The sequence below is a fragment of the Aulostomus chinensis genome, chromosome 13 (genome assembly GCF_037954235.1).
Source record: "Aulostomus chinensis isolate RoL2024-O1b breed Wild chromosome 13, RoL_Achi_v1.0, whole genome shotgun sequence".
NCBI lineage: Eukaryota > Metazoa > Chordata > Actinopteri > Syngnathiformes > Aulostomidae > Aulostomus > Aulostomus chinensis.
In genome coordinates, this window is record NC_141332.1 from 168,742 (window position 1) to 240,830 (window position 72,089).

Sequence of the window (72,089 nt, forward strand, 5' to 3'; positions counted from 1 at the left end):
TGCTAATGTTACTGTAGGACTGGGTTATGGAAAGATCGTACTCATGCATGCGCCGATTCACTGTCCTTTCAGAAATACCTAAAAGTCCGGCAATGCATGGCACTGGTAGGGACATTTCTATCAGGCTTTGTAGTTTTTGGGGACACACAAAATATTTTGGCTGCCCCAGTTCTCCTTGTAGTACTGGATTAGGACACGGGCTCAGATTGCTGTGTCCTGCATACTCAGTAGCATTGACAGTTGATTTAGAGCATTGATCACATCCAGTGGCATCTCAACCAGTCTTAACAATGATCTAAAAATAACCATTTCCTGGTTGACAACAAATTGCAAATAGTCCACATCTAGAGGCGGTGTTTGCAAGACTTGGGAAATTTTTGCAAGCAGCCTCTGAAAAAAGTCTCTTTTCAGTTGCTCCTATAAAAATCAAAACAAAAAACAACAATCAGCATGTGAATTAATAACTAACATTAAGAGTGAGGGGTGGTGTCTGGATGCCTGCCGGTCTACGGACGCAAAGCGCAGAGACCAGCAGACATCCGGACGGTGCCACTTGCCCCAAAAGGGACGACGTAAAGACGGACGAACACCGCCTCATTACTTGAGTTTAGTGACACATGTGGCTAGAGCTGCGGTCAAGAACCACTGCACTACAGTACACATAGGCGTACCAAGCATCGGTTATCGCCGATTGTTTTAAAAAAAAACGTTTTATGAAATTATTTCATTTGTAAGACCAGTGCTTTATGAATACTTTACGGTATGTTACTAAAACTGTTTACCGTAAATTCCGGACGATAGAGCGCACCGTTATATAAGCCGCAGATGCTTATTTTAGGGAAAAAATCAACTTTGTACACGTATAAGCCGCACTGGTAAATAAGCCGCGGTGCACGGCGGAAACACCTCGGCCGCCCGTTCTCGCGTTCTCTGAAAGCTTTTGTCGTCTTTTTGCATTGGGTCAGTTCGTCATGTTGCCGCCTCCAGCGTCTCACCATCGATTCGTTTATACCAAACTTACGTGCTGCAGCTCTATTTCCATCTGCCACCGCCAGATTGATTGCCTTTAACTTGAAAGCTGCATCATAAGCATTCCTTCTTCTGCTCTCCGTTATGAGGGTGAGTACAAATGACTGAAAATATAGTGTGATGCTCTTTTTACACTGCACCGTGGCATGGACTGGACGCTCCAAGTACAGTACTTAGAGAGATTACCATAACATTTGGCTAGGAATTTCCCTAAGTATGGTACTTGGAGCTACCGCCACACCCCAGGGTGAAGGTAAAATCCTCGTATAAGACGCACAAGAGCATAAGCCGCGGGGCATGAAGCGTCGAAAAAAAGTCGCGGCTTATAGTCCAGAATTTACGGTAAATTGAAATGCATGTCAAGGTTACATGTTGCATGGCGAAGCGCGCCCCTTAGCTGTGATATAATAAAAATAGGCTTATACCACGGCCTGTCGTAAGTTATTGCTTAAATATAATATTTCGAATAATTTGACAGTGTCTGTCTTATTAAAAACAGTTCTTACTTGCACGCTAGTGACGTCAACACTTGGTCCGGGTCGAGTACTCGAGTCCATCTTCGAACGCCAACAAGTAGTGTGACCTGGTTGTGGCGGCAACAGGCATCGTCTTCTTCTTCTTCTTCTTCTAGTTTCGGCAGTGTAGGCGCTTCTGGGCGCATTAGTGCCTACCCCTGGTCATACTAAATCACATCCTCTTCTATGTTCAGAGCACAGGCTGATGACGTCACGAGGACGGGCGGTCGACCTGTCACTCATGACGCCACGCCCCTCTCGGCTGAAGCCACACCCCCAAGCAAAATCCACGCCAAAAGAAATTCGAAGCCATTCAGTCTGAATCTGAAGGTTTTGTAGAAGCAAAAGAAAAAAAATTGAAACTGATTTTTTTTCTTTTGTATCTGTGAAATAAGATCTGAATCTGGAATAAATAAATAAATAAATAAATAAATAAATAAATAAATAAATAAATGCATTTCAGTATTAAAAAAAGAAAGAGAGACTTTCAGTTTTAAATCTTTTTTTCTTTGAATGCATTTGGGTACTTTTCAGTGTTCAAGATAAAAAACAGACTTTCAGGTTCAAATCTTTTTTCCCCTTCGCTTTTTTATTTTTTCACTGGAACTATTTGTGGTACAGGTTCAAACCATTTTGGCAGGATTCTGGCCCCATACCTCACACTCTGCATCAGACTGAGGCTTCTATATCCTGAACTACAAGGCCGAGGGATTTGCCAATTACACCGTTGCATTCGGGCCGGCGTTTGGCCGGTCACGGGCGCGAGGAGGCTCAGGCCCTAACAACGCTGCTTTCAGCTTTAATTAAAGCTGTGTTTGCCAGACATGGCTGCCCTGAAGTGCTAGTCACAGACAGTGGTCCCCAATTTTCCTGCCAGGAATTTTCTCAGTTCGCACAGGACTATGATTTTGCCCATGTGACAAGCAGCTGTCGTTATCCTCGTGGAAACGGGGAGGCAGAGCGGGCCGTGAGAATGGTCAAGTCACTCTTGTTGAAAGAGGGTGACTTTCACAAGGCTCTGCTGGCCTACAGGGCCACTCCATTGGCCCATGGATCCTCCCTTGCCCAGCTGCTGGTGAGGAGGAGAATTAGAACTTCAGTTCCAGTGTCTCCAGCACAGCTACAACCCCAGTGGCCAGATCTTCAAACATTCAGAACAAAGGACACGGCGTTGAAGCTGCAACAGCAACAGGCATACAACCGGAGACACCACACTCAAACCCTGTCACCTCTTCATCCGGGACAGCAGGGGTGGGTCAGACCTACACACACCAGAGGGACAGTTGTGGGGCCAACACACACACCTCGCTCCTATGGAGTGGAGACCGCAGAGGGACGATGACTGCAACAGAACCGCTCTCATCTCAGGGAAGTACAAATACCTCCAACACCAGGTGAGATGGTAACAACTAGGTCAGGGAGACTGTCGTGGAAATTTCTATGCTCACTGCTGGTGAATGCGGAAATAAAGACCTCTGCCGGCCAACAAGTTTTATTTTCTTTGCAAAGAAAAGGTCAGATCAACAAGCGAGCGGTTATGTGAAGAAAAGACATTGAGTATGGGGAGACATGAACATTTATACTTGAGGAACACCCCCAGGTGAGTTTCACATCCTTTGTCTGCTGCGGGGATCGGCACCTCCAGTCTTCTTCACACCATTACGTCTGCAATAGTGTTGATACCGACCCCCTGGATGTGTCACACACCTGGAGTAAACAGTGGGAATTTACATTTATTGTAAAGATAAAGGGACTTGGTAGCTGGGTGAAACTGTGATTGGCATGAAAATGTAATTACAAGGTCTGGGTTTTTGCATTTTTAACACATACACAGAGGCTTGATATATTTAAAAGCATGAGTTCAGGTATTTCAAGTGTTTGATCACAAGGACAATGAAATTACAATTACAGAGACCATCTAGGGCTCCTGAAAGACTGGACCTTTGAACATTGGACATATACTATAAAAAGAAAAAATACTTGAGATGTAAAAAAAGAGTCATGTTTATGTTCTGTTTGAAAAGCCATGTTCAGATTTATTGAATATACAGTATACAGAGTAACCTATACGGTAATACAGGTTGGCTAAAGTAAAGTATTATTTCTTTATTAGTTTCTATGATTTAAACAACTTGAAGCTTAAAGTTTTGAACTTAAAGCTTTGAAATGGATTAAAGTGAATTCCTGAGTTGATGTGGTAAATGGAATTAAGAAAGTAGCCATACTGCGAAAAGCTTTTGTTATATTATAGGTTTGCCTAAAAAAGTTGAACCTGTCTCCGAGACTGATGATGAACGCATTCTGACTCTGTTTATGGGAGCTCCAGCAGAAACCTTATTGGTACTTTGGATGCAGGTTTTGCAGTGACAACTCAAACTGACGTTTTATTATCTGGCAAATTACCTGACACGTGTTATGCTCAGTAAGCTGAACTCATTGCTTTGAAACTGACTACACTGACTCTCGATATGCATTTGGCTGTTGTCATGACTTTAGAGGTATTTGCCGCCACAGACAATTTCTCACGGATGCTGGTACTCCTATTAAAAACGGCCAACTGATAAAAGAAATAATAGATGTATTGGGGATAAAACATAAACTACTGCGATAAACTTAAGTCAGACAGGCGGCAGCGGTAGTCGGTGTCCTAGCTCGATGGACTTGCGCAGGTAGACTCGCAGGGTCTACCTTTTGTGGTCTTTAACGCTTTGTGGGCTGATGCTTTCGCTGATGCTCAAGCGCAGTCTGTGCTGTTAGATACCTGACCACAGTCACAGCTGTTTCCACCTTGACTAATTGCGCCCGACTGCATTCCAGGTTGTTGAGGCGCTCTTTACTTATGTGTTCTGGGATTATGGCCTACCAGAGGACATCCTGTCAGATCGGGGGCTGCAATTCACATCCCGTGTTTGATGAGCATTTCTCTCTCAGCTGGGAGTCACAGTGAGCCTCATCTCAGGATGTCACCCTGAGTTGAATGGGGAGGTGCAGGTGTAATGAGCCCACCATTCAGGAGCTGAGCAGGGTCCTTCAAGCTCACTATCAATCACGACAGTGGAACTGGGCTGAATTCCTGTTTTCGAAATGATTCAACTTGTCTTACCCCGTTCCAGTGTGCCCTTGGATATTGACCTCCCCTCCAACCAGACCAATGACTGGATCCGGCAAGCTGAGCAAGCCTGGGCAGCGACTCATGTTCGGATCCGGTGGATGTTTTGCCACTAGAAGATCAACGCAGATCACAGTCGCTGAGAGGCCCCCAACTACTGACCAGGGTGTCTGGCTCTCGACCCAGGATCTTCGCCTTTGTTTGCCCTGCTGCAAATTGAGCCTGTGGTTCATTGGACTGGTTAAGATCCTGCAGATAACCAACCAGGTGTCATATAGACTATAGCTTCCACCTTATTACCGTATCGCACCTATCTTTCATGTTTCTCTCCTCTGGCCAGTGGTCCCAGGTCCTCTAGCTGATGCAGTCTATTCTGTCCTCACTTGACGTATTGTGTGGTCAAACTAGACAGATAGCTAACATGTGAGATGATCCAATGAAAACTGTAGCTTGGAAATTTTTAAGATGTTTTCTGAATACTTAGTTTTCCATTTTTAACAGTGTGATTGAATCCATTCTCAACTTTCCTTTTTTTTGGTAAACCTGTAATGAAACATACAAATGAAATATAATCATTATCATATCCATCCATATATCCATATAATTCAAATGAAAATTAAACATAATTCAAACACTCAAAAGAGCACAGCTAGGCTGTATCAGATTAACTATAGACACTATTGTAGGTAGCTAAACCTCCACAAAGCAACTTGCAAGCTAGCTACTTAGCAAACTCTGACAGGCAATGTAAAAATAATCATATCTTTACGAAACATTAACATAAGCACTCTGCTATAATTCGGACATTCTTAGAAAACAAAAAACTGTATCAGCATGTACTTACAAACATATAGCCTCCAAACATAGCCATAAACAAGACGCTGAACTGCACACACAATCTCCAGTCTGATGCTAGTACGATTTCGAGACCAACAGTGAACGTACCACAAATGACCACTGGGTGGCGACAAATGGACAGGCTAATATCTGTACATGACTAATTTTGAGGGAGTGCTAAAAATTAACTGAAATTAGGCTATTTAACTCAAACAAACTATAGTTCCACTACACAGTCCCATTCGAGAACCCTCCTTCAGCCCAGGATATTGATGGCACCCCCGCCTATCAGGTGTGAACCCTTCTTGACTCCAGGCACAACAGGTGCAGCATCCAGTACCTTGTAGACTGGGAGGGGTACGCTCCTGAGAAGAGGAGCTGATTTCCAGCACATGACATCTTGGACCATCACTTCATCACAGGATTCCACAGGACCCACCTAGACCGGCCTGCTCCTCATAGATGAGGTCGTCCCACAGTTAGTGGCATCCCATTGGCGGCTAGAAACGTGCCGGGGGGTGGGGGGGTTTCTCACCCTCCTCATTATTGCTCCAGCATTCGGCGTCACTGGTGTACTGATTGCCTCTTCCACTGGATACACCTCACCTGTCCAATCACTCTCTCACTCATTTCACACACCTGTTCCCCTCACTACTTACAGTGAGGCAAAAAAGTATTTGGCAGCCACCGATTCTGCAAGTTGTCCCACTTACATGTGTATAGAATGTATATTTTTACAACCAGGCTGATAAAAGACTGCAAAATAACAAGTTGCCTTATTTGTTTACTCCAGTATTTCACTCGTACTTGTCAATCACATTACAGAGAAGAACAACATATCTCCTGGGTTGTCATGTTTTCCTCTATGACAAATTATGTCCATAATCCGGTTTTGATTACTGCAAATTTCTACCGGGTGTCCAGTATAAACATAACATTGTGTCCTTATCTGAATGATAGGAAATTTTGCTTCTCAAAAGCTTCTCCAAACTTTCTCCAAGTAAACAAATGAGCACAGGCTTACACATTTTGTAGCTGTTGTTATTGTACATGCACATTTACAGTAGACTCATACGGAGTCTGATTCAGCTGGTTTGAATCTCATGTCCCCCGGTGACCATGCCAAAGTATCCTTGAGTAAGGTACTAAGTCCTCAACTGCTCCTAATGGCCCTGCAAAAGACTGGCTACCTGTCCAGGGTGTACCTCACCTCTTGCCCAATGTCAGCTGGGATAGGCGCCAGACAGCCCCCCCCCCCCCCCCCCCCCATGACCCTCAATGGGTAGGGTAGGGCGGTGTAGAGAATGGACTGATGGATGGATGGAGGGCAACATCATAACAGTACGAGTTTGGAAAGTTGTGTTGAAGTGAATATGGAAACAAGCACCAGTTAGAAAATTGAAAATGTTGCTATTTATTTTTCACAATGTTAAAAAATTAAAGCTCAGAAAGCTCAAAATATCAAGGCAACTCAGTGCAATAGATTTTTGGGTTTTCTCAACTTGTTCATGAGTTGTTGACAAAAGTAGAATTTTCTAGTTGAAACAAAAGTTCTGTCAACATAAGTCTTTTTGTTTTCCTATTCATGATTTTCTTGTTGAGCCAACAATAAATGTCTTGTTTTAATGACATAGTTTTCTCCCTTGACAGAATTAATATATTCCTACTGAATAAATGTAAAACTATGTATATGCACCACTTAAAATTCTCTTTAGGCCAACATTGATTATCTTTCTTTAATGGTACATATTTTGCCTGAAATAAATAAAGATTTTCTTGTTGAATAACAAAATACAGTGTGTCTGTTCCATTGTAAATTCTAGTGAGGCCAACCACAAAATCTGGCTCTACCACCATGCATTTCCACCTTCAATATAGATTTATTGAGTCATACAAAATGTATTTACTTGGCAAAAACTTTGTTGTGTTGAACATGGAAACAAAATGCAAGAAATAAACAACAGATTTTTCTTCTTCATCACAATTCAAATGAAAAAAATGAAAATCACTGCAGCACTCATTAAAAGAGAAAATTAATAACAAGAAAAGTACATCTTCAATATCTCTTTCACAACAGTTAAAATCAAAATAAAAATCTTAGCAGCATTTACTAAAACTCAAATAGTAACAAGATGAGTGCACTGTGTAATTTTCAAAGTTAAGAGTTACTCAAAGGTACCCAAGCTTGAAAAACCAACATGTGCATTATTTTACAGACTCTGAACTTGGATGGGTAATAACCACATCTTTAAAATAAAAGGTGTTTGTACATTTAAATTGACCAAATCTGAATAAGACAGAACAATACAACATTTGAACATGTTTACACAAGTTAGCAAAAAACATTACATGCTGGAAATCAGTTGCCTGTCAACCTGTGTGTCACTCAGTCTGTCTGTGCCTCTGCTGCCCTGTCTCACTATGCATTTGTTTTTGTTTTCACTCTGTATGTGCCAGTGACTGCAGTTCCCTTTTTTTACACAAATTTGTAGATCTGTTGTCCTATTTTTATGTCTGTCTGTCTCCTCATTTCTGTTTGTGTTGACAAAATTATACAAAAAGGATTTTAGCTTTGAAAACTACATGAACACACACACTACTTGTTATACTAATATCTGAACTTTGATCAGTCAAAATCCAAAAGCCTATTTGACAAAAGAAGCCTTTGTGCTTAGAACGAAAGCAATATGCCTGCATATACTAGAATATTACCCAAGTCAAACCTACATTCTACAAATCATTTTTACTTTAAATAATCAGAGTATGCCACAGAGGAATTGCATTCTTCAGGAAAAATACTGCAGGTACATTGTTGTTCATACTGAATGAACTTGAGCCACACAGCTTATGTATATGATAGGAACAATAATATCTTAATGGCTCTTAAACATTGATGCGCCAAAACCCACACAACATCTACTCGACAAGAGGCCTGTGTGTGTAAAATGACTCATGTAACCCAGGTGTAAAACCTGGTTGACTAACCTAAAAAGGAAATTAATGTTTCATTAGTTGTTTTATATGTTAAAAATATCTTTAATGTTTTTTTCTGAGTTGCACTTGAAAACAACATTTGCACTTGATTTTTTTTTATTTTGAAATCTTTATTTTGAGCATATAATAACAATAGTAAGAAAATAGATAAAACACAAAATAAAATTCAAATTAAACATCAATAAAACAGAACAGAAAGGATAAAAAACAACATTAGAACATTAATTGTCATGCTTGAAAAGGAGTAGGAAGAAGTAAAACTTATGTGGTCCTACCCCGTCTCTAGTTTACAGCAGAGCGGCTATATATGTACTATAGATATTATACACTATTATCAATATAAATATAATATTTCTCAGATTCTTATACCGACTGTTACCCACTATACATATATTATATACATCAATTTATTTATACATTTATGAGTCTAGATGGACATATGGTTTATTCACACCTGTAATTTGTGAAAAACGTTTCTTTATATTTATTTTTGAATTGTGATATGTTTTGACTTTGTTTTAGATCCATGCTCAGGCTGTTCCAAAGTTTAACTCCATAGGTTGACATGCAGAAGCTCTTCAGGGTTGTGCGTCTATTTATGATTTTAAAATTAGACTGGCCCCTGAGGTTATAACCTCCCTCTCTTTCAAAAAATATCCCCTGTATATGAGCCGGACAGAACTCTATTCCATATCGATCTAATTTATTTTTTCAAATATATCGTGATTAATTGTGTCGAAGGTTTTTTTTAAATCTATGAACACTCCAACAGTAAATTTCTTTTCATCCATGGAATTAGTTATTGTTTCAGTGAGTTCTATTAAAGCTAATGAGGTTGATCTGTAGGAACAGAAACCATACTGACTATCGGAAAGTAGATTGTGTTTATCTATAAAGTTGCACAATTTGTTCTTAAATACTTTTTCTAGAATTTTTGAGAATTGTGGAAGAAGAGAGACAGGTCTGTAGTTTGTGAAGTGGGAATTGTCACCATCTTTGAACGTAGGTATGATTTTTGCTATTTTCATTCTATTTGGAACTTGACCGTTTTTGAATGATAAGTTGCAGATGTGTGTGAGTGGTTTAGATATCCCCCCAATTATTCTTTTCACTATCTTCATGTCGATTTCATCAAAGTCCGTTGAAGTTTTATTTTTAAATTTGTTGACAATGTCAATAATTTCATCCTCTTCAATGGCTTTTAAAAACATTGAACTGGGATTTGAGTCTATAAGATTCTCAGCTGTGTTTGCTGGTATTGTATCAGGTATTTCTGCTGCGAGGTTTGGTCCAACCTTTGGAAAGAAATTATTGAATTTCTTTACTACTTCATACATATTATTTATCCATTTTTCATTTTCAGTAAAGTCCTTTGGATACTCATTATGTCTGGGCTTGTTCTTAGTAACAGTATTTAGAATTTTCCATATCCCTTTAATATTATTTTGTTAATCTCTAGTATTTTGTCATAATATTCCTTTTTACATATTCTCATAATATTGGTTGGTTTATTTTTATATTTCTTGTATTTATCTTCAGCTTCTTTCGTTCTCCGTTTAAGAAATTCTCTATATAATGTATTTTTCTTCTTGCAGGCATTTCGTAAACCTTTTGTGTTCCATTGATTGTTGTTTTGTTTACAATTTCTATAGAACAGATTGATTGGGCAGTTTTTATCATATAATAATCTAAAAATTCATGTAAATTCATCATAGGCTTTATCAACATCCTTTTCTTTGTAGATTAGATCCCAGTCATGTGCAATGAGATCATTTTTTAATGACTCCATTGTCTCTTCAGTTCTAGTCCATCTGTAATGTGGACCATTGTCCTGATGTTTTTTTTTTTATGCTACAGTGGTTGATTGTGAAAATTGGTAAGTGGTCACTGATGTCATTTATTAATACCCCACTCACAGAGTTGTTTGTTATTACATTTGTGTATATGTTGTCAATTCATGATGCTCCTTGGGCAGTAATTCGGGTGGGTCTGGTGATTTTGGGATATAAGCTGAGACTGTACAGGGTATTGATAAATTCTTCAGTCTTTTTATGTTTGTGTATTTTTAGAAGATCAATGTTGGTGTCTCCACAGATATACATGACTTTTTGATTTGTATCGGTGAAATTTACTTCTACCCATTCCTTAAATATATCCATATTTGAGCTCGGTGTTCTATACAGACAGCTCACTCTGATATTTTTAGTTTTTTCCATTAGGATTTCTATTGTGACACATTCCAACATATTGTCCACCACTGTTGTCAATTTTTCTATCACACTATAGTTTAGGTTTTAGGCTACATATAAAGCCACACCACCTGCGCTCTTGTTTTCTCTATTTTTATATGTCATTTCATAGCCGTCCATTTCAGTACCTCTGTCACTCTTCAACCAAGACTGCTACTTGAATGCAACATGTTGTTCAACCACACTGAAAACAGCACCTAGTTCACCACTAACCAAACAAAAGGCAGCTAGCCACTTAGTAGCCAATCAGCGTGCACGTTCAGCCTATGTTGTTGGAAGTAAGTCTTTATGCAGTACTTCTCCACTTCCTTTTGACTCCAGCCGTAACAGCAAAAAGGTAGCAATCACTAAGCAGAAGTGGGAAGATATTAATTGTAGCAAAACTACTGCAACTCATTAAAGTTACTGTTAGCTTCAACTAGTTTCTATGTTTACAGTTCAGCACTGTGATCGCAGTTACACAGACAAACTGTTTTTCATCTCATGAGAGCTGAGAGTCCCTGACGCCGCTCAGCACTGGAAAAAAACGCATCGTGAGAGTGATAGTTTCGGTGGTTTAGATCTCTTAGTTGCTGCTGCTGCTCATGCTGAACGGGTTAAGTATATGAAAATATATTGTGGTGAACTGTTGCATTAATCTTGTTTCTGTGAATATTCATTGATCTAGCACTTTAGTCTGTGCACTTAAAACACTAAACTGCACATTTATTAGTTGATAAGCATTGTGTTATTTTAGTACATGTGACTACAGGCAGCACATTGTTCATGTTTATGTTGATCAGTCAATTGTGTCAATACAATATGTGTGATCCGAGGGAATGTTTAAAGGATTTGTTTTGCTAATACTGAATTAAAAAAGGTAATAAATTATTTTTTATACAAATTGTAAAGTTAAAGGATTTACTTATTTTTCAGTTAAAGGGTAATTTCATGATATTTATTAATGAAACTTGTGATGAATATATTCTCATGATTTAAATTGAAATTGCTATTGTTTTGAATTATCATCCAATGATTCATGAATGAACACTTGATTTCTAACTGTGAAGTAATTGAGCTTTAGTGTAATACAAAGCCTGAAGTTAAAGGTGTCGTTATGCTTTAGTTTAATGTTGTACAACAATTAGATTGTTTACTTAAAGCTCCTGTTTATTAAATTAAACAGGTCAAGTCTTTTGGAGACCCCAGTCATCATAGAACCTCCAGTCTGTTGAAGAAGACCAGAGCATGGATGGAATGATTCGAGATTCTTCTGAGATGCATAGATGGCGAGCTCCCCACAGATCATAGAGAAAGGCCATTGATTCTTCATCATTCACTCCAATGGTGGTAGGACTAACACAGTTGGCAGGATCGCTACACACCTAGCTCTAATCACCCTGTCCAAGACTGTCACACACCAGTGATTACTAAAGGAACACTAAACATGGATTGATTAGATGAACATTTGGATAAAACACACAAAACTAAAGGCGCCATTTTATTTTCTTTATTATTTTTCATATTACTGTTTATATAAATGTTGTAAACTTGTGCTACAAAATACTCATGAAAAGAGTTACTTTTGCAATTCATGTGTGGTCCGTGTTGTTTATGGTTTGGTTATTCAGGTCCATGACAAATGAGCTCTTTCCGAACCTATTCATTCACCCCCTATTAGTGGGTTACACTCACAATGAAAAAGTTGACATTCACAAAACATTTTAAAACAAGCAAGAACAACTGAAACATTTCTAAAACGATGACGATGATTACCTGAGAATCTTTTCTGTCAGTCATTCCGTCTCACTGTCATTTTTTAAATCCTTTCCTGTGTCCTTCAAATTTTCAGTGGTTGTTTCTTGATCTGCATTTCAGTCTTTTGGGTGTGTAGCGCATGCTGAATGCCGTTTAAGCCAGTAGCTTTGTTTTAAGCAACCTTGTGCACTGTGAGTATCTGGATCCAAGCTGAAAAAAATTTGGTCTGAATTGCGTCAAAGGTGTACATCATCTTCTTTGGATTGTCAATGTTTATGGCATACGAAAGGCCAAAGAGATAGGCAAAGGCTGTGGAGATGTCTGGGATGTCCTGAAGCACGATTGCCCTTTCCAACACAATAGTTGTGTCCAACATATTCAGTACACTATCATCTTCAAAGACAGAAAGGATGGCAATAGGCACACCGTTGATCACTTTTTCTTCAGGTTCAGTAGCCTGTTGAAAAACAAAAAGGTATGTTATTAACCAGTTTCAACTAGGGCAGGGCAATTAATCCCAAATGACAATAAATCACAATATGGCCTGCTGAAAATTTTCAAATCGCAGAAGTTGCAATCTTACTTTGACATGAAATTTGTGTCAAAATACAGGTTCACAATTTTTTTTTTGCACATATCATTCAATCATTCTAGTGGCATATTTTTAGTATAGCGCTCAAAAACCCTTTTTTAATTTTTTGTTTGAATATGAGAGTAATCTGAAGTTATCATTCCCTTCAATGCAACAGTTTATATCTAATTTGCAAAACAATTCAAAATAATAAACATTTGACATTAAAACAAACAAAAACACTTTTTATTTTAAAAATTTTTCAACCCTTATTTAATCTAAATTAATTATCACTAACTTATTATTATAACGTATTTAATCTAATCGTTTTGCTTAAAGCATAGAATGAATCATTGCTCCTTTACGTTGAAAAGTACATAAGATGAGGACAATAAGAAATAATTGCATATTACATTGCAATTTCAGTATTATATGAAAAAAAATTGCAATTAGATCATTTTCCAAAATGTTTCAGTCCTAGTTTCAACATCAATACATCATGTACAATTAGTAATTAGAGGACAGTTCAACAAAGCTGAACAAGTATTTCAGACTAAACTATTGTTTTATTTTCATCATGGAATTTTAGGTGATAACAGAAATTATCATTATGCAGTCATATACTCTGACTACAACCTGAGCTATTCATGCTATTCCATGATGCACTGGGACAATGTCTACAGGGAACACTCAGAGCACTGTACAAAGGAACGTCAAGTTTAACTTTAGAAGCTTTATCATTACTTGCATAGTCCACCATGGAAATGAAAAAAATAAATGGATAAAGTATTTACATCTCAAGGTGTCCTGTTTCTGTTGAACAGTCCTATTTTCGACCTTGGGGTTTTCAGGAACTATCCTAACCATTGTGAATTGGAACACTGTAATTTTGGCCTTTTTCCCAACATCAAATATATTTAAGATAATGTAAGTTTTTAAGTAAAAGTGATGCACAGCATCATTCATTCAATCATTTTAAAATTTTATTTAGAAGTAATTTATTTGTAAAATAGGGTTCTCACGGATCCTTAAAAAGTCTTAAAAGGCATTAAATTCACAAATCTAAAAACAAGGCCTTAATTGGCATTAAAATGTCTTAAATACATCTTTCAAAAGTCTTAAAAATGTGAACTGGTGATGTATTATTTTATGGTTGTAATTAGTCTCCAATCTAAAAAAAAAATGGTAACATTCATTTATTTATTTTTTTAAATCAATTACGAATGAATCTCGCCGTAACATCGCGCGATCACAGTAGCAGAACCAACAGTGATGGGGTTGCAGCCCGGACTTTCAGAGCAGTGCATCGTTCGTGGAGCAACCCGGGAGCACCTGTGGCAACCTAGCAACTCATGTAGCAACTTCGTTCGGACAGAGACGTTCACTTTGGACCACATGGGAAAGTGTAAATTCAACGAAAATTGGCTGTCCAACCAACATTTTTCTTCATGGCTGAAAGCGGTGCCAGGCAACGTGTACAAGGCACACTGTATTTTGTGCAAGAAATGTTTCAAACTCGGCACAATGGGAGTCAAGGCAGTGGAGTCACACATGCACAGCGCGAAACATAAAGCCTCAGAATCAAGCTGCCAACAGACGCCAGGTATTTCCCAGTTCTGTTCTACCATTGTCTCCACCATGCCTCCGCCACCCCCACCCCCGGCCCCGATATGAACAACTCGGACCGCAGCACCACGTCTTCAGACAATGTTTGCTGTACGCCTACTCTGAAAGCAGAGGTACTGTGGTCGCTGAACACCATGACTAAACACCAATCATTCAAGTCAAATGAGGGAGTTGGAGACTTATTCCGTGCAATGTTCCCAGATTCTGATATTGCCCACTTGTTTGCATGTGGGCCCACCAAGACAGCCTACATCAACAAGTTTGGATTAGCTAGTTGCGGATGCTAACAAGGACACAATTGTTTTAATGTTTGATGAGAGCCTCAACCAGAACACAAAAACAAAACAACTGGATCTGCATGTCCGCTACTGGTGCAAAGATCACATCCAGTCAAGATATACAGGGTCGCAGTTCATGGGACATGGAACAGCCCAGGATTTACTACGCCATTTCAAAGGAAGTAGGCATCAAACAGAGGTTATAGAAGCAGAAAATTTGAAACATCATTCTCCCGAACTCATGTATGTAAACGTGGTGACCAAAACTTTCAATTTTATACAGTCCATTTCAACAGCACTGCAAATAATAACATCAGTAATAATTAATCAATTAAATTAAAGTTAATATTTATTTCTGAAAGTGTCAATCAAAACTGAACATTATTATATTTGTAGAGGTAGAAGTTATGGCTGTTGTATTGGATCACATTATATTGTACAAGTGTTGTTTATGGTCTTCAGGTTTGACTAAGGCAGTGGTTCCCAAACTTTTTTCGTGGGGCCCCCCTTTTGTAGTTGAACATATTTGCAAGCCCCACCGCCCACACAAATGCATATACACATCTTCTTTTTGCAAACCTCTAGGAGACCTGTTTTGTAAACTTTGTCTCTCTAATACAGAACTGCAACTTCTCACCTCAAAAAAGAATAAAGAATACGTTTCTGTTATAAACTGTAAACCTTTTATGTGCATGTAACCTGGTTATAATAAATAAAACTTGTAGGGTAGTTTAGTTTTAAAAGTAATAAATAGTGAGATAAAAAGAGTTGTAATTCATTAAAATAGTGTTTAAATATTAAGAATAAAATGTTGATAAAAGCAGTTTAAAAATTATTGAATGTTCATTATTTTATTTACAAGTTGTGTGTTTGTAAAAAATCATAATCAGCCTTTATGGGGGAAATGGCAACTGGACGAACTTGAGTTCCAAGGTGTGTTTCGGGGGGACAAGAGATGAGTGATGCCGAAAGAGTGAATGAGACTCCGAGTTTTTCGGAGTTTTAGCAAGAGTGTACACACCAAGGTTAAATATGTCATTTGTGGTTGTTTGCACAACAGCCATAGAGGAGAGTGACGGACTGCCTGGGGAGAAAAGGGAAGGATTTCTGCACGAAGTTCACGGACTGTTTCGTTTGTGCTGCTGCTAAGGCTAATGCTAATGCTAATGCTTCGCCACTTTGAAGTATGGACCCGCGCCAGTTCATTACCACTGGTCGGACTTTTTCTAGTTGAAGTTTAACTCCCTCAATTGAACCACTTGAGGGTTTTAGTGCTGTTTTCAACCTGGAGACAGAGAAGAGACCCAGAAGAGCGAAGAGCCCCAAGGACTTTCACTTGTGCATCGCTGGCATTGTGGAGGAGAGAGAGACGGAGTCCATGTGGGATAGCTAATCGGAGGTCGAGCGCGCCCCTGTGAATGCCAGAGAACGAGACGGACACATAGATTCAGGTACTATCCATTCATTTTGTTTGCTGAAGAGTGAAGCGGTCACTAAGTTTTGGGCCTCTACGAACCCAAGCATCACATCAGGCCTGCTACGGTACCATTTAGTTGTAGTAATTTTAATTGCCGGCTTTAGCATAGTGCCTTGAGGTGTTTGTGGGCCCACAGTATTAAGGTGATTTTTGAAGTAACCATTAAGGGTTACTGGTGTGTTATTGTGTTTTGTGAATGTTATTTTTTTATGTCCGCTTAAGGAGGGAGACTATGTTCAATTAGTATTTTCTGGGAAACAGGAACATTTGTGTTGGAGGTTTAAAATCATTCCTATTACATGTCATTTATTATTGTCTTAAACATTTTTCATTAAGTAAATAACTGAGAATTATTTTTCTTAAAACTTGGTGTTGTGTAGTTCTTTTCTAATCTGATACTTACCTTAAAGGGAGAAAACTGTTTATTCTCTGAAATTCATATACACAGGTAGGTTTAAACATCTTTTATTAAAAAGTTAAGATAAAGGGGAATTCATAAGTAGGTATTTCACAATACATGTGGGTAATTTTAAAAGAGAGATCCAAGGCTACAATTAAAACTGATTAAATCGGGGTTAAAAACATTGATAAATATATTTGAAGAACCCGGAAGCCCTACCCTTATAGCTAGCTAGCCAAGGACCTGGCTAGGCTTAAGCTGTTGTCAGTCTCCATGGATGGACCAAACGTGAACTGGAAGTTCCTGGAGCTACTGCAGCAAGAACAGGCAGAACAGTATGGGGGCGCTCAACTGATTGTGGTAGGAAGCTGTGGTCTCCACACCTTACATAATGCTTGCAAAGGTGGCTTTGTCATGTGGCAACTGGACAAGGTTCTGAGGGCCATGCATGCACTCTTCCATGATACACCTGCAAGGAGGGAGGATTTCACGGTTCTTACCAAAACCACACAATTTCCACTGGCATTCTGTGGCCACCGGTGGCTTGAGAACCTACCAGCTGTGGAGAGGGCTTTAGAGGTGTGGCCTTCAGTGACCATGTACATGGATGCAGTCAGGACCAAGTGGCTACCAAATCCAGGGACCTCATTTTTTGACACCCTTGAGGCGGCACAGAAAGATCCTCTCATCATGGCAAAACTTTACTTCTACATGTCTGTCATCAGGACCTTCAGCCCTTCCTCACTGTATACCAGACAGATCAGCCAATGATACCATTCCTTGTGAATGATTTGGCAGAACTGATGAAGGTAACTTGGGCCTGAGCCTGAAGGTACTCCAACTTGACTCGAGCCTACTTGTGCCCACAAACTCAGCCAGAAACCTGGGTGTCATGATTGATGACCAGCTGACCTTTAAGGTTCATGTGGCCTCATTTTCTCGGTCTTGCCATTATGCCCTCTACAACATCAGGAAGATCAAACCCTTCCTGACCCAACAGACCACACAGCTTCTGGTTCAGGCTCTTGTCATCTCACGCATTGACTACTGCAACTCTCTTCTGGTAGGCCTCCCTGCATGCTCATTCAAGCCTCTGCAGATGATCCAGAATGCAGAATGCATTGTCTGGTCTTCAACCAGCCCAACAGGGCACATGTCACCCCGCTGCTGGTTTCTCTTCACTGGCTTCCAGTGGCAGCCAGGATCAAATTCAAGGCGCTTCTCTTGGCTTACAAAACAATCACAAGAACAGCTCCAGCCTACCTGGAATCCCTGATCCAGGTCTACTCTCCTTCTCGCCCACTACGCTCTGCATGCGAAAGACGCCTGGTGCTTCCAGCCCAGGGCTGCTCCAAATCTCTTGCCAGACTCTTTTCTTCTGTTGTTCCCAAATGGTGGAACGAACTACCGAACTCTGTGTGTTCTGCTGAGTCCCTTTCTACTTTTAAGAGACAATTTAAGACTCAATTGTTCACTTAAAGGCACTTAACCTGACTAGATAGATAGATAGATAGATAGATAGATAGATAGATAGATAGATAGATAGATAGATAGATCTTTATTTGGTCATTGTAACATGTACAACGAAATTAAAAGTGCCGACCAATCAGTGCAACAATCATAAAAACTAAAAAGAGCTAAGAGAACTAAAAGCATAATAACATAAAACATAAAAACCTAAAGAGCTAAAAGGACTGGTATTGCACAGGACCCTTATTACATTTACATAGCAGCGTTTAGTGCGACTACCGCAGTGGGGTAGAAGCTATTCCTGAGTCTGCTGGTCCTTGTCTTGATTGATCTGTACCGTCTGCCTGACGGCAACAGGGGGGGGGGGGGGGGGGGGGGGGAGTGTCCTTTATAATGTTCTGTGTCTTTTTTGGATGAGCGGGATCTGTACAGCTCATCCAGGGGGGGAAGGGGGCACCCAACAATCTTCTGTGCGGTGTTAATGACCCTCTGGAGCTTTTTCCTCTGTTCTGCTGTGCAGCTTGTGTACCACACACATATACAGTACGTCAGTATGCTCTCAATGGAGCACCGACAGAAGGTCACCAGCAGTCTCTGAGTGATGTTGTTCCCCCTGAGCACCCTCAGGAAGTACAGTCTCTGTTGGGCCTTCTTGAGCAGCTCAGAGGTGTTCATGCCCCAAGTCAAGCCCTCCTCAATGTGAACTCCCAGGAAACGGAAAGAGGCCACTCTCTCCACACACTCCCCATTTATGATCAGATGTGCAATGTCTGACCTGTTCCTCCTGAAGTCTATGACCAGTTCCTGGGTCTTCGATGTGTTCAGAAGCAAGTTGTTCTCTCTGCACCACTCTGACAGCTGCACCACCTCGTCCCTGTAGGCAGACTCATTCCCTTTGGAGATGAGCCCTACTATTGTGGTGTCGTCAGCAAACTTGACCAAGGTGTTGCTGTGGTGGACGGGGGTGCAGTTGTGTGTGTAGAGGGTGTAAAGCAGCGGGCTCAGCACACAACCCTGTGGGGAGCCAGTACTGAGGCTGAGGGAGGTGGATGTGTGACGACCCACTCTCACTCTCTGGCTGCGTCCGGACAGGAAGCTCTTAATCCACATGCAGGTGTTGTGTGGGAATCCCAAGTCCCCCAGTACGTCCACCAGTCTGTTGGGAAGGATGGTATTAAAAGCAGAGCTAAAATCCACAAAGAGCATCCTCACATAGCTCTCTGGCTGCTCGAGGTGGGAAAGTGCAGCATGGAGAGCTGTGGCTACGGCGTCCTCTGTGGACCTGTTTGCCCAGTAGGCAAACTGGTGGGGGTCAAAGCCTCGGGGCAGGAGTGATGTGATGCGCCCCCGGACTAGCTTCTCAAAACACTTCATTACCACTGGGGTAAGAGCGACAGGTCGGTAGTCATTTAGACTGGAGATGTAGCGTTTTTTGGGAAGGGGGACTATAGTGGAGGATTTGAGACAAGATGGGACAGCAGACTGGGCAAGGGACTGGTTGAAGATCCTGGTGAGGACCCCCGCCAGCTGGTCCGCGCAGTCCTTCAGAACACGCCCTGTGACGCCGTTGGGACCCGCTGCCTTCCTTGTGTTGATGGCCCGCAACATGCGCCTCACCTCATGTTCCCCGACTGTGAAGGTGAAGCTGTTGTGGACCGAAGGGTGTGACGTGGCTGCCTCTGGTGGCTCTGCCTCGAAACGGGCATAGAAGTTGTTTAACTCCTCTGCTAGCGAGGCATCACCTTCGACAGCTCCGATGGTTGTCCTGAAGTTGGTGAGATGTTGGACTCCCTGCCACACCTGCCTGCTGTTATTGCTGTCCAGCTGGTCCTCTATCTTCCTCCTGTAGTTGAACTTGGCCTCTCTGATGCCTCTTGTCAGGTTCGTTCAGGCTATGTTGTACTGAGCCCTGTCACCAGACCTAAAAGCGGTGTTCCTCACTCTCAGCAACCGCCAGACCTCCCGAGTCATCCAGGGCTTCTGGTTGGGATAGACCCGAATGCGTTTGTCCACTGTGACATTGTCTGTGCAGTTCTTGATGTAACACAGAACACTGTCAGTGAACACATCCAGGTCGTGATGTTCGAAAACATCCCAGTTTGTCCTATTAAAGCAGTCCTGCAGCTGAAGTGAGGCATCATCAGGCCAGGTTTTTACAGTTTTTATGATGGTGGGAGCGGTTTTCCTGAGGGGGGCATATGCGGGAATTAAAAGCAGGGACATATGGTCAGACTTGCCCAGGTGCGGTTGTTGTATTGCCCTGTAGCCAAGCTTGATGTTAGTGTAGACCTTGTCCAGTGTGTTATCTCCCCTAGTAGCACATTTCACATGCTGATGGAATTTGGAGAGGGCAGCTTTTAAGTCTGCATGGTTAAAGTCCCCTGCAACGATGAACACAGCGTCGGGATATTTGCTCATTTGGCTGCTGATGCTGCCATGCAACTGTCCAATAGCCACCTTAGCATTGGCTTCCGGTGGGATGTAAACAACAGTCGTCATGACAACAGTAAACTCTCTGGGGAGGTAGAACGGCCTGCATTTAACAGTCATAAACTCCAGATTTGGGCAGCAATGAGTGTCGACAGTCACTGTGTTGGTACACCAGTTGTTATTGACGTACATACTCTTCTCCTCTTTGTCCTGAGGGGTAGAATAAGTCAGAGGGACCAAGACCCAGCACTTAGTGATTATGTAGCACTAACTGTGTTGTGTGATGTTGTATGTTAGTCAAAAAAAAATAAAAGGGAGGGGGGGGTGACACTTCTTCTGCCACTAGATGGCAATACCTGTGACCAAATCACAACTGAAGCACTTTTGCGCTTACTATGGGTTTTTCCTTAAGTCTGAATTCTTGCTTGTGTTGTACGTCGCTTTGCACAAAAGCGTCTGCTAAATGAAATTGTAGAATTGTAGAATTGTAGGCGAAGACAGCGAAGACCCTATTATGTTTGCTCGGCAGAGCAACACATTAGCAGCACTAAAAACACACACTAATCAGTGTCCCAGCCCCCCCCCCCCCCCCCCCCCCCCCATGAGGCAGCTCAGCCAGACGCCCCGGAGCCGGTTTTCACATACACACCCATTCAAAACCTGGTACTAGACTGTTCTAGCTGTGAATGAGCGCACGCAATATGTGCATTATGCGCATAAATGCATAATCTAATTTCACCCCCTGAACATGCATGAAATTCGCTGAAATTTGGCACACTTGTTCGGTCTGGCTAAACATTCACTAATCAAAAAGAAAAACACCACAAATGTCTATAGCACCACCTAGGGAGTGTAGGAATTTTTCAACAAGTCATCATTAATCAATCAGAAGGACCCACAGAATATATGTATTGCGCTGTTCCAAATCCAGAGAGGACACCTTCCAGTTGGTTCAAAAGAATTTATTCAGATTAACAGGAAAGAACACAGAGCTCTGGAGATCGTCTTCCCCTATGCTGGAGTCAGCATACGCAGATGCGTCGTCCCTGGCGTTGGGGCAAGAAGTCCAACGATCTAACTATCTTCTCCAGTTTTATGTGTTACAGGGAGGTGCTTATGTGATCGCGTCTGCGTGCAAGTGTGTATTTTTGATCTTCGTGTCTGTTGCAGGATCTTCTGTCTGACCTCGTGCCAGTCCCTTCTGTTCCATCGTGACCTTGTTGTTGCAGCTGTGAAGATTAAAACCTCTTTCCCATTTAGGCCATGCTCTTATCTTTCACGGCCTCATCCCACCATAGAAATTCTTGTGGACTCTGTTCTGACTTAATAAGCTTGAGGGAGTGATGCTAGCATGAGCTACACTCCTGCTATTCCCTGTTGTGACCTTTTCACCTGTGTCCACTCTTAAACAGTCTGGTCTGTGCTTCACTGCTGATAGTAAGTGTTTTTCTGTTGTCTTATATCTTGGAATGTCTATCTGTGTTGTCTCCAGTATTTATAAGTTCCTTCCTGGAGTCGCAACGGCACCAACTAGTCCTGGTGCTTTGGAGATTTGTGGGACCCCTCTGTAAAACACCTTTTACTACTTCCAGATGTTCAAGAGGTCAAATAAGGTGACTTGCAGCTAAGTCATTGATTCTACCTGGGATGCATGAGCAGGAGATCCCGGTACCACTACTAACATTAAAGAAGTACATTAATGAACTAAATACAGTGTTGAAACATTTTCTACCTCTTTGGGAACTGCCACAGAAACATCTTTATTACAACTGCCTTGTGTTTCCTGCACTCTATTTTAAGTGGATGTATGTATAAATTTGTCTATAGGAGCCACACAACTAAAATATCATTTTTTATAATTTGGAGCACTATAACTCCTTTCACGAATGTCCCACAAACATGGACAGTTGGACCACAGTTGGACGCAAAATTCATAAACTCCAACCCCTCACCTATCTACAACAGAATGTCCACAAATTGGACAAAACTGTCAAAATGAGGACTTTTTTTACTCCCTGAACAAAATCTATCTCCTCCTAGGCCATTAATGCTATCGCTTCCAAACTTTCACACATTACTCTCCCAACTGTGCTGATTAATACTTGCTAAAGGTTTTTATATGAATTGCTTGGTTTCCATTTTACAAGCCGTCAAAGTGGGGGAGACACGTTTCACGCTTACAATGGAAGTCTATGGGGAGACCGTGTCCTCTCAGGGCACATACTGTCAAACAAACGCTTCTCACGTCTACACCATACATCCCACACCTTTACAAAACATACCACTGCATTCCTGACAAAAATCCCTACAAAAATATGGTATTATGTGACACTTTTGACCAACACATGCCGACTTATGCAGCTTTTACACAGTAAAATTCTGTTCATCCTCCTCTGCTCTCCACTCTTGCACAGATCAAAGACAGAGCAGCAGGGGAAGGGTTCTTAACCTCTTCCACTCACAGCATATTTTCAGGAAAAAACGCCTAAAAAGACATACCCATAGTAAATGTGTAATTACTACACTTTATGAAAGGTTATATGCATGTTCTTTGTGTCCTTGGACATCTAGGGACTTCACAGAATGTGTTCCAAGTGTCATAAGTGTTGTATCCGTCATTAAGCCTGAGTAAATTGGAATAAACCAGAGGAAAAATTACGTTTTTTTACTCTCGCCAAAATATTTTTTTGACAGAGGAAAACACTTTGCCAGCAATGATTTCATACACCCAGACACCACTGATTAGCTTCATCCACTCCTTGACCACAAATTTACCAATTTGATAGAATTTGGGCTAACAGTGAAGCCTACATCAAGGATTTTGTAAGGATACACCCAGGCGAGAACTCAGTTTTCAAATTGTGCAAAATTGTGCCAAAGGGATTATTTTCTACCTCTGATGAAAACTGGCTCCAAATTACAATAAATTTTAATTTTAGTTGTCTAATACTAACTATTGGAGCTTTTGGCTTTTGTTCAGCGGTCTGCCTTCGTCTGTGGGGTGCTGCGTGTAAAAGACGGCGAGAGCGCATAGTTTGCGCAGGTTTTACGCTCGAAGTTTTACGTAGCTGGGATTTGTAGTTCTTGGAATGGTAGGTGTCGATCGATTCAGTAGCTTCTCCCCTTCCCAAAGACTACAAACACTGCCGTAAAGAAGAAGTCTATGCAACACTATTCAACTTTGATTCCGATTAAGAGGGACTGCATCAAGGTGATGTCAACCATCCTGCAGAAAGTGCAAAACAAGAGCCCCTTAAAATATCCCACTGAGGCAGCTGACCTGTTTGGACCCTAGACAGATGTTCTTTGATCCAAAATGGTGCCAGGACAAGATGAGGAATCTCGTCCAGAGGTTTCTGCATGATAAACAATTGTCAGGAGGCGTCTCAGCTGGAGAATAGAGCAGTTCAAGTTTTCTTTCTGCATTCACTACGTTATCTGTCTCTCAATGAAAAAGAAACTGAGTGATGTAAATAGCATCTAAAGAAGTGTTAGGTATCCAGAAAGCACATATTAATTTGCCTGATTCTTATAGTATTTAGCGTGGCAAAGTAAAATAAAGTGTTTGCATTTTTTATTGAATTTTGCCTGTGCTTTTGTACTGTGTCTTGCAGGTGACGTGATTACACAGCAGTTTTGTGACTTCTTATCCGTTGAGGCTAGAAATGACACCTTCCACTCCTACCGACCCACTGAGACAAGGGTGGATGTCCTCCTCCATCAGGCTTTCCAGAGCAAATGCTACCCTGAGCTATGAGAGTTTTGTAAGAAACTTCTTCTCCTATCGCATGGCCAGGCGACAGTAGAGAGAGGCTTTTCTATAAACAAAGAGGTTGAAACTTGCAATATGCATGAAGAAACAAACAATGGTCAGCCAGCAACTGATCTGTGACTATGTCACAGTTTGTGGGGGTGTCCTCAAGGTCCCCATCACTAAGGAGCTCCTGTCCTTAGCTGCATCAGCTAGGTCAAGGTACATGATGTACCTAGATGAGGAAAAGCAAAAGAAAATGAATGAAATTGCAACACAGAACCAAAGGGCAGCTGCAGAGTGCATCAAGGAACTTAAGACGAAGAAAAAATGTCTGTCTGAGGTGGCAAAAGTTCTGCTCGACGATGCCGATCAGCTTGCTACACAAGCAGAAGGACAGGCTGGTAGCCTGATGGCACAGCTAATCACAAAATCTAACACACTGAGAAAGTGCCACAAAGAAAAAATGGCAGAATTGGCAGAGGTGGAGGAGGAACTGAAAAAAGCAATGCCATATCAGTGAAAGATTCAATGCCACTGCTCATACTGCTGCATATCACAAAAGGCCAACAGTTTTACCTCAGCAGTAGAGTGTTTTTTCCAGCTTTTTTTTGCAAGCATGTATATGATGCTTAGGCTACAGTTAGTTATACAGTAAGTCATTTGGAATTGTTATCTTCCAGTTGAGGATTTATGATGTTTTCTTTTACATGTATGTATTGTCTCCATGTCTTGAACTAAAGTATTAATGTTTTTAAAAAAAAACGTTTTCATTTGATCAAAAGGTCATATTTCATGTTCAAATTAACATTTGGGCAAAATTGTCCCGAACCCTATGATGGTGTTATTTTTCCATTTGTGTTCATTATGAAGTTGGTCTTAAATTTAATTTCAAATGGCATTAAAAAAAAAAAAAATCTTTAAAAAGTCTTGAATTGAACTCGCCCTAAGCTGTGGGAACCATGTAAAATAAAATGTGCATTCTGTACCTTCAATTGAGATTTAAGTTCAGATTCAATTTTGGCTTCCAACAACAATGAAAATGATATCCTTGAGATTATATACCCCCACAGAATCCAACTTAAACGTATCCCTTTATATTCAACTATAATATGTTGCATATAGCTGCTACTTACTGAACATTTCAGGAAAAAAGGAGGTTGAGTCATCCTGGACATAGAGTGGGAGTCCCCTCAGTGTTGCTGTGCTGCGATAAAATGTGATGTTCAAGGTCTTAATAGTTCCTTGTTAAAAAGGAAAGAATTTTGATCAGTGTTTCAGTGATACATTTACACAGTAAATCCAAATCTTCAAATAAGGATACAGCACACAAAAAAATCCTTAGAAGGAACCCTGAAATATTAGGACAATTCACCTTGTTAGATACGTACTTGTATCTCACCTGTTTATTAAACAAAAACTCACTCGAAATTTGCATTAGTCAGACCGAGCTTATGTCACCAAGAGCTGCCATGTTATGGTCTGCTGGCACAGTTGCATCCCTTAGCTCCTCACCGTTGCTCAGACTGACTTCCTCAACATATACTAGGTAGGTCTCCAAGAGATTTTGGCTAGTGATCCAATGAAACTCCTCTGATATCTTCAAAAATCAAAAACAGCTCAATTTCAATTTCAGCAAAATATTTTTCTCAAAGATAGTCCTCACTAGGTCCAAGTCATATTACTCAGAAAAAGGATCCCTGCCCAAACCATGTACTTTATTACACTGGAACTCCATTATGACAAGACCAATAACCTCTAACATGACACTTGTATCTATGGTTTTACCCTCAGCCTTGTTTGCAGCCATATAGGGGGCAGCATGTATACACATTTTTAAAGTATATCAATGCACAGTACATTATACATGGTCAAAATGAGTTTTCACAACATTTTATATATGCTGGACTAAGCACTAATATCAGACATTTGCAAATGAAAAGGGGGCAGTCTTACCTGCTTGGATGTAAACAGTGCAGGCCATCTCTCCAGGACCTCTGATACCATGGGCTGCCCCACTACTACTTCTTGACATCTCAGGGAAAATGTGAGGTCCATCTTGCTTCGGATCAATGTTGTGTCTTTCCTCTTCTTCTTAATTTCTTCAACAAGAAGCACCCTTTCCTCCTCAAGAGAAGAACTATCATGGTTTTGCGGATGATCTGGAACATGATTCACCTCTCCATGTCTGGGTTTTTTTCAAGGTGAATGGATTATCAGTGCCTCCCCTTTTTCTTTTGCTGTTAACATCGACTTCGTTACAGCCTGCCTGGCACTATTTTGTAATTCCCACGCTTGAACCGGATACTTGTGGTCCATCCTTCATTGCCAAAGACATTGCCTGGTTCCTTGAGGCATGGACACTTGTGAACCAGTGCAGAGGCAACTGATTCAAGTTCATCTCGCTCAGGGTAACTTTTGATTTCGAAAAATTGCCTCTGCAATTTTATCAAATATTTCCATTTTAATGTCTCTTGTTACGTCTAGGCCCTTTTTTGTCTTCTCCTAAATGTCATTACCCATGCGTAATTTTAATTCAACGTCATACGAGAACTTTGGAATAGGGAGTGGGGAGGGCCATTTTGTAGCGTGCCTCATGTTTAACTGAATGGAGTCAGTACAGCTGGGGCTGAACATGTCAGAGAGAACACTGATTGTTTCTGCTGAGGATGATGAACAGCTTGAATGGTTGGGGGAGGATACATCACATTGCCACAGGATATGAAGGACTGCACGTTCAGCTGGTAATTCGGACAATGTCTTTAAGTTGCACAAGGAATTTCCAAATTCTGGATCCTCAAACTGGAGAGAGAAATCTTCTTGAAACTCAAGTCTCTCTTTTATCACATCAGTGAGAGCAGCAACAGACTCTGGAAAATGACTAAGCTGCAGTCGCCGGGCTTTTTTAGAAGAGAGAACCATGCGAAGTAACAGAGTCTGGAAAAAAGGAAGGAGAACATATTAGAACATGATCGGAAAACTATGACTATGTAAGCATATTTATCAACTTTTCAACCACATTTATCCAGACAATCTAAAAACTTGTTTTCAATTCTTATACCTAAAAATGCAACAAAATTGCATTCTTATTTTATGGTTCTTTATTAAAAGCAGGTGGCACAAGATGTCACACCATCTTGATATACTTTAGAATGAATGTCCTGGTGGTCACCAGCAACTTTCCGCCAACTGTGTATGCTGACAGAGGGTGGTAATCTGTAAGCATATCTGGATCCAAGAGTATTATTTTGGCACACCGGGGCTCAACCAGCTCATAATACCAGAAATGTTCATAGTACCATGAAGAAAGTCTTTTACAAATGAAAGTCACTTTCTCTGCCTTAACAAGAATTGTTAACATTTTGTGAAATTCTGGGAGGTTGCCACACTCGCCAGCAGGTAAAATCATGTCCTTTGTCCCATGCAGGTGCACTGAGTCAGCAGGAGACACGCTATCAAGGTGTGGATACTTCTTTTGTACTTCACACTTCACTGATAGCTCCAGTTTTTGCTTGAAGATATTTTCACGGTCTAAATGTAATGCCATCATTTGCTGGTCTTTTTTTGAAAGAGTGAGTAGCACAGTCCTCCAATTGTGGGTGTCATGAACCATCTTTTTAAAGAAACTATGTTTGGCTTCGAACCTTATTGTCCACAATTCCACTAAATGCTCAAAGACGCAAATGAGGTGAGGGTAGTGGTCAATGAGGTGGTGCTTTGGTCTCAACTTGAAATCTGGAAAGGGGCTGGTGAGCAGCTTGTGATGATCCAGTACTTTACAGCTCAAGTAACCCAGTGTGTCCTCGGAGAGTCTATTTGAAACTGAAATTTAAACAATTTCCTTCAAGTCCATTAAAATCTCCCATGCAGGCTCTGGCTCTGGTATCTTTGTTCCAATTATGAAAGGAAGTAAACGAAGCAGTGTCCAATTTTCATGTCCATTACCCCCAATAGTCCCTTTTTTAAAGCTTCCTTTTGGAATTTTTTGTGGTTTTTTACCTTGTCAGAAAATTTGCAAGGAAATGATTTTATGCTCTCATTTAAATCATCAAAAGTAAAGTAACCCTTTGAGATGAGATGTTTTAAACACAATGATAGCTCCAAAGGGATGATCCCTTCAAAGAGGTCGTGCAGGATGTCTGGGGGAAATCCAGTTATTGGGTGAAAATAGCTTAGATGTTTTCTGAGTACACAATCACTTTTTACACCACAAATGCTTCAAAGGTTGTCCCTCTGTCTTAGCTCTTCCAAAACAGTGTTATGTTGATCAGTATCCCTCAACTCAAAATCATTTACTGCAGTAGTTTTAATCTGATGACGACTTACTGTATCAAACAGACCGAAAGCAATTGTAAGCATTACATCTCAAAAAAGCCTGCAAGACTTTGTGCTGCAAGGTTATCTGTACACACACAAGAAACTGTGCCCTTAATCTGTTGATCAAGAACTTCAACAAAAATTCCCTCTTCCTCTAGACCCCTTAAATCAATGGTTCAAGAAATTTTTCATAACCGTATTCTTTTACATCCACACTTTTGCCCAAAAGAGCAAGCTGAACCAAAGTGAGGCTGGATCGGAGCGTGGGTGGTAAATTGAGAAGAACCCAATACACTGCAGTTATCTTATTAAGTTTGTAGAGGTGCCCAGGGGGGTTACAAACTTCAAAATCATCAATATATAATGCCAAACTGATACTGATGTTTTGTTGTCTCAGTAACTTATTTGCCTTGTAGTAACTGCCATCTTGAAATGACTTTGTGTCCAGAAATTTCTTGATTAGATACAATTTGGTCCAAAAAAAAAACTTCTCTGCTCAGTAAAGTCTCAAGGACTTTACAGACCGAAACAAAGACAAATGACTTTTTATGTGTTCTGTTATACAGATATTCTGTAGTTTCTATAACAGTGAAGTGTTCCTTAAAGTATAGATTAAGTCTGAGATCAGTAGACGGGGAACCTTTTTTTGATGTTGTTGAAAGGAGTGGATTGTTCTGAGCTATAGCACTTGATATTTCTTGCAAAACAGAATCATTTATTTCAATATTGTTCTTTGAAAGGATGTCTTTGACAGTATTTAGAGTTTGGATGCCCTTGTTGCTTTATAATGCTCTTCACACCACCTCTGACATCAGGTCAGGGCCTCGTGAAAACTTTAGCCTCATGTACTCCAATGACCTGTCTACGCTCTCTTATTCCTCATCAAAAACAGTCACAATTTCAACAACCCTTCATTTCAGTAGAGACAATAAATTACTACTGGAAATTGTTTTATGAAAACGTACTTACCAGCTCAGAAGAATCTTCAGGAAAATATCCCAGGGATGTTAAAGTCTTTGTGACGAAGGCGCAAAAGTGAAGTCTGTGCGCACTGCTGAGCTGTTAAACCAGTTCAAGTAACTTGAGCATGGGCAGACGTGATTTGACCAACAAGATGAAGGCACTTTAATTTTAACGCATATAGTCTTGTATGGACAAGGAAATTCTATTTAGACCAACCATAGGGGGTTGCTTGTTGAAGAAACACAGTTCTGTAAATTGAAAACAAAATACTCTCATTTTGAGTCAGATCAATTAAAAAACTTAATTTAGACCAACATTAGCTAGTTTTGTTTTTTTTTACAGTACATACATTACAGCAACTAATGTAAACTTATGTACATGAAATTGAGCTTTTAAAATTAAATGTGCCCTTCAAAACAATCTAAAATGTGCTGTGTAAATGAAGGAACCCCACATCAATTCCTTTTGGTAGTAGCATGCAGCAAATGGTTTCAAGGTCCTATAGTAGCTAAACCTTCCCTGTTTAACAAATGAATTTCATTTTTGAGAGATAAACACCCTCAAAATGAAGACTATATTTACACAAGACAAAAAAATCCCATCATATCTGAAAAGGCTGTGATGAATTATTTTTGTAAAATAATTTATAAGCTCGAGTGCCCTTTTCAAACAGCTCCCCTCGTGGCACAACAATCCTGGAACGGCATGATCAATTATTACATAAAGTGTAATTGTTATTACATAACATGTTAACATGAATTAATCGATAATGAATGCTTTTGCAGGGTAGTAGTACTTAGCAGAACTTAGTCAGGCTCATCGAGTTCTATTCGGGTTGTAAATGCAAAGCGTAATGTCATAATTCCAATATGATGAAGTAAAAGCAGCTGTAATACATAGAAAAGATGTTCTAAATTGAGAGACTTTTCAAGTTAATTACATACTGTGGTGGAATTACAGGTAAAGCTGCTATAATGCAAAGTAATTACACTGTGATTGTGATGGGATTGTAGCGGTACTACTCACTCTGTCAAAACACTGACCCCGGCTTTGTGAGTGTCTATTAATCAGCTGCTCTGACCCTGGGTCTGACTGGACCTTCAAATATTTCTTATTACACACACACACACACACACACACACACACACACACACACACACACACACACACACACACACACACACACACTAATTGAAAAGCAGCTGGAGTATTTAGGAGACTCATTGCTAAAATAAGAGCAGCTGCATTTCCCTGCATTTTTGTGTGTGTTGTGATCACCCATTTTTTATTTTGTGGTCTTTGTGGTCTCTGAGGAGTTTAATTGAGAGAACATAACAGAGAAAGACATGAGAAAGACAATGAAAAGAAAAAAACGATGTGTATTAAAATTCAGAGAAAGTGGAGAGTCTGACTTTAATCAGTGTTTCAGCAGGGCTCTTTTCTCTGTCAACACCCCTTAGTCCTGTCTGCTGGGTGTTTTATATGATCTGTGTGAGCTGGGGCAGGGGGTAGACCACACACACACACACACACACACACACACACACACACACACACACACACACTAGAACTTTCAGTTATGCTCTGCTGAGCAAATGGACATTTAAGCATTTGAAACCGTAAATTTGACTCCCACTCTTCTCTCAGAAGATGTATTCTGCTCTGATGTGTCTCGGTGACCTCAATCCCATCACTACAACTTGAAAGTGTCCCTGAACCTTCTCTTTTTAGTTCCATAGTCTCTCTGGAAGTCAGCTGAATCAAGTACTAGTTCATCGCCACCAGTGTTAAAACTTGTGATTCCTACTCTCATATTCGGAGATTATTTATGGGATATTGCTCTGTAATAATATGAAATTAGGTATTTTCTGCTGAGGTCTGAGCAACAAAGAGTATGTTGTCTTTCATTAAAAACAATTGTCTTCCTTATCTTAATCTCATTATTCTAATACTCTCACAATGATTGATTTGTCAGTTAACAGTGCTAAATGTAATTGCAGTGAATGAATAAATATAAATCCCTTGTCTTATGTTGTTTTAAATACGATTTTTTTCTTTTCTTTATTGTGTACAACCTTGTCCTTTATTAGAATGTTAGGGAGATTACAAGTATTTTTTATGCCTTCGTAGATGGGATGGATGTTCATTGATGCATTTTATGTATTGATGCATTCTTGGCTTGCTTCTCGTTTAGGAAATTAGTTTTTGTCTTTGCAAATCCACTTTGTATTTGCTTAAAATCTGTGTCACAAGTGTTCATTTTTTATTTGTGGAACAAGAGCACATTCACATTATACACTGAGACACAGATTGTGTATTCAATCATAACAATCATGCTGGGACAAATGTATCCTTAACATTACATTATTACAGCCCTAATTGCCCTAATTGCACATTGTGTTATCTTTTACTGAAGTTTGGCTTGCTGGTTGGACTCTTTTCATGGTTTTTCACAGTGTGACATCAGAAACTTAAATTAATTTTAGTCTACAGCTAACTCATAATGTTGCAGCACTTCATCATGTTTGGAACACTTTGTAGAATAATTTACATGAATTATTATTATATAATTATCTGACAAGGTGAAACAAATATGAAAAATTGTCAGACAGACCAAGACTCCTGACATGAGTGAGTTGTCATTGAAAACAATGACTGTGCATCAGCCAGTCTGAACTGACACTCCCTTTGGCTCCCATACCATGTTTCTTCAGCACATTTCTTCAGTTGTTTTTCGTTTTTTTTCCGATTGTGCTGTTTTGTTTTACCATATTCTAATCCTGCTTTATTGGTCCTTGTAGGATCATATGTCAGCTGCTACATTACATTATTATGTTGAGTAAAACTGAATGCAGAAAAACAACCATGCATCCATCCATTTTTTTCCGCTTATCCAGTTAAGGGTCTGGGGGGGGGGGGGGGGGGGCTGGAGCCTATCCCAGCGGCTTTTGGGCGTGAGGTGGGGTACACCCTGGACAGGTCACCAGAGCATCGCAGGGCAAACACATACGGAGTAGTGTTTGTCAAAAATATTGATTTATCGATTAAATATTAAGTTACATATGTACAAAACACTATATACAAGACACCAAAATATACACGGTTTGCAATTATGGGTGGAGGGTTGGAGGTATTTAAATAAATAAATAAATGTGTGTGTGTCAGCTGTAGATGTGTATATGCATATATGCATATGTACTACATGTGCGTGGGTAAGTGACTACAGTGGGGGGAGGTGATGGATGAGGTAAAAGTGTCCGAGTGACTCTCAGCATCATGAAGTGTTGTAGAGTCTCACTGCTGTTGGGATGAATGACCTGCAAAGCCACTCCTTCCTGCAGCGAGGATGTTTCAGTCTCTGACTGAAGGAACTGCTCAGTGCACCCACAGTCTCATGCAGAGGGTGATGGGGGTTGTCCATGATGGGTGTCAGCTTTACTAACATCCTCCTCTCACCCACCACAAACCACAGACTCTAGGGGACATCCCAGCAGGGAGCTAGATGTCCGCACCAGTTTGTCGATCCAGTTCCTGTCTCTGTCGGTGCATCCGCCCCCCCAGCAGGCTACTGCATAGAAGATGGCGGATGCAACAACAGAGTCATAAAAAGTTTTCAGCAGAGTCCTGCAGACTCTGAAGGACCTCAGTCTCAACAGGTGGAGTCGACTCTGGCCCCTCCTGTACAGGACATCAGTGTTAGTGGACCAGTCCAGTTTGTCATTTAGGTGAACGCCCAGGTACTTGTACAAGTCCACTGTCTCAATTTGACTTGCATTCTCTGTCTGATAACTTTTGAAATATATATTTCAACACCAGTAAACAGTTTTTAAGTAACATGAAAGAAATGTCCTCCATTCTGCAGTAACAAAAAAAACTGAGATAATTTCTCCGATGATGAAGGGCTATATAAATGAAGTTGAATTGAAAATTACTCCCTCCTGAACGGCAACATCAAGGGGGCATTGTAGTCTGTTTTGGATGAATTTGTATAACCAGAGAGCATAAAATACATGAAACAATGTAGTGTCATGTTCATTGTTTATTCACTAATGGCTTTGATGGAACTGTGCAGCATGGTCAAGCAGTTGACTGAACTGCTGGAAATATAGGAACTCCTGGTCCATTTTTTAAATGATAAGAGAGTAAGGTGTCAAGATAAGTGTCAAGGTCAAAGCTTAAACTGGAATAACCTGAAAATTTTCAACTATGAGGCAAAACAGTGTTATTCAGATTATCACCATGAAAAAAGAAATGATGGGGCTTTTCTTCGTGTTTCAATGCCATTCTTTTAATATCAAAGATGATAACGTGAGCTAAAGATTCAGTACATATAGGATTTCATGGAAATTGTCAACAAATTGAATAAATAACAAAAACAGTTTAAAAGAAAACAATCACAGTACAATAGATCAAGCCATTCCTTAGGTCATAAATAAACATTCAATATTTATACAGTTAAAAAAGAAAAAAACAAGAAAAAAAGAACTATTTCTCTATTACTTGTTTTAAAACTGCATTCTGAATGTGAAGCTAAAACATATACATGTAGTAAATCTATTCTGGTAAATAGTCACATTCTTTCAAAATAATCAGTCTTTGAAATCAAAGCCTTCAGATGTTAGTATTAAAAATGAACTGACCCCTGACAGTCTGTCTGCTGCGCCGCAGTTCATTCATACACTGAAACACCTCATTCTATAGGCTCAAAGTCCCTTTGTGTGTCATGAGGTTTGAACCGATGGGTGTATTTCTACAGGTGTGTGCTGTAGAAGGCTGGTGCAGCGTAGCTCTGTGTTCCCAACATGAAGGGGGACAGGACATGGCTGGCAGTGAGGAAAGGCAGTTGAACTAGGCTGCCAGCAGAGGGATGATGGTGGCTGGTGTAGCCTGCATGCATGGCAAGGTGGCCGCTGACTGGAGGGGATGGGCTAAGAGGACTAAGACTCCCAAGACCCCCTCCCCCGCCACCACCTGTGCCCCCTGCTCCTCCTGAACCAGTGGGGGCAGAAGTGTCTGCACCAGGGTTCTGTTTCTTCCACTTGGTTCTGCGATTTTGGAACCAGATCTTGACCTGGGTCTCAGTCAGAGATAGCGACAGCGCCAGGTTAAGCCGCTCACACACAGACAGGTACCGTGTGGACTTGAATTTGTTCTCTAGTGCAACCAGCTGCTCGTATGTGAAGGCAGTCCGGGCTCTGCGGGGCTTCCCTGACTTAGAGTCTGAGCCAGAGCGTTTCCTCTTGGGTTTGCCCTGTGGTCCCTGGCCCCCATTGCTCTGGACATTGGTGATCTGGCCTGCAGGGCCTCCTCCAGGGCTCTTAGTGTCGCTTGTCAGATCCTGGTGGCTGTGCTGGCCCGCATCTCTATCTCCATTGCTATGCAGAGCTGAGCTGCTTTCTTCGCTGGAGTAGGTTCCATCTGGAGCCTCTGAATTAGGGGTCCCAGATCTGTGGTAGTCATCCTCATCTGGGTTTCTGTATACAAATCCTTCTTCTGGAAATAATATGACAAAGAACATGACCCATTAAATATAAATCCATGGTATGATCAGAATGAATCTACATGAAGCAACATTTTCCGGAAGGAATAAAACCAGGGTGTAGAGCCAGTATGGAAATGAGCAAGAGTCAACCACAATAGAAATCACCGAATCCTTCCTCTTACTTTAAATGTGAATGAGACGATTAAAGTAAAAATCATTAAAACATTTAAAACTGCCCCACTTGAGTAACTAATCTCCCAAGGCAAAGTCCTTCATGAAAACAAAATCTTTTCATTTTAATCAGTCAAACATTTGATGACTGTTCTTATAACTATGGGAAATTCAGCATTTGGAGGAGGAATCCTAAAAAACAGAAAACGGCACAATGAGTTGCAGGGCCTGACTGAGCCACTAGAGGGCCGCTGATGCCAAAATCAGCAGCCCATATTGGGTATTGTGAAAGACTTTCAACAGCTGGAAGACTGACATGATTTATTTTTCTCATTTTAACTTAAAGAAATTTGGTGAGGAACATAAACAATCAATTAAAATAATTACAATTCGAATTAAAAATTGAATTTAAGACTTTTGCAGGAAAATCTCAGAGATGAGTGAATTCTGTTTTTATCAGCAAATACATTTTCAGTTAATCTAAATATTGTCACAACTGCTCCATGCAAGAGTTTCCATAAATTGTCATGATATTCCACAAGCGAAAAGATCTTCAATACTGATGTAACAGAATAAGTACCATGCTTTAAAAATTTAACTAAACAATTGTCTCAATCTTTAGGTGTTTTAAGTTGCTTTTCACCGACAAAAGGTGCATCTGTTTTCCAGGGATTAATGAATTCAAGGAAGCATTATTTACATAGGAATGATTACCTTCCAAAAGAGCATCAGAAATCAAAGTTAGAGTGCCTCAGTTTTTAAACAAATGTGAGCCAAGGGAATAAAGAAAAACGCATACAGTTTGTTTTGTTATTTTGTTTGGTTATTTGAATTGGAAAAAAGTTAAGTAAAGTGATCAAAGTAAATCACGGCAAGATAAAAGGATTGAAGGTCCATTTACACATGTGTGACAAATCTGGTTCTAAAAATGGTGTTTGGCTCATAACTTTGTTTTGTGTCTGAATTATACCTATTCACTTGACATGAGCATCTGATCAGCTCCCGGTCCTTTACAAAGCACATATTGCATACATGTGAAAGTGAGTTGAGCCACACCAGCAAATTTAATAGAATATTTCAAGATGTGGATGTCAGAACACAAATAAATAATTTAAACACAGGTAATTTGTGAAATATTTACAATTTCATATATATATATATATACATATTCCAAAGTCCAGTGTCAATGGTATCATCTTGATACAAGTGGACTTAAGAGGACTTCTATTCTGTGTGTGTGTGAGAGAGAGAGAGAGAGCGAGAGAGATGGATAATTTTAAGTCAAACAAAGAAGCCTTGTTAATTCACTTTTCCCTTATTTCCACTTTCAGTTCGCATATAGGTTATATATATGTATGTATGTGTGTGTGTGTGTGTGTGTGTGTGTATATATACATATATATATATATATGAGAGAGGCTGTTTTTTTTAATATAATCTAAAACAACGTTTTAATCGAAACATAATATTGGAAACAGTAAACTCAACAACGTTTTACTCTCTGCACATTACTTTAACGCCGTTAGAGGATTCTTTTATAATTCGCGCATTTCCAAATGCTTGACTGAAACATCTCTAAACTATGAGTCAGTATTTAAAGCAGCCAGTAAATTAACATTCGTTTCATTTGATAAATTGTATATTAAAAAACAGTTTTAAAAACTGTCACATATTTTATATTAAAATGAAAAAGAAAAGAAAAGGAAAAACCCAACATTTTATTTTCCCTGTAACATCTATAGGCCTTCTTGGTCTCCTTTGAGGCAGATTCACAAAAGCTGATTAGAAAAAAAAAACAATATAGAAATTCTTAGAACATTTGCCAAAACACTGAAATAATGCCTTAAAATTTAAAGAACAGAGTTGACGCACTATGGTTGCAGGGAACCTGGTACGAGGAAGGAAGGAATGTCGGAAAAAATAACACAAATAAAAAGGCCCAAGAAACAGTGATTAGCCTGGATTTGAGGATTTACTCCGTCTAAAAATCGACTTACTGCTCTGGTATTCCTCTGCAACGTAACAGCCCTTGCTGGCCTCCAGTCTGGGCTCGCTCTCTCCCGCGCCTCCTCTCCGGTTCTCCACTCCGTATGCACTCACCTCCCGGTCGGCCCTGTGATTGCAGTGCTGTTGCTGCAGTCGCCGGCTGCTGGTGAACTTGTTGGGATCCAATATATCGAGAACGGAAAAGGACGTGGTCCGGCCCTACAAAATAAATTTTAAAAAAATAAATAGAAAAATAAAAATAATATGAGAGGCTTCACTTGTTTTACGTTACTTACGTATGTACGTTACGTTAATTATTTAACATGTATGACAATTTGCAATGTAAAACATTGCTTTCAATAATAATAATAACGAGCAAACATAATAGGGTCTTTGCCTGAAGTACCGTCAGGCTCAGGCCCTGATAATAATAATAATAATAATAATAATAATAATAATAATAATAATAATAATAACAATAATGATAATATAATAATAATAGCTATAAATCATGGCAAGACTCTACGCAATTGTTATAACAACCAATTATCCTACTTACAAGGACTAGATAAAAGCAACTTAAAAATATAAACATTAGGTAACTAACTATACTTCATAAATGTCTCCATATCCCATATGAAATCGCTCAGATTTCATCTCTGCGTTCACCATGAATTCATTATGATCCGCATAAATATCCTACAATGAATTTAAATGCCAAATAATTTAAACTATGCCAAATCGCAAAAAGGATTCCGACTGTTTTAGTAGATAACAGGCCTTTCCAGCACTACAAAATCAGGATCATTCATTTATTAATGAAAACAGTCTTGAGAATATCCACATAGTAGCATATTCACAATAAAAGAATCACCTGTTGATTATAGTAACCATTTCAATCGGCCTATTATTCCGTAAGGAGCCAACATTCTCTATTCTCTATACAAAATAATGAAAAAAAAGATCTGCGTCGATACAAAGACTAGGCCTTTCTACTGACTAATTACTTTTTCAAGAGTAGAGGGACTTCTCTGTTTTACTATAATTCAACCAGGGATTTATGTCGGCCTTAGTAAAATTCAGTGAAGGGGAGACGACTAATTATTGTGGTGCTGCACATTGTGCTTTAATTAGATTAATTTTTTTCATTTGCTTTATGTGAACAAGTTGATGGGTTCTCTATTTACAGTTATCACAACATTTATATTCTATGTTTTCTTTACTACATTTCATTGGAGATTTACGTTAAACTCCACGGCCGATTTGACAGAAACTTGACAGAGTTGGAGCATGGGCCAAGGAAAAACACATGAGGGTCCATACATTTTCATCATTTTCTCAAAGAACATAACATGGTCCATGCGGAGGTCAGGGCAGTCCTAACGCCCTTTCTTATTGTCGTATTGTTATTAAACAAACAAACAAAAAACAAACAAACATATACCGGCTCCTCTACCCTATGTTGGCCTTTTTTCAATGAAGGCCTTTTCTGCCCGCAGATGAATTAGACATCGGAGAGGCAGCCTATGCAGACCCCACATGCCAAGTCACAAAGTACTGTTGCCACCAGATAGAAATACTAAATTGACTTATCACTAAATGTAATTGCGGTTTTGATATACGTGCAATTTGCGCACGCTGTTTTTCTAGCAGTATGCCTATTTTATTGTGCAGAATCTACAGCCTATGTTGTTATGTCGTGTCCAGCGATGATCTGACCAAATCTATCGACATGTACATTTAGCGGGCTATTTCTTTCATTTCATTCTTGTCATGTCTTCCCCTGATAACCAGAAGACTTTGATCTTATTGATCTAGCCTACCTGCTGCTGTGGGGCTAACACCGGGTTCGTCGGTGGAGGTTCCGATGGGTTCTCCACAGCCTCAACATCTCTAACCCCAGACAATGCACTGGAGAAAAGCCGCTTTTCCCCGGCAACGGCTACGTCCAGCACGTCTACGCTGCCGGGGCCCACCAAGGTTTGTCCCCCTTCCCCTCCAGAAGCCTGTAGTGGTCTTTCTCGGCTCATCACTGACTGGACCGCTTCTGTAACGGGACCTGGTTGGGCTCTGTCCCGGTTTATCACTGTCTGGACCCCGTCTGCTCCGGTCCCCTGTGTGGCTCTGTCCCGGTTCATCACTTTACTCCTTTCACATATACTTAGAATCCAGGCTGAAAAGCTGGAGCCGTAGAAAAAAAATTAAAACGACTGTGTTTTATTCATGTCAAAAACTTCACAGCCCCAAGCAAGTCCCGTCAACATCCAGTCTGAGATTATGATGTCAGCCGGTTAAAGTTTTCCAAAAACTGAGTAGATGAGGGGCTTAAACTATCGGGTTACCGCAAGTACTTCCGTCAAAGTTTCAATTTGTTCTCCTTTCGTCTTCTGTCGGGCTCCTTTCCTTCATCATGTGCACCCACTGCAGAAGAACAACGTCTCCAGTAATCGTCTGTGTCTGTCTTACACGGCACCGCTCCCCTGTGTTTGCACACACAAACAGCCTCGACGTCCCGACCTGCAATTTTGCGCGCTCTGTCTGGCCACCAGTGTGCGCGCGACACTGGGAGCCTGACAAGAGTCGAGGGCGGGACAGGAGCTGATCTACCTCTCTAATAGTTCAAAATGGCTGGCGACCCCTCCTCCTCTCTCTCACTAAGTGAATAAGTGAAACCCTTTCCTTCCGATTTTCTCCCTCTTTCATGCATCTCCCAAGCCTTTTTTGCTTTCAGCTGACCCTTCAGGAACCCTCCATCGTTAATATGCATGCATATGTGTGTGCCTGCGTGTGTGTGTGTGTGTGTGTGTGAGAGAGAGAGAGAGAGAGAGAGAGAGAGAGAGAGAGAGAGAGAGTATTATCTGTCCACATGCTCTACCAGTTGTCATTGTCTACAAATTTATGCTACTCCAATTAACAGTCTATTGGAGGGTGGCATGGCTCAGGAGACTGAACTGGTCACCCATAAGCCAGGGTGTGACCGAGAGTAAATTGCCACCTGACATGGGAACCTCCAGCACTCTCCATAAGGAACATTGTGACTGTCCAGCACAGCCCATTTTTTTAGAACAGTCCATCTTATTGGGGGTTTCATGGTGTAATGTCAGACGTTAAGCGAAAATTGAAAATATAGATGAAAGAGTGGAAAAGCAAGTCAAAGGAAAAACTACAAATGGCTATGGCAGTTTTCTAGTCCACTGATCGGTCAAAGAGCTTTACAACACATTTTCAATGCACTGTACACTGAGTTTGATATGTAAGTTATCAACTTGCAAACACATTCGCGCATGTTCATTCACTGATGGAAAAGGCATAAAGAGCAATAAGAAACAGTGGGTTGACCCTCTGATTACTAGACAGCCCTACACCCTAAGTCATGTTGTCTCTGGGGGAGAACGTATGCCACTATTGTTATGGAGTAAATGATTATGTTTATGATTAGTATCTGCCCAATTATTGTAGGCCATTGTATATGCAATGACTAAAATTTTTTATAATTAACTGCCGGTCTAAATAGTACATTATTTCACTATTATATAGTCCTGCTTCTATTTCAGGGTGTGAAGTTCTAGTGGAGATTCTGAATAAGAAAATGGCAGGAAACTGTAGCTATCCTTTTATCGTGGATATTCTCAGTTATCCATTTCATATTTACTGGTCAGTGCTGTGTCATAGGCAACTGGCACTAGAAAAAAACTAAAATAAGTCCCATTGCAGAAATGCATTCTGATACCAGTTCACCATTTCCATCACAGCTCATACTGCCACTTGATTTATGTCCACGACTTAAAAAAAATGGAACATTATAATACTCATACAGAAATGATTTATTCTTTTATTGTTCTCCATGCTGATAACATATGCATTATAGTACATGTAGTAGTAAGTGTAAATTGATCACCACAAAAAGCTAGCTTCCTGTTGTCAGAAGGTGGCACTGTGACTATTACACTAATCAGTCTTTATGTCTTCATCCCAGAACTCTCCTCAAATGTGGGAAATTTGGAAAAGATGTAATAATGTGGAGTCCAGTTACATCACTTCCATGTTTTTTGGTGAAACATCTTTTTCCACCACAACATGGATGTTCAGTTAAAAAGCAATAACTGCAATGAGGGACTATCAGTGACATGGCTCGTTTACTCCAAATTCAGGGGTAACCCTCTAAACCTAGAAGGAACAACAGGAAAATTTCTCATTTAAAAGTAGCATAAAAATTATGTTTTTCCACTTCACCTCAAAAGGTCATCTTGTTTTATACTGATGCCAAATGGAGTGAGGGAGTGCTGATTTTTTTAAAGTTGGGAACATCATTATTTGACATTATGGAATGAGAACACGTCAACCCACTCCTTTTGTTATTACCATAGGTGTGTATGTTTGTCTGTGAATGCACAAGAAAGTTGGTCAACCCTGTTCACAAGGTTCCAATATGTGTGTGTCTGTGAACTGATGAATGTGAATGTGTTGTAAAGCCCTTTGAATGATCAGTAGACCAGACCATTTTGATGTACAACCACATCACAAATGCCTCCTAATGTACAGTCAGGAATGTATTGAAGCTTTTGTCAATATCAAGGTCCCTGATCTTAATATATGCTATCAAGACATTTAGAGAGCAACTATTGGATAACAGTAGCTTCAAAATCATGTTGGTGGGCAGAAGCATGAATGGCTAACTGGAGAAAGGCTAGTGATAGCAGAGAGCAGTTGACATCAGGGCAAGAGATTAGTAGAGATGATAGAGGGAGATCATTCAAAGGGGCAGCAAATCATCATTTCCAGTTACTGAAATTACATGAATGTGAATAATATTTATTGAGGGTGAATATGATCGAAAAAGACACTTGACAAATGATCCCAGGCCACTTTGACATCATTAATGGAAAATGTAGCTGTACTTTCTGAGCATAGGTTAATTTCATTCATATTTAATGTTTGAAAATGATGGGGATTAAAGTTAATTAACAAGTCCAAACACAACTCTTTTGAAAATTAGGTCTGGACCTTGGTGTCCTCAATGGAAGATAGGCCATGTGTACAGCTATATGATCCTTAGTAAATATATGACCCTGAGCAAATCTGGCAGGTGGAGCTGATCTTGTAACTATTTAGAAACTGAAATATTTAAAAGAGAGTTAATAATTCTTTTTAAAGTATTTTACTTTTATTTTTTATTTTCACTACTTTAGACAAGATGTAAAAGGAATCCTGTTGCACCTATAAATTGCATTCTACCAGAAAACAGAAACAACAAATGTTGTACAAAAAAATCCCCTAACAAATACATGGTGTGATTCTGTTGTTGTTAAACTGAACAATATATTATTGAAAGATAATTTTACAGATGTCAGTGTTGGAGCTTAAAATCTTGTTTAGTCTATGTTTGTAGTGCTAACAAAAGCGATCTTCCAGAATCCTACGGCATGATGAAACAGTCAGTTAAGAAAAGAAGCAAGAGGACAGCACTGCAAAGGAAAATCAACATGACAGCTGCCTAGGTAATATTATGCTTGCTTGTGTTGTGACAGAGCTAACAGAGGGATCCAGATATTAGCCATATAGTGTTGTACTATAAGTGAGGGTGGGTGAAAAGCAGTAGAAGTTATTCTCTTACCTGTCCAAGGGAGAAAAAAGAAAATTGCACTTAACTGAAACTGAACTGAAATGTTTTCAGTGCATTTTATTTATCTTAAAGTATCATTTTTTTTGTAATAATGCAAGTCTGATGTCCTTTAAAATGAACAATATTGTACTCCCTGCAGTTCTCAAACATAGCCTACCACATAGCTTTCTAATCATCAATTGTGTCGTGCCCCCCCCCCCCCCCCCCCATAACTAAAGTAGCTTAAATCTCTAGTAGTTGAGGGCATTGTATTTTTTTTACTGAGGCTGAAATTGTAAATTCTGTGTTGTTGAATTACACACAGTCATGCCCACTTGTATCACCCATGGAAACATCCATGAAATTCAAATATTATCCTTTGGATCTCTACATGGAAAGAAAATAAATTTTACATTAACACTTCATTAACATGTATTTGTGTCAGGAAAGTACTGCTACTGACATGTCATGTACCACCTAATATCACCACATAAATATTTCACATAATATAAATACATTCATATAATTATATTAAAATGACCTAGTCTATTCATTCCTTTTTGAATTCCTTTCTTAATAATACTTTATATTTTACTTTAATATGAATTTACCTTCACAAAGCCACGTCCTGAATTGCAAACCAGCCAATCCCAGTGCAGCAGAGGTCTGTCAGGCTTTTGCAGCAGTGCTTGTTCACACTAATGTAAAAGTTACGTATTTTCATCAGTATTAAACTGTGTTTTGTGGACTTTTAGAAGGTTATGGTGAAACATTTTGTCTGGTGCACTTGTAACAGTGACACTCATTACCAAGAGAGGTTTGGAAAACTGAATCAAATCCTGATAAGTGTCAACTGTAGATAAGTCGAAGTAAACATCCTCAAATCCAACTGAACCCCTTAAAGATCACCACATTTTTTTCTGCACCAATAAAATTCTTTCTTATTAGCTCTCATTTGTCAACTAGGGCTGTCATGTTCATAAGGCAACAGGAAATGTTTTTTGTAATGCAAAGGTAATGGCTGAAACAACTGGTGACACAAATTGGAAATCTCCTGTAAAAGTGCTTGTCATTTCACAGTACTTTCTTAGATTATTTTGGAACGATCCCTGACTTGAGAAACACCTACTACAGTGTTTCATGTGTGAATCTTATATTCTCAAATGAACATTCTCAAAACAACTAAAACAGATTCAATTTTGAACTAAATTTCTCTTGTAATCCATATGATTATAAAAATCCATGAATATGTTTCAAAGGGGGAAAATCTATATCATTTACAAACATGGATAGAGGTTAATGTATGAGTTTAAGTGATTCGTTTAATTCTGGTTATTTTACTACATTCATAATTCTGCTCTGAGGAGGACTTTGCAACAAGAGATGAGACACAAGGCACAATAGGCACAAGTTTAGGCATTTTCTAGCACAAGAAAACAACACTGTAGCCTCACATTTGGACCATTAGCCTATTTGTAGCAAGAAGGTGCAGGTGCATGTACATTAGTATTACTAAATTACAGATCTGTTATGACAACAAGAATTAATGTTAACTTGTGTGTAGCAGCTATTGTGATGCAAGGTTAAATGATGTACGCTGTAATTGATGTATAGCTGATGAGTCGTCTTGTTGTTGCTTTATTTGCTCATGCACATGAAAGGAGTCCTTATCTTTAATGCAGATTCCAGGGCAGGGCCTCTCCTCAAAACTCAATTACAGCCTGAATAAAGCTGGTAATGTCCCTGCTGCAGTGAAATATTGATTCCTAATCCTTGGCAGTCATTACTATGCCAGAAAATAATAGACCACAGAATTGGATTTTGATTTAACACACGATGTGTTTATTCTAATGCTAGGGACTTAATATTCCATTGACTCTCATTCTCAGCCACAGAAAAGAGGGAAATCGTGATGAAGGTTCTGACGCCACATTTTTTATACTGCTGCAGAAGAGGAAAAAAAGAAAAAGGTGATGGGACATCTTCCCTGTCCTCCTCCCAGTCCTAATACACAAGGTCAGCTCCATGTAATTGGTTTGCTCAATGATCCTTTGGAAGAAGAAATTAAAAGTTAGGCAAAATAATGACTGAAACAATGAGATATGATTAGCCAATCAGAGAGCTGCAGCCATTAAAGCAGTCTTTTGATCTACTTCCTGCTTCCGCCTAAAGGCTTTATGCTTTGCTTTAAAACAGTCAATATATTAACTATTTAAAATCACACTAACCACAGTATGTTAATCATCTTGAAAAAAAATTAACATTTTATGATAGTAAAAACTATAAAGCACAGCCCCCCCCCCCCCACACACACACACACACATATCTACAGGAGCAATGAACAGAGAAAAGAGGGTGGGGAGAATTAATCAAATGAAAATGGAGTGCAAACCCTTCTTTTTATCTGTACATGAAGTCCAGTCAGTCTTTCAACTTCTAAACTAATTTGGATTTTGTTAAAAATAAATAAAACTCTGCTTTGCCTTGTCAAATGAGAGACTTACTTCTTAGGAATTAAAAAAAAAATGTACAACCAAATCTCAATCTTACATTGTTCTTCCCCACTTTTGAAATGCTTGATGAAATAACGTACAATAATGACATGGATTGTCTTTTTGCCTTTGACCCTTTTTCTATTGAAAAATGAATCCATTTGAATTCTAAGAAACTGCATGAGTTTAGTAAAATTTGAAAGGAACTCACTTTATATAGTGTGTATCTTCCTTATGGCATTGGAAGCTCTTTACAACACTGCCATTTTCACCCAATCTCTCTCTGTCAAATACAGCAATCAGGGCACTTCACAGAGAAAAGACTGCTTGGAGGAAGGATTGCTTGGAGGAACAAGCAATCTTCCTGAGTCATCCAACCTGCTGTTGTAGATAATTTTCCCTAAAAAAAAAAAGCAGTACTACTTCTGTTACTTCTACTACTACTACTACTACTAATAATAATAATAATGCTAATAAAAATTAGTGCTGCTAATGTGTTGCTCTGCTGAGCAAACAAAATAGGGTCTTTGCCTGAAGTGCGGTCAGGCTCAGGCCCTAATAAAAATAACAACAGTAGAACGTGAGAGGAGAAAGTCAGAAAGAATGTGTGTGTGCGCACATGTGTGTGCATGTGCACATGGAGTGTGTGTCACATTTTTAACAATTAATATTTAATGTAAGGACCAGCAAATTTCCCTTACTTAATAAGGTCTCTTTGTTTGAGTATCCTCATTAGGAAAGCTTAGTAGTACAACACAACACACATACACAACGGCTGTCCAAGGTTCCTAGTTGTGTGCAAACACACACCCCTCCACATCTCTCAACAGACAGCATTAATTTGTGTGTGTGTGTGTGAGAGAGAGAGAGAGAGAGATAGTGACAGAGACAGAGAGGGAGTGTGTGTGTGTGTGTGTGTGTGGGTGTCCTGTGTCCATAATTATTCTAATGAAGGTTAATGAGCTCTGCTCAGCCTCCTTTTTATTAAATTAATCTCAGCTAGTAAAGAATAATAATTCCTATAATTAGCAGCTTTAGCCGCCTGATCTTTCATTACTACAACCTGCGCCTCTTTATCCGTCTGATGTGTCCAATGTCCCCTGTCCCAACTGGCTTTATCAACACGTATATACCATATATCCACATGGAACATTTACAGAATATTGAAGTCATCTTGCAGAGTGCCCTGACCATAATTGCATTATGTTTTTTTGGGGGGCTGTTGCTCTCTCTGTGTCCTTCTCATTGTATGTGTGTGTGTGTGTGTGTGTGTGTGTGTGTGTGTGTGTGTGTGTGTGTGTGTGTGTGTGTGTGAGCAATCTCTCTCTCCTCTCAGTGTGTGTGCGGATTATGAACTGGTGCAACTTGCTGATTGGCCTGCTCAGGTCAATTGTTTGCCACAGTATTGGTCAGAGGAAAGGTCCATCCATCCATCTATTTTCTTCCGGCTATCCTGTTAAGGGTCACGGGGGGGCTGGTGCCTATCCCAGCAGCTTTTGGGCGAGAGGTGGGGTACACCCTGGGCAGGTTGCCAGTTCATTGCAGGGCTAGAGTCAGACAACCATTCTCACTCACAGCCACTCCTACAGTCAGTTTAGAGTGTCCAATTAGCCTAGTCCCCATTTGCATGTGTTTGGACTGTGGGAGGAAGCTGGAGTACCAGAGCGAACCTACGCAGGCACAGGGAGAACATGCAAACTCCACACAGAAAGATCCTGTGCCTGAGCCGGGGATCTAACTCGGAACCTTCTTGGTGTGATGCGTTAGTGCTAATCATTGCACCAGAAGAAAGTTGCTTTTTTTTTAAAACCTTCAGCTGACTGTAGTCGTGGTTTTGGTTGCATGTATATTTGTAATTTGGTTGTAACTTGGTTGAGTATGTTAATTCAGCTGGACTGTTGTTAGTTTAGAAAATTTGATATATGATATGTTCAGTAGCTAGGTAGGAGTGAGAAGCCCTCTCTTTTTTATAAGCCTTTTTTTCTCCTGTTTAGAACTGATTAAGAATTAGGTTAAGATTTGGTCTTTCATTTATATTTTCATTTTGTAGCAGGAAACTTAGGGTTAATTTACATTATTTTGTTTGTTGTGTGGGCGGCACGTGGTGCAGTGGTTTGCACTGTTGCCTCACAGCAAGAAGGTTCTGGATTCAAACCCACTCAAGCACAGTATCTTTCTGTGTGGAGTTTGCATATTCTCACTGTGCCTGCGTGGGTTCCCTCCAGGTACTCCAGTTTCCTCTCACAGTCCAAAGACATGCAAGTGTGGACTAGGTCAACTGTAAACTCTAAATTGACCATAGGTGTGGCTGCAAGTGTGAATGATTATCTGTTTATATGTGTTGGCCCTGCGATGGACTGGTGACCCATCCAGGGTGAACCCAGCCTCTCGCCTGAAGGCTGCTGGGATAGGCTCCAGTCCCCCGCAACCCTTAACAGGATAAGCAGTAGACAATGGATGGATGGATGGATGTTTGTTGTGTTGGCATTGTTCTCGCTCTGAAGAAAATAAATGCCACTTTGAACTATGACACTCTCTGACACTGACCTTCTTTGGGGCATGAAGAACAGGGATAGACATCATGTCACGTCTTGTGTTCCCCTTGAGAAGGGGCAAGTGTGAATGTGTAGCATTAATACTCATATTCTGCAGCACACCTCCTCACTTTCTTGAAAATATTTTAATGTACTTTAAATCCCCAAATAATGAAGTAAACATACACCTGTACAGACCTCATGTAAAGTTTATTACTATGTGCTGTATTGGACATTGGTCTTTCACAAATTTATTAGTTGCATCAAGGAATAGTGACAGGTTTCTGTACGACTGGACTAGGAGAGGCCTTAGAGATCAACAAGTGTCCCCAAGGATCAAATGTACTGGAAGAGAGGATTCATGTCCAGATAGGGTCTGGGTGATTGGGCAAATATGTAAAATCTCAGATTTTTTACAAAGGACCCCCACCTCATGGTCCTCCAGTTATCCTCTTCTTCAGAGCTGTCTTGTGAGTCTGTCTGTTGTTGCTCTCGTTCTTAGCGTCTGCCCCTGTACATGTTGTTGGACGGTATTTTTTCTTGTTTCACCATCTCATGTTGGCTCGGCTCCATGGGCAGGAAATCATAGGGAGCAGCAGGTATCTGTGGAGAATTTGTGTTCGGCCTGTACCTCTCTCTGGCCTCACCTAATACACTGGACTGTCAGGATGCTTCCTTTCCGTCACAATGTAAACCTCCTTCTCCCAGAATGATCTCAGCTTCCCGGGGCCTCCTCTCTCAGCGAAGTTGCGAATAAGGACCCTGCATCCTGGCTGCAGCTCTGCCCCATGACTCTTTTGGTCATAACATTCTTGACCCCTGCTTCTCTCTCCTTGTGCTGTTTTCGATGCCAGGCGGTAGGCCTCTTCCATTCTTCTCTTCCATTTCACAGCATATTCGCTGTGTGATGCACTCTGTTCGCTGGGCTTAAGGCAGAACATGATGTCTACTGGGAGCCTCAGATTACAGCCAAAAAGAAGGTAATATGGTGCATAACCAGTGGCTTCACTGCGCATACAATTATACACGTGCACTACCTTTGACAGGGAACTCTTCCAGTCGGTTTTTGCCTCTTCGGTCAGATTTCGCAGCATGTAGAGCAATGTCCTGTTGAATCGCTCCACCTGACCCAAGAACTCAAGCTTTCCTGAGTGGAGGTGGTAGTTTTTCTCAGGCTCCATCAGGGTTTGAGACCCATATGCAATGACAACCGTTTTCCCCTTCTGTCTCTGGTACAGTACAGCACCAAGTCCAGCCTAGGTAGCCTAGGATAGGTGGATGTAGAAGGAACTCTATCAGCTGACACAGAACTTTCTGATGTTCCGCAGTCCAGGTGATGGGTTTGCTGGAGGGCAACTGATTGGAGTTCTTGCATCCACCTGTTCTGCTTTTCCCTTTCTCCCTGCATTTTTCCTTTTATTTTCTCAACCACTAGCAAGCCATACGATGGTTTAACGATGCGGGAGAAGTTAGGGACGTACGGGTGGTTGTAGGACAGGAACCCCAGTACCTTTCTCAAGTCTCCCACTGTTGTCAGCTTCCGATCTTTCAGTGCCTGCACAGGTGCTGGTTAAGCTGGTATGTGTATCCATCTTTTGTGACAATCTTCCCCAAAAACTTGACACGATCTTGGAACACGCTGCACTTCGGTGGTGTAAGCTTGACCCCGTGTTCCTGGTAGCAGCGTAGGACTGCCCGCCAGTCTCGCAGATGGTCTTCAAACATGCGACTGATTGTCGTCGAGGTAAGGCTGGCATGTCTCATCTCGGAGCCCCGCCAGACATTCCTCCATGCTTCTTTGGAATTCTGCTGGAGCGGAAGACAAACCAAAAGGGATTCTCACCCACCTGTAAAACCCCGGGGGCGTGATGAAAGCAGTGAGGGGTTGGCTACTTTCATCCAGATAACCCTGGTGATATGCCTTCCCTTGGTCAAGAACAGAAAACCATGCACTCCCTGTGCTAAGCTGTTGAGCATGTCTTGTACTCGAGGGATTGGATGGCGGTCAGGAATCAACTTCCTGTTCAGCTCTCGATAGTCACAGCAGAGACGGAGGTTACCGTCCTCCTTGCGCACACAGACGATGGGCGATGAATAGGGAGATCTTGATTTCTTTATCCACCCTTGATTTAACAAATCCTCCAGGTATTCTTTAACCTCTTTGTGCAATGGTTTGGGCACTGATGTATAGGTGCGTATTACAGGGGTGGTGTCATTGAGTCTGATGTTGAGTTTGAGGGATGGAATACTGCCCACATCATCATCGTTCCTTGAAAATGCCCTGCACTCATCTCTCAACAGTTGTTTCACCATCCTCTGTCTTTCTGGTGACAGATGGGCACTGGAGGGTCCCACTCACCTCCATCTTGGTGTGATTCAGCCTCTTCACCCCTCTGAATGTCTGCTCCAGCCAGTGTCTTTTCTTCCATCAACCCACTAACAGGACTCACGGTCTCTCTTGGTCTTGTATTAACTGGTCTCACATCTGCAGGGTAGATGGCTTTGATTCCCTGCACATGCCCCAGCAGTGTACGTGGGTTCAGTGTGATGTCACGGCAGATGTGGTTCGTAACTGGTATGTTCACTCGAGACCATGTTTCTCTTTGCAGGGTAATAATGGTGTCGGGAATGTTTAACCCATTTGACCACCCTCGAGTCTCATCGGACTCGAACAGGACATCCTGTTTGGCAAGGAGGGGACTTGTTCCAACACAGCACTTGACATCCTTTGTTCTGCCAGCTAGTATGATAGCATAGCATCATCCAATTTTAACCACTCCCTCTTTGTTGTCAGCGTCATCGGTTTGAAGTAGTTGTGTCAACACTTGTATTCTGTTACAGTCAATCGAGAGAGCTTCACTCAAGGCCCTTGTGGTGACATCAGGAGAATGCTGCGCCATTCCACGTCTGACCACCTCTCTGATGACGTTATAACCAATAATTGGTTGAATAATTGAGCACAGGAACCAGTAGTGCCAGCTTGGCCACTTCACCTGTTTTGAGCTGTGTAGGAATTAAATTAACAGATACTGTGGATTAGGAGTATTAGTCTCAGGAAGCATTTTGTCAATCACACAAGTTTCCATGGCCATCTCCTGACCTCAAGGAACAAATGGACAACAGTAGCAGACAGGATGAAGGGGGGGAGGTGAGAAGCAGCTGATGAACAGGTGATACAGTCATTGCTGCGATGGGGAAACCATTTGCCTTTTGTTATTGAATGGTATAAAGGTTGAGACATAGTAAAGATCGGCAGAGAACGTTCAGCAAGAGTCTTCTCTCCATGCTGCATGTATTAAAGAGACTTTATTCATCACACCGAGTCTGTGATTCTTCAGAGAATTAGCAACTCTCAACAATCTACAAGGAGAATTTCCCTTACGTATTTGGTGATGAGGATGGGATGGACGCTCTGCTGACTGACACCTGAACCTGGACTGAGGGTCAACTGCCGGCAGGAGTCTCATAAGACTCAGGGACAGTTCCGCTCCGACAAACGGAGGACAGGATCCTGCCTGAGGTTAGGAGCGGGTGGTGGACAGCAGTCGCTCCATCTATTTTTTAATGAGTAAGTACGGTGTTATGAATCAATCTCTACACGAGTTGTGTAATTCCTGTGTGGTTGCAACCTTGAGTTCCCATGTAATTCTTGTGTAGTCTTGGGAACGCTTCCATGTAATTCTTGTGTAGTCTTGGAAGCCCCTTCCATGTAATTCTTGTGTAGTCTTGGAAGGTTGATGAGGTCTGAGTTCATGTTTCCCATGTAATTCTTGTGTAGTCTTGGGACAACTTCCATGTAATTCTTGTGTAGTCTTGGAAGTTGGAGGTAACAAGAAAGAAAAACAAAAAACTAAAAAAGACGAGAGGTATCTATGCAGCTATCTATGAGGTTGTTGAAATCGTGATTCATGTGAAAAGAGCTCATTTTATATTTATATTTATATATGTATGCATGTACCTATATATGTATATATATGTTACAATGTTGTGTGTTTGTCTACGTATGTGGTATGTCTTATGTGTTATTAAGAAATAGTAAGGAGCTCTAGATAATCCTTATAGATATAACCTGAGATGAAAAGAAGAGCGGTTGATGCTAAGGTCATTAAATATATATAGTAATAATATACTAACATTATATATCATATGTAGGTAAAATGGGCGTATGAGTGAAGAACCTATGAGAATAATCAGAAATAAACTTTGTTGTGACTCATTCAGTGTCTAGTATGTTCACATACTAAAGGGGTACTGTAAGCGACAAATGTCCCCATGGTCTTATTTCTTATGTTCTTTCAATTTTACCACTCCTAAGACGGAAAGAACCTGTCACTATGCGTGTTCATCTTTGACGACGGTAGAAAACTGGTGTTCGCTCCGTCCTTTACTGAATGACGCAGGGTGGTACAGAACATACAGTTCTATACTTTTCAGTGCACGAGCATCACTACGTCACAACAAAATGCACACAACTCGTGCTCTACGTAACTCCTAGACTCTTAGCGTAAGTCTCACTTATATCTGCGGTTCTATGCAATGCAAACTAGATTTATACACAGTTAAATTCAACTCAATTCAACAGATTATGTAACCATAAAATGCAATAACTAAAACAACAATTATCAATTGGCTCTACCTAAATCTAACTAACAATTTGGAAAATGGCACTAACATTCCGGCCCCTAATTGCTCATCATAGGGATGACAATTAACTAACCTAATTAACTGAAGGGTAATTTTCTGCATTATAATCAGCAAGTTATTTCACTAGGTTTGAGTTAAAACAAATAATCTAGGAAGCCTACAAACAGGCTTACAGTAGAAAACAACAAACTCCTAACTAATGAACTCTTCAATGTCCATGAGATTCTTCCATCTTGAGCAGAAGACACAGCTTGTCTATAGGTCTCTCCAGGGTGTTGGTCTTCGTTTTCACCAGGACCCGACGGACAAAGCCTTTGGCGTCAGGGAGGGTCTTCTCAACTCTTCCCATTAACCAGGATCCTCTGGGAACCCTCTTGTCCACAATGAGTACGACGTCTCCCTCTTTCACGTTTCTCCTCTTCTCCAACCACTTCTGCCTTTCTTGGAGGAGGGGCAAGTATTCTCTGGACCAGCGCTTCCAAAAGATGTCCGAAATGTACTGGACTTGCCTCCATCGTCGCTTGCTGTAGAGGTCCTCCTTCAGAAACACGCCTGGAGGGAGTGCTGGCCTTCCCTTCAGCAGGAGAAGATGATTCGGTGTCAGTGGCTCGAGGTCGTCCACATCGTCGGATGACATGGTAAGAGGTCTGCTGTTGATCACTCCTTCAACTTCACACATCACGGTTTGCAGACACTCGTCGTCGAGTGACTGGAGCTTCAGAAGGTTGGTAAGTATCTTCCGAACTGTTCTTACCTGGCGCTCCCAGTTACCCCCATGGTGCGACACAGCGGGTGGATTGAAGATCCATGTGACTCCTCGTTGCAGTAGCGCCTCGGAGATCTGGGACTGATTCCAATCTTTCATCGCCTGGCGAAGTTTGCGTTCTGTCGCTGCCAGGTTTGTTCCGTTGTCGGATCTCATAACCTCCAATTGTCCTCTTCTGGCTACGAAGTGTCTCACGGCATTGACACATGAATCTGTATCCAAAGAATGAGCTATTTCTATATGGACCGCTCTGATCGCAAGGCAGGTAAACAAGACTCCGTAGCGTTTGACCTTTGCACGTCCACGCTTTGCTTTGAAGGGACCGAAATAGTGTACACCAACATTTGTGAACGGTGGCTTGTCAGGCACGAGACGATCTGTAGGTAGGTTCGCCATCTTCTGTTCACTCACAGGAGCTTGACTCTTTCGGCATATCACACACTTTGATAGCGCACTTCTGACTGCTGCATTTCCTTTGCATATCCAGACCCATTGTCTCAGCCGAGAAATGGTATGGTTTCTCCCTCCATGTCCGATTTCCTTATGAGCATTCCTGATGATAAGGGTAGTAATGTGATGATCCTTGACCAGGATGGCAGGATGCTTGGTGCGTTCAGGCAAGGCAGCCCGGTGCAATCTCCCACCGACCCGGATAACACCATCATGCAGGAAGGGATCCAACTTTGCAATAGGACTGCATTTCTTGATCTTTTCACCCTTCTGGAGTGCGCTGAGCTCCTTACTGAAGGCATGGGCTTGGCTGAACTGGATGATCACAGTTTCTGCTCTTTGGATATCCTTGACGGTCAGATGGTTTCCTTTCAGAGTTGATCTCCATTTCTGCATATGGTTCTCAACTGTCTTGTTCTTGGCCTGTTGGCTTTCTGAAGACTGGACTTGATAGTCAAACATCTTCCTTGTCTCCCAAACACTTCGAAGCAGCTCCTTCAGCCTCAACATCCAGGCTACTGCCTTCCTCAGGCTGTGCCAGTCTGAGTAGTGATGAATCAGCTCGAAGAGTGGCTCCGTACTCGAGTCGACGGTCTGGATGATGTTCATGCTGGTCGTGCGCTTCACTTCAGCGTCATCTTCAGTAATGTCTCTTGAGAATTCTGACAACACAGGCCAGTGAGTCTCGTTTTTGGTTAGAAAGTCAGGACCTTCCATCCAGGCATGACACTTAATGAAGCTCTCTGCATTCATCCCTTGTGAAGCGTGGTCTGCTGGATTAGAAGCCATGCTGACATACCTCCACTGTGCTGGCTTTGTGTGGTCTCTGATTGCTGACACTCTGTTTGCAACAAACGTCTTAAAACGAGCACCGTCGTTGTCAATGTATCGAAGAACAGTGGTGCTGTCCGTCCATAGCACAGACTCACTGAGGTCCATCCAAAGCTCTCGCTTCAAGAGTTTGTCCATTTTCACGGCAATGGTGGCTGCGGCGAGCTCGAGGAGAGGGATAGTGACCGGTTTAAGCGGCGTCACTCTTGCTTTTCCCAGGAGAAATGAGCAATGGACTTGACCGTGGCTGTTCTCAACGCGAAGGTAACTGACGACACCATAGCCCTTCTCGCTGGCATCGGAGAAATGGTGAAGCTGTGCTGACTTGACAGGGCCAAATCCCTCCGGCTTGATGCATCTCCTGACGGAAAAGCTGGTAAACTTGCTAAGATCAGACAGCCAGGCGAACCATTTGTTTGCCACGCCTTGTGGAATCTCTTCATCCCAGGTAAGTTTCATTCGACACAGACTCTGGACGATGGTCTTCGTGAGAAGAATGAATGGAGACAGGAATCCAAGGGGGTCGTATATCAAGCTTACAACCGAAAGGATACCTCGCCTGGTGATGGGTCCGTTTTTCACGTTAATTCGGAACTTGAAGGTATCGGATTCTATGCACCAATTCACTCCCAGGGCCCTTTCCACAGGCAATTCATCCGTCTCCAGGTCTAAACTCTTGATCTCTTTTGCTCTCTCCTCTTGTGGGAGAGATGACAGCACTTCACGGCTGTTGCTTGACCACTTGGTTAAACGGAATCCTCCACTGTCACATAGTGCGACGAGATCCTTGGTCAAGGTGGTTGCTTCCTTCACATTGGATTTTGAGACTAGGCAGTCGTCAACATAGAAGTGATCCAAGACTGCTGTGACTGCTTCAGGTGATGACCTGTCCTTTCCATTCTCAGCCGTCTGCCTTAACGCATAGTTGGCACAGCTGGGGCTGGACTTGGCGCCGAACAAGTGGACCACCATCTTGTAATCTTGCAGAGGCTGGCTCAGATCCCCCTGCGGCCACCAGAGACATCTTAGAAGATCTGAATCCTCTTCTGGCACTCTGACCTGGTGGTACATTGCCTCGATGTCGGAGATGAGTTCGATATGTTCGTGGCGAAATCGCGTCAGAACTCCGACCAGACTGTTTGTCAAGTCTGGACCTTGTAACAGTTCCTTGTTCAGAGACTTGCCTAGAAACGAAGCGGCACAATCAAACACAACCCGCAACCTTTTCTTTTGGGGATGGATCACACCGTGATGAGGTATGGACCATACTCTTCCGTCAGTCCGGTTGCGCTTGTCTTCAGGAATTTCCACTGCGTAGCCTTTGGATATCAGGTCTGACATAAAGCTTTGGTAGTCACTGTGGAAGCTGGGGTTCTTGGCCAATTTCTTCTTCAGGTTTTCTGCCCGCTGCTCGGCAACACATTTGTTGTTTGGCATCACCACATTCTTATTTCTGAGAGGCAACCCGATGCTGTAGTGCCCATCTTCTTTCTTGATTATCTCAGTCACCAATTTCAGAAACTGAACATCCTCACGCGACATCTCTGACTTCTCTTCGCAGGCTTGCTCTGGAAAGTCGTGATTGTATTGTTGCAGCAGCATGCTGTCCACGCCGCTGATCAAGATTCTGTTGACTGAGGCCTTATGACTGAGATGGGGTGATGTGTGGTGATCGTCACTTTTCTTGAGAGGGCCATTGACTACCCAACCGAGGGTTGTCTTCACAGCGTATGGCCCGCTGTCTTGACTGTGAATTATCTTCCACGGCTCCATCGCAGAGTAAGCATTTGTGCTGATGAGGATTTCAACATCTGTGTCAATCTCTGGGAGCCGTACTTCCTTTCGTAGGTATGGCCATCTGTCCAGGTCTTTTTCAACAGGAACATTGTCCCTAGTCACTGGTATATCTGTGTGAGTATACACGTCTGGCAGGCTTATGTACTTGTTCTCTGTAAGTCCGCATACTTCAAGATCTGAGAGCACATAGGAGGATACTGGCTTCTCCTGGCCCATGGTACGGAGCAGCATTTGAGTCTTCTTACCATGGATGCCAAGCTGTCTCATCAACCTTTTGGAGCAAAACGTAGCGGAGCTTCCAGAGTCCATGAATGCGTATGTTTCTATAGTCGTGTTGCTCCTCTTGGACTTGATGCGCACGGGCACGATTGACAGGATACAGTCGTTGCCTCCGGCCCCGGTGACTGCTGAAACTTCACTCGTAGCCGGCGTGGCTTCTTGTGGAGCCTTTTCTTGTTCTGTGCTCTCGTCTCTTTTACTGTGAAGGAGACTTGGGTGCTTCTTGCTGCAGATTTCACATGTGGCTCTCTTTTTACACTCTTTACCCATGTGTCCTTGGTTTAAACAACCAAAACAAAGTCCTTTTCCCTTGAGGAATGTGATCCTCTCTTTGTTTGGAAGTTTTCTGATTTTCTTGCATGCACACAGAGTGTGTCCTTCGTTGCAGTAGAGACATGGCTTCTTGAACGTGTTGCTTGTCTGCTTGCTCTTACTTGGCTCTGAAGCATTCTCTTCATCTGGCTTAGTGCTTGTAACACAGCCAGTGATTCTTTTCAGTCCACCTTTCTTGGCAGCCCTAGTGCTTGGCTTCCCCTTTTCTTTCTCTCCAGAGGGGTCTTTGAGATCACCGAATAGTGGATCTGAAGCTATCTTCACTTGTCTGTTGATGTATGTCACGAGATTGGAGAACTTTGCTCGTCTTCCTTCTCTCTCTTGTATGTTGAAAGCTATGACTCTCCATTTTTCACGAAGTCTGAAAGGCAACTTTGAGATGATGATCCGAAGGTTGCTTGGACTGTTCATCTCTCCGAGGTAATCCATGTCCTTCATGACATTGTTGCATCCGGTGAAGTAGATGGAGAAGCTATGAAGTGACTTGGCATCTTCTGATCTGATTTGAGGCCATTCAACAGCCTTGTTGATGTAGGCTGCCGCAATCTTCTGCTCGTTGCCGTAGTGATAGGTCAAGAGCCTGATCGCTTCATCATAGCCTTTCTCTGCACTCATGTGCTGGCAGCTACTAACGAGTTCTCTTGGCTCACCGCTGGTGAATTGCTCTAAGTAGTACAAGCGGTCTTTATCGCGGTCTGTACGACTGTGGATGATGTGCTCGAAAGCTTTCAGGAATGGTAGGAACTCAAAGGAGTCACCAGTGAATACAGGGACTTCTCGTTGAGGTAAGTTGGCTAGTCTTTGTTGCGTGACTAACATCTCCATGATGTCCTTCTGCTTCAACGTTACTTCTCCGAGTACTTCTTTCCTTCCATAATAGCTTGTACTGGCAGGGTCTGTTTCCTTCTTTATTCGCACATGAGACGTGTGCCTTGACAGATTGTGGGAAGCACTGTTATCTTGGCTGGCCCGAAGAATGCTAGTGAGCTTTGGTCTTGCATCTGGAGCGCGATGTTCAATGGTTGCCGCTGTAGCGATGTTCTTGCTGAGGTAGGAATTAATCCCATCATCACCACACTAACTGTCATATTCTTCCAGAACATTCAGTTTTGCGTTTGATTCTGCAATAGCGGTTTCAACGTCTAGCTCCTCCATTTGAGCCTTCAACTGAGCAGCTTCCAGCCGGAGTGCTTGTTTTTTCTTTAGTGCAGCTGCACGTGTAAGTAGGGCTGCACGGTTTGCTTCTTCTCTTCTACGCAGGGATGAAGCATGAGACGAGACCTGGGATGTCTTCGAGTGTCTACTGGTTAAACTTCCTGCTGTGACTGAACCACGTCTGTCTTGTAAAACAGATAGACTTTCATCAAGATCCGGGTTTCCAGGGGCAAGCTCACCTCACAGTGGTGTAAAGTCTGGAGTCACATGTGTAGTCATTGCCTCAGCATTCCGTCTCACATCGACTATCCACTGCTCAATTGCAACTAAGAGGGTCTCAAACTTGGTTAGGTTTGGCTCGCTCCAGTATTGCTGGTCAGCTTTCCTTTCTTCTTCCAATAACAGCTCACTAACTGCCTCATTCACATCAGTAAACTCGTTTAACAGTTTAGAGTAATCACTGAGATGATCTGTTTCCACTAGAAGTGCACTGGAATCATTCTTCATTAGGGTTTTGATTTCCTCTGCTTTGGAGACAAGGTGCGCTAAAACACGTTTCCTAAGTTTTGTCTGTTTATCAAGCCTCTCTTCTCGGGCCTTTGGGGTTAACTTGATCACTCTTTTAGTGCCTAGTTCGTCTTTGTCATCCATCTTTGTTTCATCTGATTTCGGCATTTCAAATGCTATCAATGTTAAGTCAGTGACGTATTATAGCTCTTGCAAACTTCAGAAATCCAGATTAACAGTCCTCTCGACTCAAAACATGTAAATGCTTTCTTGAATGAGATTCCACAAAGTCCTGTTATTATTTTCAGAATTACAATCAAGCCTTTTCCACTGTAAAATGTCTTAACAGCACTCTCAATGTGTCTTGTGGCTAGTAGCACATCTTGTTTGTTTTTTTTAATATCTTTGTCTTGGCTCTGTGTTAGCGCGCATTAGTTCAAAGTCGACTTCAGAGACGGAAAGGTTCCCACCTCGGCACAACTAGCAAGAACTGATGCTTAGCCTCACCAATCAAGCAGCTTATTCAACTTGTTTATGGTTTACTTATCCATCATCATCAAAGCCGTCTTAAAGTCCGATCAGGTGCTCAGCGTGGTCCACAGAATGGCTAGGCTACTTCCAACTTGCTGGTTAGCTCTCCACCGATGCACTGTCCTCGGCTCCGATAATTCTTCACTCACCTTCAGCGACAGTTTTCTACTTAATGTAAGTGACAAATGTCCCCATGGTCTTATTTCTTATGTTCATTCAATTTTACCACTCCTAAGACGGAAAGAACGAGTCACTACGCGTGTTCATGTTTGACAACGGTAGAAAACTGGTGTTCGCTCCGTCCTTTACTGAATGACGCAGGGTGGTACAGAGCATACAGTTCTATACTTTTCAGTGCACGAGCATCACTACGTCACAACAAAATGCACACAAATCGTGCTCTACGTAACTCCTAGACTCTTAGCGTAAGTCTCACTAATATCTGCAGTTCTATGCAATGCAAACTAGATTTATACACAGTTAAATTCAACTCAATTCAGCATATTATGTAACCATAAAATGCAATAACTAAAACAACAATTATCAATTGGCTCAACCTAAATCTAACTAACAATTTGGAAAATGGCACTAACAGGTACGTTGCTCAGACTTTGTCATACAAACTACCCAGCTGAACAAGCTACTCAAAGGTAGCGTGTAGATAATAAGATCTAACTATACTTGTATGGGAAGATCAGTGTGATTGTGGAATCTGTGTGACTGATAAGCCCATTGGAAGTCTAAAGCACGCCTGTCCCAGTAGTGAGTCGGGTAGAATTATGGGGAACAAAACGGGGAAATTAAAACCATTACCTGACCCTCTTACAGGTCCTGCTAAAGTAGTGGCAGAAAAAATGGGGAAAAAATGTGGTTGAGGATGTTCCACTTTGGCACTATGCTACTCAGGAGGTGTTTCCATTGAAAGGCACATTGAGCACTGATTGTTTAAGAAGGTGTCAAGTGTTGTGAGAAGAAAACATGAACGGAATGAAAGTAGGGAAGAAAAAGATGGACTGGCAAGCTTATCAAAAGTGGGAAAGAGAAGCAGAGATAAGAGAAGCTAAGTCGGTAACAGGATTGATGTTGAAGCAAGAAATGAAAGGAGAGAGTACGTGTGAAAGAAAGGAGAAAAAATGGAGGGCTAGAAATCAAGAAATGGCTCGTCCTCCTCCATATGCTGTCTCCATGCCTGCAGCCCCTCCTACAGAAAACACTTCTCCACAGGGGACCAAAGCTGCAACTGACCCCCAACAAGGAGCTTTTGCTGAAAAGGAGGAACACAGAGATTTGTAACCTGACCTTTCTGTTCTCTGTTTGACTACAAAAACCCAGCAGACTGACATTGTTTCTCCCAAGAAACCTAAAGCAGCATCTTTAAACGACTGGTTGCGGAGTCAAGAAGATAAAGGGGTGTACCCCAAATGCCTGTGATGATGTTTCCCAACCCCCAGCCACAACCAACGGGGGATGATGCACATGCACATTGGGATCCAGAGGTGTTTGTGTACAGGCCATGGCATCCAGAGTAACTGAAGGAAATTGCTGACGAGCTACCTGATCCACAAAAGACTGGAGGTGAGAAATGGGTCACAGCTATGCATCAGTTGCTATCTATGTACAATCCAACCCTACAGGAAGTCGAGGTAGTTTGTCGCAAATGTGTCAAGCTCCGATGGACCAACATTCGACCTGCACAGTGGTCCACAAGCCCTGCAGTTGGGATGCGGGACTCCGCCAGAATGATGGGTACGCTGTATATTGCAGTGCGTGCAGGTTTCCCCCTCAGAATATGCTCGCATGAAATTCACAACACCAAACAGAAGGGGGGTGAGTCAGCTGCTGATTATCATGCACGCTTGGAAACTGTGCAGACAATGAGGCATACAGCGACCTGTTGAAGACTGCACTGGTGAATGGTCTCCAAGGTGATCTGAGGAACCAAGTCATGGTTACCTGTGTCGGGTGGGAAACTGAGCCCATGGCGACTGTATGGACACATATTCTGCACGCCAACAGAAATAAGGTGGAGTTGGATTTCAAGTAGGCAAGAAAACTTCAGACGGCTCACTTAATGTTCTACCAGCAGGGGGCCAACAGCATCATGTACCAAGACAATGGTCTCACCAGACGGGCAGAGGAAGGAAAAGAATGAATCCACAGCCTGTAGGTCCAGGGTGGACGGATGGCAGGTTGAGATGCTACAAATGCGAAGGCTACGGGCACATCTTAAGTCACTGTGCTACCCCAGACAACTTCCAACAAGATGTCTCCTGGCTGCATGCACCACCTGAAGAGCTGTCTGTCCATTCTCCCGGACTCCCAGTGACACAACCATAGGAGACAGCGGAGGCAGGTCAGAGCATTGAGCAGCACATTGACATAAGTACACACCCTGACACTTATAGCAATGATGATAAACCAATTATCACATATCATCAATGCATGCACTTAACATTAGAAGGTAAACCATGACCTAAATTGATTCCTGTACCTTAAGAATCAAGGTGGTAGTTGTTAAATCTGGACACACGCCTGAGGTTCTCTCATGAATCAAAGTGCCATTGTGGAATGCCCTGATTCACCATGTAACACCCCCATCTTGCCTGTAAAGACACCAAATGGAAGTTGGAGACCAATCCGAGATTTGAGGGCAGTAAATGAAGCTGTTCAACATCCAACTATCAACCGGCAGATTCTTGTTGGTTTCATTCCTGTTCACCCTGACTCACAATTCTGGTTTGCGTTCACTTTCAATGGTAAACGTTAAACTTGGATGTGAATTGTTTGCACTAACCTTGGCTTTCATTCCAGGTAAAGAACAAGCTATTACAGTCTATATTCTCATTTTCAATATGCATTTAATGCTTTTCATAACTTCCACGCATTGTGGAAAAACCGTGGTTTCCTTACCTCTACAGGTAAACCCATTGCTCTCATTTTTACTCTTCTGTCTTTATTACTGCTACCAGCCTCAAAAGCAGTATGCAAATGTCCAGCTCACACAGGGTCAGCTGACCCAGTGTCACAGGATAATGCAGCCGCAAATACAGTACTGTTTCAAAATCTGCTCTCACCTGTCTCCCCCATGTTGCAACTACCCTTACCTATCTAGAAAAACATTTTTTCCTCTTAATGAGGTCAATGGACACTTATCGAGAGCACAAGGAGACACAAAAGGGAGAAGTACAGCATCAGGAGACCCCAGGAGAAAATGACATCAAAACAGCCGAGATAAAACAGTGGATAATGAGTTTGTGTAACTATGGTTTGCTTTGGTTTTGTTTTTTGTTCTGGTTTTGTTTTTTCCTTCTTTTCTCCTTGGGTCTGTGATCAGTGATTTGTCAGAATTAAGATTTAATGCAATTCCTAAATATGTGTTGTTGACACGTTGTGTCAAAAGGGAGGAATGTAGGAATTAAATTAACAGATCCTGTGGAGTAGGAGTATTAGTCTCAGGAAGCATTTTGTCAATCACACAAGTTTCCATGGCCATCTCCTGACCTCAAGGAACAAATGGACAACAGTAGCAGACAGGATGAAGGGGGGGGGGGTGAGAAGCAGCTGATGAACAGGGGATACAGTCATTGCTGTGATGGGGAAACCATTTGCCTTTTATTATTGAATGGTATAAAGGTTGAGACGTCGTAAAGATCAGCAGAGAACATTCAGCAAGAGTCTTCTCTCCATGCTTCATGTATTAAAGAGACTTGATTCATCACACCGAGTCTGTAATTCTTCAGAAAATTAGCAACTCTCAATGATCTACAAGGAGAATTTCCCTTACAGCTGAAACCCCACTTCAACCCATCCTCTAAAAGGTATCGCCGTCTTGTTTACTGCCTTTCCGAACAGCTTGTTAGATTCCAGCAGTTCTTCGATGCTGCGCACTGTCATTTTTGGCAAGTGGGTTCGTCGCCATTTTTCACTTATCATTGTCACTTGTGATCCAGTGTCCCAAACAGTCTGTGTTAACACTCCATTGAAAGAACAGTCCACAACACACTTCTCACCAATGAGATCAACCAACTTGGCAGGTTAGTGAGCCGACAGGTGACTGACACATGGAGCATCATTGAATGAAGAAAAAGTCTGCATGTAAACGTGGCTAATATATACGGAGTTGCTTACCGCTGCAATCAGCCATTATTTTTCCCAGCAATAAGGAAAATCAGGATCGCAATCCTCTGTGCTTATGCACCGCGTGGCCGGTTACACAAACTGTTTGACCTCCTGAACCACTGTAGTTAAACAATACTAATAAATGAAAAATGGGTGGAGCCCTGCCACCTGACCGGGGCATATGGTCAGACACCCCAATAACCCTAATTACGTCTACATCAAACATGTTTAATAATATCACACATCGATGCTAGGCAAGGTAGAGGAAACGCTGTCAGCAACATGTCATGACATGTCCGGGCTTGAGTTTACTTTTAAACGCAGTATTTTACAAAATCAAATATTTTAGCCAGAATGGGATCCTACAGAACCCCTTAAAACAGATACTCATGTTTAATTACATTTTCAGATTTTATCACACTGACCCCTTTAACAAGCATGTCATCACAGAAAACAAGACACATCGTGTTTAAAAAGGTTGATATTTATCTCTTCTGAGTATACAGGGGAAAAACAACAATAAAACACCCACATCGAAAATCACCTCACTTTGGCTGCTATGTGTTTGAAATCAAGCGGTGTTCCACACAGTTTGCCCAGAATCCGAGTCCCGACGGTATGCTGCGATAATAGCTATCAGTGGCTTTTATTGCAGCTTCTGGTTGGGCTAGATGGTTTAACAGTGTCTCAACGGCTCCTGCTATTTTAGAGGGGCTGATGAGCATTTTCTTTAGATATAGAAAGTTTCTGATTGTGCGCAGGAAATTGTTGTTCCACAACCTCATCATGATGGCATCATAATTCCTATCAAAGTACCAATAGGGTATGTCATCATCACACGTGTATGGTCCCTTCAACACATCCGCGCAGCACTCCTCACAGTCATTGAACCACTGCCACATGATTGATTCGTTTAGCAGCGGAAGTATAACTCTTTTCAGGTGCTCCATAAAGCGGTCTGAAGTCTCACAGTCCATGTAGCGATCATCACTATCCACATATACATCGGCAGATCCCACTAGAATCTCACAGGGCGGATCCTCTAGTTGATGCGTCGCCACCGACGAATACAAACGTCTACCCTCATCTGCGCACAGAAATAACAGGGTGTTAGAACACAAACGCATTAAAACAATAGGCATTGGGGAAAAACTTACCTACACTCAAACTCAAAAACACACACACAAACACACAACATGCGGGGCATATGGTCAGACACCCCAATAACCCTAATTACGTCTACATCAAACACGTTTAATAATATCACACATTGTTGCGGTAGAGGAAACGGACACGTTTGTGTGCACATAAATATCAGAAAAAACACAAACGCATTAAAACAAATAGGCATTTGGGAAAAAATTACCGTTAACCAGAGTCGTGTCCATCATTTTGCCGGAAAAAACACAGGCGGGAGTCCACCGGTCTACACCTTGGGTCGGAAACGCATATGATACAGCCAACAAACTCTGGGCGTATTTAAGTACTCGCCCAGAATCCCATATGACTAGCTGAACATGTCCGGGCATGTTTACGTCCTGCTACAGACTCCCATTGTTTGACATCTCCGGAAGTAAACGGACATGCCCCATTTTAGCGTGGGGGTGCACGCGCATGAGGATGCGTATTCACATGCACGCCCAAAAGTTTCCACATGAACGCACAAAAGCACCGTCTTATTACTACTCACAGCTCCAGTATGGTCATTATTCTGAAAATTTATTCCCACTTCTGTTTGTATCTCATGCACTTTTGTTGTTATTTTGGTACTTGTGTTCTTTTTCAGCTTGTTCTGTCTTTCCAAGTCAGCACTGGCAGCTTCATTCATTCTGTCAATGAGGGTTTTGTCGGTCGTTGTTGGGTCATCAAGAAAGGTCTTGAGTTGAAATTTGATGTTGTCACTGAGGAGACCAGTACTAACTGACCTCAGGAATCGGTGGTGTACGAGTTCTGGGCTGTAGCGTTCATCCGACCCTGGTTCATTGGCAGCTAGCACCAGTCTCTCTTTCAACTCAATCTTCCTGAAGAGAAAGTTCTGTGGAGATTCACGGCTGTCCTGAGTTATGTTCACAAGCCGGTGATACAGGTCAGTCGAACTCTCTTCCTTGAAGTGCCCTTTAAGTATCATTTTCAGTTGGGAGATGGTGAGGTCACATTCAATTTCCAGCATGTCCGGGATGCTGAGGCCTGGACTGATAGCTTTGACGACTGCTTCAGTAATTTCAGCTTAACTGTGTCCTTTGTTCAGTCCCATATCAATCTGGTGCATCAAATTTGTGAATGAGAGTTTATCTCGCTGACCTCTCTCCCCAATCTGTCCATGAATCCTGAATACTCTCTTAATTGTAACTTCAGGGGGTCTGCTAGATGACAGTTGTATCCCAACATGTTGATCTGTTGACTGGCTGGGTTTATTTCTTTCCACCTGAGCACTCAGATGCTTTATTTGGTCATTTAAGGCTTGTGCAGAAGACTGAAAATTCAGTTGTAACTGTGCATATTGTTTTTGAAGGGTTGCTAGTTCATCAGCTGCTGAATCTTTACCTGTTCCATCTTCAGATTCCAATCCATAATCTTGCTTCAACTCCTCTGTGAATTTTACCAGATCCGTCATATGTTGAACTGATGTGGGATATGGTTGATGGATCCACTTTATTCTGTAATCACAGACATCAATATTTTAATCAAGGCTTGCTATCGCTCCCGATGCTACCCATCTCGCGCTGGTTTTCAACTATGAAGGACCCATAACTTCTCTGTACTTCTGGTACATAACCTCAAAAACCCATTTACACATTGTACAAAAAAAGAATAATCATGTTAAAACAACACACTCATAAAGACATAACACTTCTGAAACCAACTTCCAATACACAGTACCTGGTCGCTAAAAAGTGGCGCAAAACATGCTCATACACACTCGTCACGAACTCCCAACCACAGCCGCACTTCGCTCTCTCACGGTGCGCACTTTCACCGCTGTTATATAATATATAATTTCTTGTCACATTGCACCCACTCATACTGGTCATGGCCTGCCACTACTCACCTGTAATCACAGACATCAATATTTCAAACAACGCTCGCTATCGCTCCCGATGCTACCCATCTGGCGTTGGTCTTAAATTACAAAGGACCCCCACCGGGCGAGGATGCCCGCTCGCGTGCCCAGTATCGCGCATATAGCTGCCCCCGCTATTGCCTGTTTTATCTGTGATCGCTGTCCTCTGTGGTTCACTGTAATTGGTACCATTTTTATGTGACTTGTTTCTTAGCTGCTACCAGGTTCCTGACAATAAACATTACACTGATGTCTGATGACAAATACTCATAGTGCCTTTAACAATATATAATTTCTAACCCGTATTAGATTAAATCAATGAAATCAAACACATTAAATGAAATCAAAACAATTCTGGGGGTGGGGTCTCTTATTCTGTTCATGTGTCCCACATCTGTTATGCGGATGACACGCAACTCTACTCGTTGATGGAGCCAGATGACACAAGCCGGCTCACCAATCTGCAAGACTGCCTGAAAAACATTGGCTAAGTTCTTACGACTGAATTTAGATAAAACAGAGGTCATCGTGTTTGGACCTAAACACCTCAGGGACACACTCTCTAATCAGATTGCTACTCTAGATGGCATCACCTTGACCCCGAGTACAACTGCAAGGAACCTTGGAGTCATTTTTGACCAGGACCTTTCCTTCAGCTCCCACATAAAGTATGTGACTAGGACTGCCTTCTTCAATCTGCGAAGTATCGCTAAGATTAGGAATATCTTTTTCCAGAGTGATGCTGAGAAACTGGTGCATGCATTTATCACTTCTCGGCTGGACTACTGCAACTATCTCTTGTCAGGATGTCCTAAATACTCTCTAAAGAGTCTCCAGCTGGTCCAGAACGCTGCAGCGAGGGTTTTGACGGGAGTTAAGAAGAGAGAACACATCGCTCCCACTTTAGCTTCTCTCCACTGGCTTCCTGTAGGATCTAGAATCGACTTCAAAATTCTTCTGCTGACTTATAAGGCTCTCAATGATAAAGCCCCATCCTATTTGAAAGAGCTCATTAGTCTCTACTGTCCCACTAGAGCACTCCGCTCCCAGAATGCAGGTTTTTTAGTGATTCCCAGTATCTCTAAAAACAGACTGGGAGGTAGAGTCTTCAGTTCCCAGGCTCCTTTACTGTGGAACCAGCTCTCTCCATGGGTCAGACAGGCAGACACTCTGACTACATTTAAGTCTAGGCTTAAGACTGTCCTCTATAACAGAGCCTTCAGTGAGGGCTGGTTCAGGTAGCTCTGAACCTATGCTGCTATAGCCTTAGACTGCTGGGGGAAACATCTGGTTACATGGAGCCCTCTCCTCTCTATTATCATTACTTGTTGCACTTTGTAGTTTGGCCTTGGTGTCTCACAGTCTCTCTGTGTTTCCACAGATCCACCGGAGCTCCATCTCTCTGTACCAACCACTGCCTGTATTGCCCCCCCTACCCCCCCTTTTTCCCAGCTGTTACACCGGACTGCGCTCCCCTTCCATGAACTAATCTATAAACCAGTCCTCCCATCAAGCTAGCTCGCTCTCCCTGCCCCCCTTGCCTACCAGAAATCTGAATTTTGTATTGTAAACTGTTTTCTTGTCTGTAACAACATCTACACGTGCACGTCTGTCCATCCTGGGTGAGGGATCCCTCCTCTGTTGCTCACCCTGAGGTTTCTCAGATTTTTCCCTGTTAAAAGGGTTTTCTATGGAGTTTTTCCTCAGTTGATGTGAGGGTCTAAGGGCAGAGGGTATTGTTATGATGCCATGTAAAGCCCTTTGAGACTTGCTATTGAAGGGCTGTATACTTTTATATCAAATTTAATTTGACAAATATCTTGAAAATATATTTATAAACTTTGACACCCTGGGGAGTGAATTTGGAATACACCAGCTGAAACCCTGCCAGGGGAATGATAATCTAAATACAGGCTTATCCTTGTTGACTGGATATTTACTATTTGTTGTTATAATCATTGTGCTGACATTATCAGGTAGGCACAAAATTTATCCTTTCATGTTTCATGCATTAATTGACTTGGCTGTGAAGCACCAGTGAGGAAAAATAATCGAAGAAAGAAATTCGACAAAGCACTCTCCCCACTCTCTAATGGAAAATTAAAAATAACTTAGCAGCACAGGATATTGCGAAGGGGAAAAACTGCCACAGTTATTTTTTTTTCCTCTGGTCATGGATAACAAACAATATTTCCATCTTTCCACTGTATAGACAGCCCAATTTTATGAAAACACATCTTCTCAGCAGTTCAAGTCTTAGGAATTTTAGAAAAGGACATTTTATCACAGACAATGCTAGATTTTCCACAAATGCTGAAAAAAAATGTCTGTTATCAATATATAACTGACACCAGTTTAACATCATTGCCATTTAAAATTAAAAATCAATATGATAAACCAAAAAATGTTATGGAACCACTTTTATACATCTGTTTTTATTACTGTCTCCTCTCCTCTCCTCTTTTCAAGGGTCTATATGTTAATTGACCCTTCCACCCTATCCCTATTACAGGAGTAATCCTTCCCACACACTCTCTCCCTCACTCTCTCTCTCGCTCTCTCTCTCTCTCTCTCACACACACCCACCTACACACACACAGATAGCATCTGACCTGAGGCATTAATTAAATATGATAGCTGATTAAAAATAGCATAACTAATAGTGTAATATCTCAAGCTGTCCTCTTTAATAGTCAATATTTTGTGTGTGCGCGCTTGGGTGCGTGTGTGTGTGTGTGTCTTATCTGCTGCCAACAGACACTCTCACTATTGATTCCTGTTCATTTCAGTTGTCAGGCAGACCACTCAGCTCATCTGGAATCATTAAACTTTACTGTCTGCCTGTGTCTGTCTCTTCATATGATTCTCTGCCCCCCCTCTCTCCCTCCCTCTCTCTCTCTCTCTCTCTCTCTCTCTCTCTCCCTCTCTCTCTCTCGGTCTGAGAGGACGCATGAGTGGAGAGCTGAGAGCGAATCTTTTTGATTCTTATCTTTTGTAGTTTTTCTGGTGAAAAACTTACATTTTCTTTGGGTGAGTGTGTGAATGAATGGTTGTTCTGTTTGTGGGTTAAAAGGGCAGTGTTTTGCTGTGTGTTTGATCATGTGTGTTTGTCCGCGTGGGCACCATTGTTCGGCACCATGCCGGTGGCTGGGACTGCATCCGCGGAGTTCGAGAAGCTGACTCACTGACACGTGATCAAGCTGACCCCTGCGGTGCAGTGCTTGTGGAAGAGGCTGTGCTGGCAGTCTGAGACATTGTGGGACATGAGAGGGTGAAATCCACGTTGCGTATGAACAGGGTGATCGTCATGTTTCTGAGCAGTACAGCAAAGGTCGGTGAGCTGGTGGAGAAGGGGGTGGTGATCAAGACACTTTCACCGCTGTCTCCCCGCTCACCAACCTGGCCACCAAGGTGATGATTTCAAACGCCCCCCCATTCATCCAGAACCAGGGGCTGGGGAGGGAGCTGTCCTGCTACGGGCAGCTGGTCTCCCCCATCAGAATGGCCTTGCTGGGCTGCAAGTTGCCCAAGCACAAACATGTAGTTTGCCACCGAAGGAAGGTAATGATGATCCTGAAAGACAAAATGTGTCACCTGAACCTGTCCTTGTCCTTAAACATTTAGGGTTTTAGATATGTCGTGTTTGTAACATCTGCATGAAATGTTTCGGCTGTGGAGCGGGGGGGCACCTGATCAGCTCCTGCCCTGAGAAGTGTGGCGGCGTGGCCACCAGGATGCCTGGCGGCATGGCCGCCAGGATGCCTGGCGGCGGCTCCTGCTGTTGCTGGCAGGGGCCCGGCGGGCTCTGCGGCCGTAGGGGGTGCCCCTGATGCTGGTGCCGCTGTTGCGGGCGGTTATGCTACCGCGGCAGTGGCGGACCCCCTTGCAGCAGGGGGGGGAGAAATGCCTATTGACGCGGGTGAGTCGTGGCTCCTGCTACGGTGGTGGGTCTTGCTGGAAGACCCACCACCGGATGATGACATGTCACATGAAGACGCTATGCAAATTTCTAAAAAAAATAAAAAAATAGGACAAATGATCTTAAAACAAAGGCAAAAAAGCAAACAATGAAGTGCCTGTGTTGGCTGACCCTGAGAGCGACCTATCACAGTCACAGGTCATGCCTGTGTATTCCTCAGCACAAATCAAGGCCTTCCTGGAACAGGCAAAAGGAGCCCGCGGTGGGGGAGTACTTCCCGGACCTGCTCTCTTTCATTAAGTCAGCACTGACCCTCACCTGGAGGGCCTTCGGGAAAAATACTGATGACCTGCTAAGTGACCAAGAGGTCTTCAGACTGGTGTCGCGGGTGAAGACCCAGCTCATCAGTGATGATGATGCTTTTTAGATCGTTTTTGGTTTTAATGAATATCCTCAGTGTTGTTATTTATTTATTTATGTGCGACTTTAACATAAGCTCCCTAAACCTGAATGGAGCCAGGACTGATTGTCAAGCGTGCCGCTCTTTTTAAATTAATGGAGTTAAAAGTCATTGATATTATGTTTGTGCAGGAAACCCACAGCTGTAAAGACAATGAGAGCCACTGGAGAAGGGCTTTTAATGGAGAGGTCATTTTAAGCCACAAGTCCAGTCTGAGTGGAGGGGTGGGGATTTTATGTGCAAGGAGGTTTTTTTTTTTTTTAACAGTTTCTTTTACTGTTGAAGAGGTAATTCCTGGTGTTTTATTGAAAGTTAAAGCTATTTTTGAGAAAGTTAATCTTGTGTTTTTAAATGTCTACGCTCCCACCAACGCGGTAGAGAGGGTGACATTTTTAAACATTTTAAGTGATTGTGTGGCAAACACTGATAGCGATGCTTTTATGTTTTTTTTTTGGGGGGGGGGTGTTAACTGTACAGTAGATCCCAACCTGGACAGAAACCATCCTGAACCACACCTAGCTTCAGCCCGCACACTTAGGCTGCTGACTGAAGCTTGTGAGATGTCCGATGTGTGGAGGGTTTTTAACACACAGGAACGACAATGCACATACAGTCACAGTAGGGGAATGGTTTTTATTTTTGGCCAGACTGGACCATTTTTATTGTTTTAAACACCATCTTAATATTTTTAAGAGGTGTTTTATTACTCCCGTGGGTTTCAGCGATCATCACCTTGTCTCCTGCCATGTTTTAATCAAGAATGTTCGTTTTAAGAGTGCCTTCTGGCATTTTAACACTTTTCTTTTTTAAATGACCAGGCTTTTAGAAATGCTTTTATTTATTTTTTTGGTTGTCCCACAGAGAGAGCAGGCCTGCCTTTCCCAGCATACAGCAGTGGTGGGATTATGGCAAGGTGCAGGTGAAGCAGTTCTGCTCGCAGCGGAGCCGCAGTGCCACTGTGGAGTTAACCCGAGCCATGAGAGATCTGGAGAAGCAAGAAGAGCAATTATACACTTTGGCTACTTCTACAGAAGATGAGGGACTACTGAGAGCCCTCAAGTCCAAAAATTCGGCCTTGGCCAACCTGTTGGGCGTTTCAACGCAGGGGGCCCTGGTCAGGTCATGTTTCATAATGTCACCCAGATGGACGAGCCCTCCCGCTTCTACTTTGGGCTGGAGACTAAGAATGGACATGTTAATAATGACCATTCGGAGTA

The 72,089-nt window shown here is 41.8% G+C and overlaps 1 protein-coding gene and 1 pseudogene across 1 annotated transcript; both read right to left on the bottom strand.

Moving 5' to 3' along the window:
* Positions 1–4,773: 4,773 nt before the first annotated feature.
* On the bottom strand, positions 4,774–14,348 carry LOC147250431 (uncharacterized; annotated as a pseudogene).
* Positions 14,349–34,503: 20,155 nt separating this feature from the next.
* Positions 34,504–39,786, bottom strand: nkx1-2b (NK1 homeobox 2b). Its single transcript, XM_086222516.1, has 3 exons — positions 39,216–39,786; positions 37,404–37,611; positions 34,504–35,243 (listed from the first exon to the last, which is right to left on the bottom strand). The coding sequence occupies exons 1-3, from the start codon at positions 39,528–39,530 to the stop codon at positions 34,504–34,506; spliced, it is 1,263 nt and encodes a 420-aa protein (XP_086078642.1). The 5' UTR covers positions 39,531–39,786.
* Positions 39,787–72,089: the final 32,303 nt, after the last annotated feature.

What these genes read in the sequence shown, in the direction of transcription:
- nkx1-2b (XM_086222516.1), bottom strand. Translation starts at nt 39,530, where the DNA reads ATGAACCGGGACAGAGCCACACAGGGGACCGGAGCAGACGGGGTCCAG. An exon ending in TGTTAGCCCCACAGCAGCAG is followed by an intron (nt 37,612 to 39,215) that starts GTAGGCTAGATC and finishes TTTATTTTGTAG; the next exon opens with GGCCGGACCACGTCCTTTTC. An exon ending in TGCAGAGGAATACCAGAGCA is followed by an intron (nt 35,244 to 37,403) that starts GTAAGTCGATTT and finishes TATTTCCAGAAG; the next exon opens with AAGGATTTGTATACAGAAAC.